The sequence below is a fragment of the Carcharhinus amblyrhynchos genome, unplaced genomic scaffold (assembly GCF_965287045.1).
Source record: "Carcharhinus amblyrhynchos unplaced genomic scaffold, sCarAmb.v2.hapA scaffold_38, whole genome shotgun sequence".
NCBI classification, from domain to species: Eukaryota; Metazoa; Chordata; class Chondrichthyes; order Carcharhiniformes; family Carcharhinidae; genus Carcharhinus; species Carcharhinus amblyrhynchos.
The window spans coordinates 1,814,037-1,881,142 of NW_027649779.1; the positions used below are offsets into that span (position 1 = coordinate 1,814,037).

A 67,106-nucleotide genomic window follows, 5' to 3' on the forward strand; every position below is an offset into this window, starting at 1 on the left:
GTGCCAGTATCTGGTGGTTGTTCACAGTTGGCGATGGGACAATGTTAAATGGACAGTTTAGTCAGATTGGATAACCATTTGGATTTACAAAAGTGTTTCCAGGGCTGGGGAATTGTGGTGATGAGGAAAGATTGGATTGGCAAGGTTTGTTTCCCCAGAGCAGAAGAGGCTGAGGGAGGCCGAACTGAGGTGTCCAAAATTATGAGGAAGCCAAGACAGGGTGGATAGAAAAGGCCTGTTTCCCCTGAGCAGAGAGAGGTCACTTATTGTGGGTGGGTGGAGATGGGGGAGGTGGGAGGGGGGGGTTCGTGGGGGCTGCACAGATATAAAGTGATTGGTGGAAGGATTAGAAGGGGCATTAGGAAGAAGGTTCTCATTCAAGGGATGGTGGGTGTTTGGAATTTGCTGCCTAAACTGATGGTTCAGGCAAAAATCTCTCGGCTCACTCACCTCACACACAGATCTATAGCTGAAATTCTGGAACCTGTAGTAAGGGGGGCTAGGGACTGGATGGCTGCAAACTGGAATTAGAATAAAGGGCCAGTCTTTATTTCCCAAGCTGGTGAAGATATGATGGGCTGAATGGCCTCTTTCTGTGCCACAACCATTTCCCTGCTTTCTGTGTGCCCCATTGATAGGCAGAATGGAGGAGTGAGCTGGTTTTTAATTAGTAACAAGAGCAGGAATGAGGGAAAATGTTGAGGCAGAGCTGATTTTTTTTTCTGATTTCCACCCCTCCCCTCATCAAAGTGAGTTAGAAATCATCCCATTCCGCCCACACACCCACCCCCTCCTGTCCTGTGCTCCCTCCAAATACACTTGCCTGAGTGGCAGCCCATTAGCACAGTGGTTAGCACTGCAGCCTCCTAGTGCCAAGGACCCGTGTTCAATTCCAGCCTCGGGTCATTGTCTGTGTGGGGTTTTCATGTTCCTCCCATATAGAGTCATAGAGGTTTACAGCATGGAAACAGGCCCTTCAGCCCAACTGCTCCATGCTGCCCTTTTTAAAAACCCCTAAACTAATCCCAATTGCTTGTATTTGGCCCATATCCCTCTGTACCCATCACACCCATGTAACTGTCTAAATGCATTTTAAAAGACAAAATTGTACCCATCTCTGTGACTGCATCTGGCAGCTTGTTCCAGACACTCACCACCCTCTATGTGAAAAAAAAATCTCCTCTGGACACTTTTGTATCTTTCCCTTCCCATCTTAAACGTAGGCCCTCTAGTTTTAGACTCCCCTAACTTTGGGAAAAGATATTGACTATCAAGCTGATCTGTGCCCCTCATTATTTTATAGAACTCCATAAGATCACCCCTCAGCCTCCAACGCTCCAGTGAAAAAAGTCACAGTCTATTCAGCCTCTCCTTATAACTCAATCCGTCAAGTCCCAGTAGCATCCTAGTAAATCTTTTCTGCACTCTTTCTAGTTTAATAATATCCTGTCTATAATAGGGTAACCAGAATATCTGTGGGGTCTGAAAGATGGGCAGGTTAGGTGGATTGACCGTGCTAAATTCTCCCTTAATGTCCAAAGATGTGAAGGTTGGGGGGAATAGAGAGTAATGTGGGGTTACAGAAATAGGGTAAAATGCTCTATTGACATAGACTTGATGCACTGTTGGGATTTTATGATTTTAATGGTGGGGGGGGTCGTTTGATATCTGGGGGAGAGTGTTGCAACACAGTGGCACAGCGGTTAGCATTGCTGCCTCACAGCGCTAGGATCCCAAATTCGATTCCCGGATTGGGTCACTGTCTGTGTGGAGTTTGCACATTCTCCCCATGTCTGCATGGGTTTCCTTCAGATGCTGTGGTTTCCTCCAGCAGTCTGAAAGACGTGCTGGTTAGATGCATTGGCCATGCTAAATTCTCCGTAAGTGCATCTGAACAGGAATGTGGCGACTCGGGAATTTTCACAGGAATCGCATTGCAGTAAGCCGACTTATTAGTGACACTAATAATAAACTTCGACTGCAGGTCAAGGTGCTGCTGTGACAATGCACCCTCTTGTTTAAGAACAAAGAACAAAGAACAAAAACAGCTCAGGGAACAGGCCCTTTGGCCCAACGAGCCCGCGCCGCCATCTTAACATCACCAGTCCCCCCCTCCACCCATGACCCTTATCTATTGTTTTTATGGCCATCCACATTGAGAGAAACTAATTTAGGGACAATTTATTACTGCCAATCAGTCTAACAGCACATCTTTGGGGTGTGGGAGGAAACCGGAGCACCCGGAGAAAACCCACGCAAGCATGGGGAAAATGCGCAAACTCCCACAGGCACCAGCCCAAATCCATGTGTCTGCACAGTAAACAGTGATAGTCACTGAGCTGTCGTCTTGCCCAGCATCTGGTCCAGTTTAGGCACACACTAACGACATGAAGCACTAGGCCAATCTCGAACAACCAAGAGCAGCCCCAGTACGACCCATCGCGTGTATGCCCCTTGTTGGACACAAGGCAGACCGACTTTAAACCAGTGAATGAAAAAGAAAAGAAAGCATTATTATTGTACCAGATCCATTTACCCTACCAGGGATGCCCCAATGCGAATGACCCTTATTTAAAACAATCTCCTATATCCACCCATCTCCAACCCACTCATGTGCCTGTCTAAGTTACTCTTAAACAACTCTAGCGTGTTTGCCTCCACTACCTTACTTGGCAGAGCACTCCATACCCCCACTACCCTCTGTGTGAAAAACCTCCCTCTAATATCTGTGTTATACCTCTCCCCCCTCACCCTAAGCCCGTGGCCCCTAGTACTGTGTGTCTCTAAACACTCTGCAATGCTGAGACTGGGGAGAGGAGTGAACAACAGGGAGCAGCATTGCAGCTTCTCTCCCCCCATTGAAACTGGGATTGTTGCTCCATCTGCTGCACCATCCCCACCACATCCACTGGGGGGCAATCTGGACAATGGGCTGCAGGCAGACCTCACTGCGCCTGCGCCACAATCACACCCATCGCCGGCGGCGGCCATCTTGCGTTGCCAGGGGAGACGGCCGGCGGCCATCTTGCGTTGCCAAGGGAGACGGCCAACGGCCATCTTGCGTTGCCAGGGGAGAGGGCCGGTGGCCATCTTGCGTTGCCAGGGGAGACGGCGTCCCGCGCGCTGCACTCTGGGGGAATTCCCCTCCTGCGCATGCGCCCACAGAGTTACATTTTAATTTTTAATATTTTGAATCTTGATGATTATTATTCACATCCTCACCCGTCAGACTTTCGGTTCCTTCTCCATTCGGGAACATGTTTTTTTTTATTCCGTCTTTTTTTCAATCACACCCGCGCGGTGCGCTCTGGGAAAATACTACAGCACATGCGCGGTTCCGCCACCTGCCTCTTTATAAAATTATGTATTTTATTTAATTTTAATTCCGCTCCGGGCCGGATTTCCGGGTGGGAATTTCTCTCACTTTCTACATTTCTGAACCGTCGCTTTTTCCTCGACGGGGGGAGGGGCTGATGGTGACGTCACGGAAATATGGCGGCTGGCCCCGCCTCTCTACAGGACCCGGATGTTCTGCCAACGAGCAGCGGCTAGGCCGGAGTGGGCAAGAGGTGACACTGGGCGGAGCAGCGCCCGGGCCTGTTACAGCGACCCCCGGTGGTCAGGAAGGGAAATAGCAGCAGCGCAGTCTCTGCCCAAAGGCTTCCCCAGTTCAGCTGCTCAGAGACACTGGGAACCTCTTCAACTGGAAACTTCTCACATTCACCCCTATCCATCTATCCACCCCTCCATCCATCTCACCCTCCCACCTTCTCTCCATCCAGCTCTCTCTGTCCCATCCTTGCACCCCTCTCTGCAACAAACCCATTCACTCAGAACAGCTGCTTCAATCTCATTACCTCAGTCTGTCTTCCAGCCTGTCTCAAATCCATTCTGTTCCCAGACACTTCATACATTAGACATTACAATTCAAATATTATAAGCTCTCCAATTCTGTTTTTGTTCAATGATCATGGACAACCGATAAATCATTAATTGCACTCCCATTCTGAGTTATGGGGTATGTTTATCCATTTTCTCATTTCACGAGCTTTAGACTGACTTCTGTTATTATTTTAGTGATGACGTGGTGATGCCGGCATTGGACTGGGTTAAACACAGTAAGAAGTCTCACAACACCAGGTTAAAGTCCAACAGGTTTATTTGGTAGCAAAAGCTTTCAGAGTACTGCCCCTTTGTCAGATAAGTGGGAGTTCTGTTCACAAACAGAGCACATAAAAATACAAACTCAATTTGCAAAATAATGGTTGGAATGCGAGTCTTTACAGGTAAACAAGTGTTAAAGGTACTGTCTCATGTAGAACACCATCCACCCGGTACACGGTGCATATTCTTGCAACTCAGCCAACGTTGTCTACCTGATACGCTGCAGGAAAGGATGTCCTGAGGCATGGTACATTGGGGAGACCGTGCAGATACTACCACAATGGTTGAATGAAAACCACCCGACAATCACCAGGCAAGAGTATTCTCTTCCTGTCTGGGAGCATTTCAGCGGTCAGGGACATTCTGCATCTAATCTTCGGATACACTTTCTCCAAGGCGGCCTTCACGACACACGACAGCACAAAATCGCTGAGCAGACACTGATACCCAAATTCTAGACACATGAGGATGCCTGAACCGGGATCTTGGGTTAATGTCACACTATCTGTAATCTCCATGGCTTTCCTTGTTCTTGCAAAATCTCACTTACTATCCCCGCTGGAGACAATGCACATCTCTTTAAACTTGCATAACCCTCTCCCAACTTATATTGTCTGTATCTTTAAGACATGATTACCTGTAAAGGCTCGCATTCCAACCATTATTTTGTAAATTGAGTTTGTGTCTTTCTATGCCCTGCTTGTGAACAGAACTCCCACTGACCTGATGAAGGAGCACCGCTCTGAAAGCTAGTGGCTTTTTCTACCAAATAAACCTGTTGGAAATTAACCTGGTGTTGTGAGACTTCTTACATTATTTTAATTCCCAGCTGGTAGATTAGAGATTAACATCAACTGGTCATTGTCTCAGTTTATCTCTGTGTTTGTGAGGGTGTGTGTGATAGTTGTATGTCTGCGTGTGTCAGTGCTTGTGTTTATATAAGTCTATGTTTTTGTGGGCATGTCTGTGTGTGTTCGTGTATGTGTTTGTGTGTGTCTGTTAGATTGTCTGTAGCTGTTTGAGATTGTGTATATCTGTATATGTGTCCTGGCAGCATCCCAGTAAATCTTTTCTGCACTCTTTCTAGTTTAATGATATCCTTTCTATAATAGGGTGACCAGAATTGTACACAGTATTCCAAGTGTGGCCTTACCAATGTCTTGTACAACTTCAACAAGACGTCCCAATTCCTGTATTCAATGTTCTGACAGATGAAACCAAGCATGCTGAATGCCTTCTTCGCCACTCTGTCCACCCGTGACTCTGCTACGAACCGGTACTGCTAGATCTTTTTGTTCTATAACTGTCCACAACACCATCCCATTAAATGACTAAGTTATGTCCTGATTTGATTGACCAAAATGGATCACCTCGCATCCATCTAAACAAAACTCCATCTTCCGTTCACCAATCCACTGGCCCAATTGATAAAGATCCCGTTGCAATCCGTGATGACCTTCTTCACTGTCCACCATGCCACCAATCTTGGTGTCAACTACAAACTTACTAACCATACCCCCTATGTTATCATCCAAATCATTAATATGAGTTACAAGAAACAGTGTACCCAGCACTGATCCCTGAGGCACACCGCCGGTCACAGGCCTCTAGTTTGAAAAACAACCCTCTAGAACCATCCTCTGGCTTCTGTCATCAAGCCAATTTTGGACCCATTTGTCTACCTCACCCTGGATCCAGTAAGAGTGTTTCCAGCTGCTGCTTCAACTGAACCATGGGGTGTGTGAGGAACTGCAGCTGGTCACACTTCCCGCAGACATAGTCGCCAGGGACACTAGAAAGTTCCCTAATCTCCCACATCTAGCAAGAGGAGCATATCGCTGTCCTAACTGCCATCTCTACACTTGGACACTGGAAAAAAAGAAGAGTCTTCCTTACTTGTGACAAAGACGGACATTCACAAACTCTGGGTGACAACACCCAGAAGAGTCACAGGATCAGATCCTGGGCTCGGGAGCTCCGAGGCCCAGATAACTGTGGGGCCTCGACTGAATGTTCACAGCTTTCTGCCACCTTTCCATTCTCGAGTTTTATTTTAAACAATGGGCGTGGCCTAAATTAACAATGTTCAGGCCTGAGGTATTTCAGTTCAGTTCTGAGATCCAGTGTCCCAGAGCAGTCAAACTCTGCAGTCTCCAGCTCCCCGTCATATAAACCATCAGCTCCGGGCAGCAGAGAGATGGGAATCCTTCTTGTTTTCACCCTGTGTGTCTGTTTACCCCGTGAGTACCGATCAAACTAACCCACATTGTGTGGATTGGGTATAAAGCTGTCCCAGTCCATCCCAATTACAGACACTGTTTGGGGTTTTAGCTCCGTTGTGTGGTTCAGCTCTGATGGTCCATTAAACTCTCTGTGTTTAATTTCCAGGATCTTTCAGTCAGTCAGTGACACAAAACCCAGGAGAGGTGACCAAGCAGGAGTGTCAGTCTCTCACCATCACCTGTGTTTTACATGGTTATGGTTATAACTTGGTAAACGGCGAGTTCTTCAAACAAACCCAGCCCGGGAAGGAGCGGGAGCGGATTTCCGACGGAGGGAGATTTATTGTGTCTGTGAACAAAGCAGGAAAGACATTTTCGCTGGAAATTCGGAATGTGAGAGTTGTGGACGCCGCCACCTATTACTGTAAAGCTCATTATAAGTACAAGTCACACAGTGATGGGCCTCGGCTTCCCGCGATACAAAAACTCTCCCTGCAGATTCTCACAGAACCAAATGAAAAACCAGAGTTAATCTACCCTGAATAACCACCCCACCTCCCACCACCCTCCGCAATCCCACAGTTGCGCCTATTTTTTGATCCCAGTTACAAACCCTGACACCAGATGGGACCCTAGGCTCACAGCCGGAACTGGGAGCCACATTCCGCGCTGTTTAATTCATGTTCCAACATCCCACCCAGTACCAGAGGTTTTGATGCTGAACTGTATCACTGTGTAACTGTTGGGACAGCCACGGTGGAAAGAAGCTGAGCAAATACCTGCGCACAATAACACTATAAATTCTCAGTGCCCAGACTTTGAATCATTGGAGTGACGATATTATCGCTGTGATCTGTATTATTTCCACTGTAATCTCCACCACTCCCATTTTTCTATGATTTTTTTGCGACATATGAGGTTAATATTTCCTTCCTGCGGCCAGTTACTGAGAGCTCGGGCCTCACAAAATTACAATTTGAACCGACAGAGACGTTGAACCCTTGAATATTATTTATTGAATTTAAATCCCCCGAATAATTGGACATTTCCGAGTGACTGGTGATGGTTTTCCGGCAGATTGAGATTTCGGTGGTTTTTGTACCGAGGAGACTGAGGGTGGAGTCACTGTGTATTTGTTGGAAATTTGCTGATGTGGATGGATCCGGGACGGTGGTGACTGTCACAGCCGGTAAGTGACTCCAAACCCCGCCTTGTTACAGTCTGTCTCGTTTAATGTCCCCCTTCACTTTATCATTGTGATCTTTCTCGTTTCAATCCCTTCGAATCTTCCTGTGGAGAATCATCCGGTACAGATTACGAGTTGGGAGCAGGGTGTGATTCTGGGGTCGGCTCCAGTCAGTCCCGGGGAAAGTGTCTGTGAGACCTGACGGAGTCGGCGGTCAGTGGGGCAGGGATAGTGGGGGGAGGCTTTGAAGGGAGACGGGCGGGGGCGGAGTGGGCTCGGGGGAGAGGGTGGTGAGCATGGGGTGAGGGTGCCATTGTTAGGTATGATGTGGGAGTTGACAGTATCTGGATGATTGTTGGTTTAAGGGGCATCTCAGCATCATGAACACTGACACCTCTGATAGCTTTTAACAAACTCAAATTAACAACACTCCGGAATCCACTCTGGATGTTAACTGTGACTGAGGGAGATCTGGCTGTCGCTTCCAACCCGGCAACGGGGTCACAAAACTCTCTCCTGGGCAGTAGATTGCAGTCCTAGCCCTGGAATGTCAATAAAGCACCGGCTGAATGAGATCAGTATCACTGCGGCCGGTTTATTTAACCACAGCGACTCATTCAATACCTGAACCAGGTGACAAGAAGGAAAATGACACAACGGACCTCAGGTATAAATGAACTGATTGTTGGTCCGAAGGAATGTTTCAGTAGAGAAATCAGCGACTGAACTTACTGAGGTTCTACCTGATATTTCTTTAAATAGCCTCCGTTTAACAAATCACTTCACTTTTCTTATTTCCCACCGTTACTGGTTAGTTCTGGAGCAGAGATCTTCAGTAATTTTGCCAGGATATTTTCAGGCCCATAGCTTTTTGCAGAATCCAGTGCCTTCACCCGGTGCTGAAGTGACGTGGAGTTAATTAAACTGGATGAAGACTGACATCGCTGATGTTGGGGACCTCTGGAGGAAGTCCAGATGGATCATCCAAACGGTACCTGTGGACGGAGAATGTTGCCACTGCTTTAGCCTTATCTTCAGCAAACTGACAACTCATTTATAGGGATACTGCTGGGATTGCCTCCTGAAGTCTTCATTGAACCAGTGTTACTGCCTTGTTAGCTAATGTCAATGCAGGGGACATGCTCGGTCATGAGGTTACAGATAGTCTTTGAGTACAATTCTGCTGCTGATGGCCCATAGTGCCTCATGATGCCAAGCAATCAGTTGCTAAATCTGCTGGAAATCTATTCCATTCGGTCCGATGACGGTGCCACACTACAACATAGAGTGTAGCTCAATGTGAAGTTAGGGCTGAGAGAGGAGGAGGTGGAAATCAATGAGGGAGAACAGGAAAAATAACAAAGTGTTGTGAAGAGTTTTTTTTTGAACAAGCAATACATAATTAATCGACAGGGAGGGATAGATCGGATTATCTCTGGAGAATGCTGAAAATATAATAAACACGAATTGATCATGAGACTTGTGGAGGTTCGGAGTGAAATGGACTCCTGTCGGGAATCCTGTGTAAAATTTGGTCTTTGTTATGGAAGGATCTACATACTTTGAAGGGAATTTACATTGTCCTTTGAGAAGAGATTGAAGACCCAGAGTCGAGTTTGAGGTTAGAGGAATTAGGAGTGATCTCTTTAGAATTTATCATATTCTCAAAGGACTAGACAAAGCATATATTGGGTGGTTGTTTTTTTTTCTAGGCGGGGAAGTCTATAACTTGGGGTCACATTTTCAGAATAACTGTTCAGCCATTTGGACTGAGAAGAGGAGAAATTTCTTCAGTCAAAGCCATTGTGGTGAATCTAAGGATTCTGTACATCAAAGAGCAATGGTTAGTCAGTGTTAAACAAATTCAGGGCAGCGTTTGTTATATTTCTGTACAGTAAAATAGTCAGGGGGAATGGGTCAATGCAGGAATTTCTTGTTGAGGCAGAAGATAATCTGCAACATTACTGAGCGATGGCGTAGCTTTGAAATGTGGAACAGCCGCTCTTGCTCCTATTAGTTGGAAATTTTGCTTTGATGTCTGCATTTCTCAGGAAATCAATCCACACCAATTTCTGGAAATGGAGAACATGCTGGGTCTCTTTTCAACTAGAGGTTGGAGAGCAGTGAAGAGGATTCATAGAAATCGTTCATATAATGAACAGGTTAATGGGATGGATGTGACCAAATTATTTATTTCTGGGTGTGTCTGGAGCAAAGGGCTATTAACATCTGATAGTGTTACAGTCCCAGTTGATGGTTACTATTGGATGGGAAGCTCCCAGATGAAAAATTATTGGATAGGCACATGGAGCACACCAGAATGATAGGGAGTGGGATAGCTTGATCTTGGGTTCGGACACAGCTCAGCACAACATTGAGGGCCAAAGGGCCTGTACTGTGCTGTAATGTTCTATGTTTCTATGTAAATGCATCACTGTGTCTATCTCCAGTGAAAGTTTATCAGTCAATATTTAGTATTCAGTGCATTAATGTTCTCCCCTGAACTAAACGACTCTGGGCCGATTGATATTTTTATGGGGAGTTTGATGTGTTGATGAGTGAAAAGTGAACTGAAGGCGATGTTATTGGGTTTAGATTGAAGAAGAAGGGAGGAGCCTGATGTGGAGCATCAAAAATAAAAACTGAAAAGAAAAGTAGATCAGTTGGGCCGAATGGCCTGATTCTGCGCTGTAAACTTTCTGAATCTTTCCACTCCGCCCCCCGAGTTATTTGAGAAAACAATTGTGTTCACCTCTCCTCCAAGCTGCAAAACAAAAATGGGAACAGTTAAAATCAGAAGCGAAGCACATTTTCCTGATATCTCACCAGCGGTTTCATTGTCTCCAGAATTCTCCAGTTTATTGACATTTATTGTACATTTTCTGCAGATCCAAATCCGCGGGAACTGGTCGTCTCTGTCATAATTTCCCTCGATTGTTAAGGTTACTGGGGCATTCTATAGGAGATGTAAGAACCAACCACAATATTTTGGGTCTGGAGTGACAAGTAGGCCAGACTAGCTCAGGGTAGAGTATTTCCTTCACTAAAGCGAAATGCTCAGTGCACCACGTAGGATTTTGCAGCAATAGATGGTAGTTTGTTGGCCAGGCATACCTGAATGCAGCTTTTACCTCAAAATATCATGAATTGAATTAAAATTTCACCACTTTCTATGGCGGAAGTAAAATACATCTATCTCGGGGGATAGCCTCAGAATTAGTTTTTCATCAGTATAACCCCTTCAGCACCGCATTGCCTCAGATACTAAGGTTTCAGGCACGAGGATCCGGCAGGGATCATTCACATTTTCCTGACTCAATCGTCCACTTTAATTTTCATTATATGTTTGGAGAAGTCAATGCGATTCTACAATGGACTTTGAAAATTTCAATTAGAACCAGGTCCACCACTTCCATGAAACCGATCTTCCCTCCCATCTGAGCATAAAATACGAGTCTGACGGTAGCTGCACTAAATCCCTAGTTAAATTTAGTCCAATAAATTAAAAAAACAAATCCAAACCAATTAATGATGTCCCTGGAGGCTGACATCACATATAAATCTGACATGTAGTGACTGTAATAAACAGCGCGTTGCGAGACTCTGTTAGAAATGCATGGAGTACCACAAGGATTGCTATTTTCCATTTACTATCCCGTCCTTGCCGCTATCGGCGTTCCAGGTTAAGTATTTCAGCCCGGCGTTATTTTGGGGAATGTATTGATTAGCCTGGGTCACTGTTCTTCTATATGATGTATCCCTTTCATTATATTTTCCTATCTTCCTCTACCTTTTTTTTCAAGATGAATGTCTGGTTGTGTTCTGTCATTGAACTGTTATTTTGCGTGAGTTTTCAGACTGTTTGCATGGTGTAGTTGTAGTTATATGGTGTTAGATACACTGCAAACATGTTTGAACTGTAACCGTGTTATCACATTGTGAGTGTTTTTTTTCTGTGTCTTAGCAGTATTGTGAGTGAATTACCATTAGGATGACAGACAGTGTATGCAGCTAGCCTACTTATTTCTTCACTCTACTAGCACAATTACCTTGGCTAGAATAGTACGTTGTCATCGAGGTACATGCTGTTCTGTTAGTGTCAATGTTACTGTCAAGTAATAACCACATTATCGCTCCCGTTTACATGAAATGTCGATATGTTACTCACATCCAAGCTCTAGGGCAATAACCAAACTATGGTTTTAGTGTGAAAGTAGATCCGTTGTGATTTGAAAATCTTCTGTTGACAAATAGTCGCATGGTGAAAACGGGATAACTTTCACTTATTGTATTGTTAATGCTGCCCTGTGTGAATTATCGAAAGCTTACCCTTGTCATGTCACACTGTTTTCACAACATGAAAATGCGTTCGATAGTTACGGTGACAGCATTTTCCACAAATAATTGATTGTGTACTGATTATTGAACCATTAAATCATGCCAAAAGAATATCGTGAATTTATTTATAGAAATGATGTTGCTGCATTTGTAGTCTACTGTAGAATGTTGCAATGCTTTATTGGTTCTTAATGAAAACATTTATTGTCACTTCAGAGGTAAATGATCGTTCTGTTAATCGTAATCTGTGTCCCCATACTGTAGATTCTCCAGCCATGGTAAACGCCTGTCAGTTTACTTCCTGTCAACGTCCTTTCAGAACACTAGACTTTTCATTGAGATCAAACCTAATTCATCTAAACTTCGGAAAATATTGACAAAATGTAGTCAGCCGCTCATCACAGACGATACTCTGATAAAAGAAACAGGCAGAGTGACCTTTACTGCGCTCTCACAAATTTAAGTATTTCTCTCTTTAAATTGGGGACATAATGGAAAGATGCAGTTATCGTCACGCCAGATTCTGCGCAACTTTCCAAAGATATCTTTAGCCCATCTGCTACACAAACCTTACAAGAATGATCAATTTTAAATGGTTGCATTGCCGATTTATTAAACGCCCTCAATCCTCAGACTTCTACATTTTTTACACATTTGAAGCGTCTTCTTGTTACGTAATGTATTCCTTTGTTTAAATAACAAGATTCAGGCGAATATTTCTCGCTGAGCTTTTGTATTTTCAATGACATTCACTCTTGTTGAATTTTTTGATTGTTTCTTGATAGTTTCTATCTGTTATTCCACTATGCTTTAATCTAATTAGCAAACACAAGTTAGCCAGTTTTATCCTGATAACAACGTTATTGGTTTCATTTAGTTTGATTTATTTTCTGAGTAGTTTAATAGCATGGCTACCGCTGGAGAAACATTTACTATGATGCTACGAATCAGTGCTGCAACATTATACAATATCAGATGCCTGCATCTTTAAGTTATTTCTACAACATAAAAATATAGAAAAGTAACATAGAAAGTAAAAGCAGGTGTAGAGCAATTTGCCGGGTGAGCCTTCTCCGTCATTCATTTTGATTCATTCTGATCATCAGAATCGACATTGTGATCCCGCCTTCTTGCCCTATCCCTAGATCCCTTTAGCCCCAAGAGGTATAGATTTTTGTTTTTGCAGAGCTCACACGATGTTTTGGCCTTCACTGCTTATTGTTGCAGTGAATTCAAGACATTCACCATTCTCCTGGTGAAGAAATTTCTCCTCACCTCAGTCCTTAACCTTACACTAAGACCCCTAGTTCTGGACTCTCTCAGCATGGAGAACATTCGATCTGAATGAAATTCTGATTGAAATTTGTAAGTGTCCATGAGAACCCATTCCTCTCGTCTCAACTTCAATGAAGTCAATCTCTCGTCCTGTGACAAACCTGCCATCCCAGAAATCAGCCTGGTGAAACTTCTCTTAAGGATATACTTCGGCTGATAAGGACACCAAAACTGCACATAATATTCTAGCTGTTGCCTCACCATCGCCATGTAAAATTTCAAGAAAACATCCCAAACATTATAGTGAAATCCTCTCACAATGAAGGCCATCATACCATTTGTTCTCTTTATTGACTGCTAATACACTTTGTTCATGGCTCTGACGAAGGATCATTTGGACTGGAAACGTCAACTCTATTCTCTCCCCACAGTCCTGTTTTCATTTCAGATTCCAGCAGCTGTACTATTTTCCTTCTTTTGCTTTCAGCGTTTCTTTTAGTCTTTCTAAATCACTATGTCTTTGTTTGTTACAGCTAACTTAGTGGTGATTGTGATCTTGTCAAGGGGAAGATGTGGTCTCTCCAGATGCATCACTTGCTATCTTGTTTCTATGGCGGCGACTGATCTACTGCTCCTTGTCAGCTTTGTGATATTGAACCGGATTGCTGGTATCTATTTCCCGTTCAGTTCTCTGTCCATCACACCAGTGTGCAGTTTTCGTTGTGTGCTAAATTATGCTGCAATAGACAGTTCTGCCTGGTTAACGGTGGTTTTCACCTTTGATCGATTTGTAGCCATTTGTTGCCAGAAGCTGAAGATCAAATACTGCACTGTGAAGACAGCTGCACGGGTCATAACAATCGTGTCCATACTGAGTTGTTTCAAAAATTCTTTCTTATATTTTATATATGAACCTTTGGGCGTAATTAACAATGTGCCCTGGTTCTGCGGCATAAAACCAACATTTTATACCGCAGTTGGATGGGTTGCATTTGATTGGATTCATTGTATTTTAACCCCTTGTCTCCCATTCATTCTAATCTTACTGCTCAATGCCCTGACTGTCAGACACATTATAGCGGCCAGTAGAGCTCGTAGGAGACTGCGGACCGGAAACAATGGAGAGAATCAGAGTGACCCAGAGCTGGAAAACAGGCAAAAATCTATTGTTTTACTCTTTGCCATTTCAGGTAGTTTCATCTTCTTATATTTAATATTCTTTATAACCATATTTTATGTCCGAATAGCGAAAGTGACTTATTTCTCGGGTTCAAATGTCAACCAGTCTACATTTGCTCTGGAGGAATACGGATATATGCTCCAGCTTTTGACTTGCTGCATCAACCCTTTCATTTACGCAGGACCCCAGAGCAAATTCAGGGAGGAGTTAAAGAACGGAGTGAAATATCCACTGTTTTTAATAATTAAATTATATAAGAGATGAAAAGAATAAAATCAAACATGATTTTAACATTCTAATCCACTTGATCTGATCTGTGTCTCGCCTCAACTTCAATGAATTCAATGAAGTCAATCCTAACTGATTTAATCTCTCGTCATGTGACGAGCCTGCCATCCCAGGAATCAGCCTGGTGAAACTCCTCTTCTATAACAAGGATATCCTTCGTCTGACAAGGACACCAGAACTGCACATAATATTCCAGCTGCTGCCTCACCATCGCCATTTAAAATTTCAGGAAAACACCTGAAAACACCAGAATCCCTATAGTGAAATCCTCTCGCAATGAAGGCCATCATACCATGAGTTCTCTTTACTGCCTACTGATTCTCTTTGTTCTTAGCTCTGATGAAGGGTCATCTGAACTCGAAACGTTGGCTCTATTCACTCGCCGCAATTCCCATGTACATGTCCATTCACTCTGTAATCATGACCAACTCTGTGAGTTTATGAATTTTAACAATGCCGTGCCCATTCTATGTCTTTTCCATTCTCAGTTATTTTCAAGCTCGGTTGTTCGCGATGACTTTGGTCTGGTGCATTCCTATCAGTCTCGGTTTGCCTGAACATTTTTCATTCATGTGAGGAGCTTAGAGCCTGGTCTCTGAACAGACAGCTGATGACACATTTAAATATTTATTAATTCCACTTGGATCCTTCCTAGTAACAGTTTGAACATTAGGTGCATTCAAAGAACAAAGGACAAAAACAGCCCGGGAAACAGGCCCTTCGGCCCAACGAGCCCGCACTGCCATTCTAACATTACCAGTCCCCCCCTCCACCCATGACCCTTATCTATGCTTATGGCAATCCACATTGAGGGGAAAATAATTTAGGGACAACTAATTACCTCCAATCAGCACATGTGCGTAATCATGTTGATTCTCGGAAGAATTCGCTTTGTGGAGATGCAGAAAAGTTAACAGAACTTTACCAAAAATAAAAATTATACCAGGGTAATACTATATTCCCCATCAACTGTACATGGCGGTACTTTGTCTTATCGCACCCTCAGAGTATCATTAGACTCCTGTCCGATAACCAATCATTCAGAAACAGGCTGACAAATTTGGCGAGAGACACTCCAGTGGTGGAGAATGTTGGAACCGTTGGGCCAAAGTCAATTGCGCCCCCACCCCCCACCCCCCGCCACCCCGCCACCTCTGCCCCGCCCCCAAGGTAAGCTGTACCTATCACATTTCATACGTTCAATTAAACACAAACTGTTCCCCAAAATTCTGCGGTTTAAAGATAATTGTTGTAGGTAAAATAATACCTCAAACTGTCAGTGAGTCAAAATACAGTTTTTTTTTTGTTTCAAAACTCTGGCGTACATTACAGAATTTTGAGAGAAGCAAAGACTACCAGACTTCTCATCGAACACAAACACAAGTGGGCATTTATACATCATGAGTCTTCGTGTCAATCACCATTCAAAATTCCAATTCTGGCCAGACCTTTGGGTCCTCCTTCCTGGGTCGTGATGTAGCCCCAGAGTTAATCAGGACTTACAGTCCAGCTGGCAGCCGCAGTCATGACACACGGTCACGGTTCAAAACCTTTCTGCAGCAGGACTGGCATCCCTGTCTTTGAAGTTATTTGTGCGATCGTGGCTGTCCCAGCAGGACTCTTCCTGTTAAAAGCCGGTATCGCGATCTGCCATCAGCAGCTGTCAAAAGTCAGTATCATAAACTACCATCTTTGTAACGATGTCCAATTAACACAAATAGGTAGGAGTTGCAAAGTCTACAAAATAACAACCACATTAAACTATCTGTCTTTATACAAATGAAAGTTAAAACATGTCATACATGACCAAATGACTTACATTACTGCCACGAGAAGTATAAGCTTGAGACGATAAGTGATAATGAAGGGTTATGTTTGTGACATATTCTAGGTACAAAATTCATTAGTCCTTTCCCTTCAGGTACAAAATGCATTCACCTTTTCCCTACTTCAATAATGATTAATGAGTTACTTAGATAGGCACATGAGTGTGTGTTGGAGATGGAAGGATATAGGAGATTGTTTTAAATAAGGTTCATTAGCATTGGGACGTCCCTGGTAATGTATAAGGATTTGGTGTGATAATCATGTTTTTTCTCTTTTAATTCACAGGTTTTACGTCGGTCCGCCTTGTTGTCCGACGAGGGGCATACACGCGATGGATCGTACTTGGGCTGCTCTTGAATGTTCGAGATTAGCCTAGTGCTTCATGTCGCTACGACAGCTCAGTGACTATCACTGTTTGCTGTGCAGACACATGGATTTGGGCCGGCGCCTGTGGGAGTTTGCACATTCTCCCCGTGTTTGCGTGGGTTTTCTCCGGGTGCTCCGGTTTCCTCCCACACCCCAAAGATGTGCTATTAGGCTGATTGGAAGTAATAAATTGTCCCTAAATTAGTTTCCCTCAATGTGGATGGCCATAAACAATAGATAAGGGTCATGGGTGGAGGGGGGGGGACTGGTAATGTTAAAATGGCGGCTCGGGCTCGTTGGGCCAAAGGGCCTGTTTCCTGGGCTGTTTTTGTTCTTTGCTCTTTGAATGATCAGCATCAATTTTGAAGAGTTCCTCTTTGTTGCCATATCGTGTTCCTAATGGATAGAGAGCTCAATTAAATATTGATTTCACGAGATTACTTTTGGATTTCCCACTTTGAGATCATCCAACTCCCTTATTCGGGAAAACTTGCAGATTTTTACCTCAGCTAGTCCAATTATATTTTGTGAAATGGACACTATACCATCGTTGCACCTTCCCTTCTGCCAGGAGAACATATGCGATTCGTATTATAATCCTCCAAATGTCAGTCAGATCTACCCCCTTAACCATGTGCTGTCTTTTCTTCTGTCTTCCATTAGCAGCTGCAATCTTCTGCAATATACAGACTGGAAACGTCAAATTCAGTTCCATTGCTGAAGTAACTCAGAATGTGGCATGATTATTTCAGTGTTGACCGTCGATTGCAAACCAACGTCAGATGTCCCTATTTTTTGTAACGATATATTGTCAATCAGAAACGATTGTTGTCTCATTTTCCGGGAAAATACCTTTTCTGTTCTTCCTATGACTTCTTTCAAATTTATTGACTTCATGTAACATGATGCACCCTTCTGGTCATTTAGTAGAATATGTCAGTGGTTTGTCTGATATCCAAGCGTTTTTTTTCTATGTCTTCCGTTTTTATGCTTTCAATTTTGCGATCTATCACCTTGAGTGTTTTTTTTTGTTTTACCTACAATTGCTGAATCTTCTCCAAGAACTAGTTGATGATCATTAATAGAGCATTTATTTTTTTCTCTATAAAGATGGGAATTTTCGAGACACGTGACAGGCAAATAATAACTCCTCCTGAATCGGCACGTATTTTTGATGTCAATTAAATCAGTTTTACTCGTCGAAGAGTGGTGTTAGCATACTTAGATATGCAGCTCTCCATTTCTGCACCATAAGGCATGACTTTTGTTACTGAATGCATTTAATTCGTTTCCATTGCCTCCAGAGTTACATGATTTTTTATTTCATAGTCATTGTGGCCCTGGCAGTCGACTATTCAAATTAACTATAGATCTCCATGCTATCTAATTGCATTTCCTGCTTTCGTTCTTTAACACTATAGTTGCTGTTAGAAGCACAAGGTCATGAACTGCACTGGACAGTTACATGACTGACTGGAAATGTTCGTCTACTACACATTCACATATGACTTAATGCACATAGTGCTACTATTGAACGCAACATAACACACCTATGCACAGCCGAAGTGACATGAGAAGCAGGAACAAGTATTCAAGTCAGGTTAAAGAGGATTCCGAAGTAAAAGAGTAGCTAAATGAACAGGAAGTATTTTGAAACACCAAAGTTATTGATGGAGATTGTTCTCTAAGACGTTGATCAGATAAAAACACAAAAAGCAACAGCAGAACTGCACGAATACGAAACATGTATGTGGCGTGATTATTTGTTATTGGAACAAACCATGTTCACATGATATGAAAATATAGAAGAAAAAATATCAAGTGAAACAACTTAAAGCACAAATGCAATACAGTTAAAAATGCAAATTGAAGTGATCAGAGATCTGAGCCAGGCGGGTTTCATCTGTGTATTTTATACTCATCGAGCCAAGCGACAGAAGAGGCAGTGCTGAATATATTTAATAAATCGGCATGAAAAAGTGCAGTGTGGAGAATATATTGTTTACACACGTTATGCCTCTATGCAAAAATACAACATATGCAAGATGGCCAGTGGCTATTGATCAGTTTATCATTCTCGAGGGAGAAACTAGAGAAAGTCGTTCATCAATGAAAAAATGTGGCAAGATAGAAAACACAGATATGTTGTTTTAATAAGCAACGCGAATTGAAATGGGAAACATTTTTGAGCGAATTCATTGATATTTTGTGACCGTTGCATGCATTAAAGTAAATGGTAATATAGATGCATTTTATCAACATTTGTAAAAGGCCTTCAAATATCACATAATACATCGACTTACACTTTCAGAAAATAGGATCACAGGGAGCATTCAGGAGCACAGATATCTGGTCTGCTGCAAAGTAGAAAGTCAATACCATGAGCAAACCTAATAATTTGGGAAAGGGGTCCAACATGGATTTCTAACGGGGAAACGGCGCCTTGCAATTTTACATTTCGAAAGTGATAATAGTCCACAGACTCAACTTGCCCTATTGAAAGAGACATCGCAGACACCACTTAATGCAAGATAATCATTGTTGAAGAAGATATGTGCCGAAATTTGTATTATTTCATTTGATGTGGGTTTCGCTGAGCGGGGCAGAATTTATTGTCTATCCCTAATTGCCATTTTTGAATGTGGCAGTGAGCTGTTTTCTTGAACGTTTGCAGACCATGACTTATAGATACACACACACACACACACACACACACACACACACACACACACACACACACACACACACAAATGTGAAGAAATAAATTACAGGATGTTCACCCAGCAACAATAGATTAAGAGATACATTGTTCTGATATAAGATGCTGTGTGATGTGGACAGTAACCTGCAGGCGATGAAGGTCCCATGCATCTGCTACTCTTGTCCTTCGAAAATACAGAAGACACAAAATTGAATGGTGCTGTCCATGGGGGCTTTTTCAGATGGCTGCAGTGGAAATTGCAGATGCTGCACACTGCAGCCACTGTGAGTCTAATGTGGAGGCAATGAATGCTGATGTATATGGATGGATTACTTTTCGTGTTGATGTCAAACTTTGTTGTTGGAAATACACTCGTCATCGGATTGTGGTTGTTCAGTTAACAGAGGAGAGTCACCAATCATTCAATACCGTTGTGCCATGATTGATTCGCTGTGCAAACCCAGTGTGCTCCCGTCCTTTCAAACACAAGGTGCCCCTTACGAATTGAGCGATTTCAGAAGTAATAGTTCATCTATCACTGTCTTTTCATGTTATGAAGCCCCCTCAGCTTTTTTTTTCCTTGTCTGCACAGTGTATTACGTTACTGGCTGTGTCGAGAGCAATCTTAGCTATTGTGCATTCACTTCAAGTTGAGACAGACCAGACTCACCACTTATCGCCGCAGGAGAGTGGTCAGCATACTATCCCTCGCTGGTTTTCCAAAGCACCAAGTATGCTTTACATCCTCTTGTTGATGTGTTCATAATGGAAACAGGAAGATTGCAGGATTAACATGTTCCAAAAGAATAGAGTGAACCCTGCAGATGGAAGAATATACCACACTGCAATCCGAGTAAAAGGGAGGCATGTGGTAGACATCAGGAGCACAAAACAATGGAAGGCATGAAGGCATCTAGAATGTGCAAGCCCAAACTAAATAAAGAGAGCAAAGGAGACATGAAATGCTCCTGATAGGTTAAAAAAAAGTCCTGAGGATTTTTAAACTTTTTTTAAATTTGTACATTAATAGTTGATGGAGATGTACAAAATCATGAGGGGCCTGGGAAGAGTACAAAATAGATGCTGGTCCCACATAAAACTATCAAGAACGAAAGAGAAGACTAAAGTGATTTGCAAAGGAAGGAAATATTTTTCACACACATTAATGTTTTTGGTCTGGACTACATGGCGTAAAATGTGGGGAAGACAGGTTCAATCGAAGCCTTCAAGATGCCATTGCATGATTATTTGAAACAGTGTACAGTGGTGCGGGGAAAAGGCATGAGAAGGCCAATACGTTATGAACTGGTTTGGAGAGCCGGTGCGAACACAATGAGCCTAACACTCGCCCTCTCTCGTAACAATACGCTGATACTGTGAGCTCCTTGAATTAAGGAGACTGACCTTCAAACACAACAATCATCTGACTTTGAGCTAAGTGTGGCCCAAACGAGCGGAGAGTTTCCCCCTGATATCCATTGACTCCAATTTTGAGAGAGCTTCTTGATTCCACACTAGATCAAATGCTGCCTAGTTATGAAGACACTAACACTTCAAATTTGAATTTCAGATTTATTGTCCATTTTTGAATCAAGGCTATAACGAGCTGAGTGAACCTGGCTGAATCCAAATTGGCAGTCACTGATCTGGTGATTTCTGAGCAATTACACTTTGAAAGTGCTGTTGAAGCGACCTTCCATCACTGCAACAATGTTTGCGAGTAGTCAAATGGGCCCATAATTGACCGGATTGCATTTGTCCTCTTTGTTGTGTGCAAGCCATTCTTGGGCACATGGTGCCCATGAAGGAGTAAACACCAATGCCAACAGAGTTTTTTTCCCCCCACATCAATCTGGGGACAAACGAATGAGAGCGATCCTTTCGTCTGTATGAACACCATGGTTCCAGAAAAAGATGAGAACTTGCTGAATCCCTTCCAGCTTATTGGGCACTTGAATATTGTGCTCCCAACCTGAACCCTCCAGTGGATCATCAGAGCACAAATCTACCAGAACCTACTCCTAAATTGAATTAAGGTGTGTAAAACATCCATCACTGCAGTACACTCTGGCCAAAGTGATACTTCCCTCGCAAGCACAGAACAGGAAGTCTTAATTCGCCCCAAATGCTCCACAGCCAGAAGCACGTCACACCACTACCCGAAACACTGCGCTGTTTTTGAAGGCTTCCTCTCCTGTTAAAAGGTTGTACACCCTCAGTCGATAATGGTGAAATTTGGCAAGACAAGTTGATAGATAGAAAGGTCGAGACAGAGGTCAGAGAGAGAGAAATGAATAGATAGTTGGTTGGATGGATGGATGGACGGATGGGGAATGGTTGGATGGATGGGCGGACGGATGGGGAATGGTTGGATGGGTGGATGGACGGATGAAAGGACAAATGGATGGATGAACTGGTGGACGACCAACAGATGGAGGGATGGTTGGGTGGAGAGAGAGAGAAGGACGGGCGGAGGAATGAACGGACGGAAAGGAACACTTCACTGACTGAGAATAAATGGCATTAACATTTGTTCATCCTACGTGTAAAATTTTGCAAAAAGATGCCGAATTGTTTTAGTGGGTATGTCACCAAATTCTTCAACTCGGCTCTGATTTTACTCTGAGTCCCAGCATAAATCAATGGGTTAATGCAGGAACACAAAAACAGAAGCATATATCCATTTTCCTCAAGATTAAATGTATCACTGAAACTAGAACCTGAGAAATAAGTAACTTTTGCAATTCGGACATTGATGATAGTTATAAAAAATAACAAATATAACAAGATGAAATTTCCCGAAATTGTGAAGAGTAAAACAATAGACTTTTTCCGCTTGTCCACCTCTGGGTCACTCTGAATCTTTCCATTGCCCTGGGCCCGGAGTCTCCTGCGGGCTCTATTGGCCACTAGAATGTGTCTTACCGTAAGAGCATTCAGCAGCAAAATCAAAATGAATGGGAGGATAGGGGTTACAATGCAACGCATCCAGTCATAAGCAGCCCAGAAAGGGGATGTGTAAAATATTAGCTTTACGTTGCAGAGCCAGGATACATTGTTAATGATGTACATGGGCTCATAAATAAAGTACACAAAGACATTTTTTACACAGGTCAGTGTGGACACGATTCCAATGACCAAAGTCGCCACATTTTCATTACAATATTTCACTTTGAGTTTCTGGCAACAAATAGCCACAAATCTATCAAACGTGAAAGCGACGGTTAACCAGACAGAACTGTCCATGGCGGCAGAATTGAGGGCTGTCCGGAAACTGCAAACTGGTGTGACAGACAAGAAACTGGATGGAAAAAATATTCCAGCAATCCGGTTCAATACTACAGCCGATATTATGAGCAGGAGATCCGCCACCGCCATGGACACCAGGTAATACGTGATACATCTGGAGAGACCACAACTTCTTCTCGCGAGGATCATAATCACTGCTGTGTTAGCTGCAATAGAGGGAAAGAGATTGTGAGAATTTGTGCATGAAAGCGTGAGAAATGGAAAGTTCATCGCAAATAAAAAACAATTAATGACATTGTGTTCTGCGTGATATGTGCACCTCAGATACAATTGTTTCTGCTTAATAATAATATTTTTTATTAATAATAAGGAATGTTAACAAAATTGACTGTATCTTTAGTGAGACCGGACAAAGGCATAATGCGAAATGGAAAACACATCAAAACCAGCACTGAAGCATTAAATGCACAATACAATGACATGAAAATAAGTAATTTTAAAAAATGGAGCAGGTAAATTGGACAATAGCTATCATCAAGTGTGGAAGTTAGTAAGGTCAAGGATTATACAGCAATGGGTATTAAATATGACACATGAATGACAGCAAAACGATTTACTTTTGGAAAATTCTGCAGTGAATTTTCACGAATACACCTTCAAACGAAGGCAAATAAATTGACAATTATTAGCAGTTGTCTGAACTTGTGGAGGAGATTTGGGAAGCAGCGCTAAGACTGAATTGTATCCCTGATAATCATCTGAAATATCCGGTGATATATAAAACAATACTCTAAATACGAGAGATTTGACCAGTTATGTTGCTTGACTCATTGCAGAAAACAGAACAATTCGAAACGATGCTGGGTCCTGGCACAGCACAAGTTGTAAATGTGAAATAGAACTCCCGGGCTGAGCCAATGAGTGCTTGGCACTAGAAGCAGGCATAGGTTGTTGTGAGTTGGGGATAAGTAACAAAAATTGAGGGAATTGATGCAACCAATCAATATGTTTTTGGCAGCTATTAAATAACTCAGATATCTTACCTGAAACTCCGATAGCTGCTATGACTGGATAATAAATGGCAAACACCAGGCCTTTTGGTATTCCATGCATTTCTTCCAGAAGCGCTGATTGCAGTCTGCACTACATTGATGAATTGCCATATTTATACCAGATGTCAGACTCTAGGGATATAATTAGATTTCTTGATCTTTCGCATGAATTAAATTGAAGAGAACAAACAGATTACTGCAACAAAAGCAACGTGACACAATGGTTAGCACTTTTGCTTCATAGCAAGTAGTCTCACAACACCAGGTTAAAGTCCAACAGTTTTATTCGGTACCAAAAGCCACTAGCTTTCGAGCGTTGCCCCTTCGTCAGGTAAGCGGGAGTTCTGTGCACAAATAAGGCATATAAAGACACAAACTCAATTTTCAAAATAATGGTTTGAATGGAGGTCTTTACAAGTAATCCAATCTCAAAGGTACAGACAATGTGAGTGGAGAGAGGGTTAAGCACAGGTTAAAGAGATGTGTATTGTCTCCAGACGGGACAGTTAGTGAGATTTTGCAAGCCCAGGCAAGTAATGGGGGTTATAGAAAGCGTGACATGAACCCAAACTCCCAGTTTAGGCTGTTCTCATGTATGCGGAACCAGGGACTTGGGTCCAATTCCGGCCTAAGGTCACTGTCTGCATGAAATTTACACATTGTAACCATAACTCTAACCCTACCCTTAACACTAAAACTAACCACAACCCTAACTAACTATCTAACTCTAACCTTAACATTAACCCTAACCCTCGGTGACAATAAAGCCAATACAAAACAAAAGCAAGAATATGGACCTCAAGAAAGGGGAGAGAAAAAGGTTCAGGACAAAACAAAGGAAATAGCCCACCAGTTAAGAAGCCAACAGCCTCGTAGACAGAGACTAATCTCTCCCTAACCTACAGACAATGAAGATTCATTGGATCCCCCAGAACCCAACACCAGCCAAATGATACGAAAAACTCTCCCAAGCCAAGGCGTTTGTCGAGGGGTGGAGGTGGGGGGGAGGGAGGCGTTGGGGGCGTGGAGGGAGTTGGGAGTGCGGAGGGCATGGGAGATTATGATGGATGCTGAGATGATAATGTCCATGAAATACTAGCCCCAAACTCCCATTGAGTTACATTCAGAGTCTGATTGCACTCGGATAGAAAATTGGATTGTCTGCGATTACACTTAATAAAATCCCATGTCAGCATTCGACAGTGAGATTGGTATAATGAGCTAATAACTCAAATCAGTGCACAGTTAGTCATTTTGAGGCGTTCATGCAATTTGCTGTGTTTGTTATAGATCTGAGTGAGTTAGGGCTCGAATTGTGCTGAAGTCAAAAATTATAACAAGCAACTACATTTTAAATATACACAGAACATAACATAGAGGCAGGGTTCGGCTGGATTTCTAAACGGGCTAAGGAAAAAAAATGAGCACCGAGGAATGGAAAATCCGGCGAAAAAGAGACATGTGTCCAATTATAATGAAAGATTATTTGATAATGTCTGGATGAGAAAATAGACAAATCTTTAAATCACTAAAAGGTAAGGTTATACAATAATTAGCTGGTAATCGACATGTTCACTCGCCGGAAGGTAAATATGATTGCAAGTATTAAATTCACTATCCTTCGGCCAGATTTCCCTGTGAATCTTACTGACAGAGATATTAATACCATTGCTTTACTGATTGTCCCCTTTCCATGGAAACAGTGAAATCAATTTCTTCAAATATCTCCTCAAACCTGCTGCACTAACCTTGCGATTAAAGTGATACAACACCTCCAACTGTTGGCGGACCACAGAGACTGCAGGCGCTTGTGTTTGTGAGTCTGCGAACCGGTTACTGAAATATGAATATTGAATGATATTGTCCGAGATTGGAGCTTGTAGAAGGATCTCGGCTGGCGTATTCCCCCTTTTTATAACCAGACACCGCAGATAAACCGTGTTCTTCATTTCCCATTGGGAGATAATGTCCGGAGATTGAAGTTGCGATTACTTGAGACTTCAAATTGTATATTCGATGCAGTTATCAGACGGTAATCACATTCAGAATCTTAGTGGGTAAACATTTCTGCTCTCTTTAATTCGTTTGTCAGACATTTTCACGGTTTAGTCTTAAAAAAGGCACAAAGAATCAGAGATTTACAGGGACACACACACAGGTGTTGGAGGCTACAGAGAGGCATACACATATAGATACAGATACACCAAGAACCCGCCTATCTGTGAGAAGAAACTGGAGTATCCCCACACAGACACGAGGAGAATGTGCAAACTCCATACAGACAGTGACCAGAGCTGGGCATCGAACTCCAGGACTCTGGAAGCTGTGAAGCAGCAGTACTAAACGTCGTGCTACCGTGCCGCTCGTTTTTATGTCTAAACATTCAATGTCCCCATTCATAAAGTTGCAAAGTGTGGTCTCTCGCCAGAAACTTTGAAATATTAATTTTACTAACTACTAAGGTTCCCAGGCCATAGCCCCTCCTCATCTCAGTTTTAAATCTACCGACCCTCAAACTATCCATATGACCTCTTGTTTTAAATTGCCCCATAAAAAAATAAACTTTGGGTCTATCTTTATTTATCAATCCATTTAGAATTGTATATACCTCGATCAGATTCCCCCCCTCACTTCTAAACTTCAGCAGCTTATGAGACCATTTCACCTCACTATCAATTCCATGGCCCAGCTCAATCCGTGTTGTCATTGGCTGAACGAGGCAATAATGTTCCATTCAACTGGACATTTTGAAAGTGGAAAGTGTCAGAAGTGAGAAAAAAAATGATCTAAGATGAAAATAAGAAGCAAAGGGATTTGTGTTAAGTCAGTTTGGAAACTACTGTTCACTTGTTTCCCTGGTAGTCCAGTGGTTTGTGTTCAGCACTTCCCCACTGATGCCTGGTTTCAATTCCCGCTGAGGAAAATAAGATTATTTGGTCTCAGCAAACCATTAATAATAATCTGATTTACTCTCCGATCGAAAGCAGGTCTACTAGAATCACCTGAGTGAAGTTTGCAAGATTCAAAGAACAAACAAAGAACAAAGAACAACACAGCACGGGAAACAGGCCCTTCGGCCCAACGAGCCCGCGCCGCCGTCCCATTGTCTCAGTGACCTATTCATGATTTTAGTCTACGCCTAATGTGCGAGGATCAGGGAGGTCCAATATAGGGACAATTTGTTACCCAATCAATCAGCCTAAAAGCACATCTTTGGGATGTGGGAGGAAACCGGAGCACCCGGAGGAAACCCACGCAACCACGGGGAGAACGCGCAAACTCCCACAGACACAGGCCCAAATCCATGTGTCCGCACAGCAACAGAGATAGTCTCTGAGCTGTCATGTTGCCCTCGAGATGGTCCAGTTTAAGCACACTAACGACATGAAGCAATAGGCAACTCCCGAAGCAACATCCAAGAGCAGCCCACTACAACCTGCCGCATGCATGCCCCTTGCTGGTCAACAAGGTGGACTTAAATGCCTGTGGAGACAAAAAATTCATTATTAAACAGGCAAAGTCTGTAACATCCCTGTGGCAAAAACGGAATCCCAAGCCTACAATGTTTAGTAAGGCCTGCTATATCCCTCTATATGTAGACCGCTCATGTGGCCGTCTAAGTGACTCTTAAACAACCCTAGCGTGCCTGCTTCCACCACCTTACTCGGCAGTGCATTCCACACCCCCACTACCCTTTGCGTGAAAAACTGCCCTCTAATATTTGTCTTATACCTAGCCCCCCTCACCCTAAGCCTGTGACCCCTCGTTCTATCCATTTCTAATAGCGGAAAAAGCTTACCACCATTTACTCTATCTATCCCCTTCATAATCTTATAAACCTCTATTCGATCCCCCCTCAGCCGACGTCTCTCAAGGGAAAACAGCCCAAGTTCGTTCAATCTTTCCTCGTAAGACAGCCCTTCCATACCAGGCAGCATCCTGGTAAATCTCCTCTGCACTCTCTTCAGGATCTCTACATCCTTCCGGTAGTACGGCGACCAGTTCCATCAGAGCTGGAAATTTTACATGTGCAACAGTTCAAGAACAGATACAGAAAGAGAAGGAGAGTGATAGACTGCAAAGTACTAACGATTGAGATGTTGTTGCAAGGTAAAATGTGTCAGATTTCATCGTTTATATTCACACTGAATAATTAACCTTTTCCCTCATTCTGCATTGAAAAGCATTTGGAAATAGTTCTGTTCAGTTTCGAACTGTCAGAAGCGGAAGTCGTTATTGCACTGCAGTGTTCATGTAATGTTTTTATTGGATGAACAGATCATGGTTGAATCAGAAGCTGCCATTTTGCGGGAGAAAGCTGTTTGTGATGAAAGTGGTCTGGTGTAAAAATTAAAGTAACAAAAGCAGCGTAGCTGCTGGCCTGGTGGTTAGAGTTTGACTCTTTCCCTGCTGTTCAGGTCATTGATCTGAAATTGAAAATTTATTGATCCCATCGAACCTCTGAAAACACATGTGGGTTGTTACCTGGATGAACATATAAAGCATCATTTCGCCTCATGTCCTGAAGTGCAGACTCTGAGCAAATTCAACCGGAGGTTCTCTTGTCGTTCCTGGCAGGAAATTGGGAAGAGACATGTTTAAGGACAGTTTAAACTATGCCGGCCCTTCACTGCATGTTACTGTGTGCAGCTCATTGTGTTTCTGAGGTGAGGTGATTTCTGTTTGTTACTCAGTTCAGACTTACCTGAATCAGTGAAGGAGCAGGCTCAATCCTCCTGATGGTCTTTCCCAGCTCCATTGCTTTCAATGAATTTCAGTAACATTATCATCAAATAACATTATTGTGAGAGCATTTCACGTGGTAGCGTGGCCGAGCGGTCTAAGGCGCTGGAGTAAGGCTCCAGTCTCTTCGGCAGGCGTGGGTTCGAATGCCACAGTGGATTTGAGTTTCGGGCTCACAGCTCAGATTGGATGCAGGAATGTGTCCTGTGTCGTTTTCGTCAAGAACAACGAACAGAAACATTACCAACTGAACAATTTGCTGGAGTAAAGCAGTGTGTGCAAGTGGCCCCTTTCGAGAGCACACACACACAGTGAATTTCTGAGTGCCGAGTTAAACACTCTGATGAAGGAGCAGCGCTCCAAAAGCTCGTAATTCAAATTGTTCTGTTTTACTTTAACCTGGTGTTGTGAGAAGGCTTTCTGTACCCATTTCAATCCAACACTGGCATCTCCACATCATGATATAATAACAGGATTACAAACAGTGAGACTGTATTAACTGGTCAAGAATTAAGATGATGGACTTGCATTTTTTAACTAAAGCTGTACACTTCCCATCATTCCTCGTTCTAACCAGATATTTACAGAATTAACCCGGACCTTGTGATAACCACCACACTCCAGAAACACGGTGATGACCTCAGGGCAAGCAGACCCGGTTTACTGGAGAAACAACTAGACTGGCTCCAGAAGCCCATCTTTTGCCCACAGTAATTGATATTACATTGCCTCTGCTGGTTCCTCCTGTCAAAATGAATAATGATGTTTCCCACTGCATTAAAGTTTTGTAATAATATGTTCGAGAAAAAAAAAATTCATGACGTTTAAAGCAAATCAGATCAACACCTGAAAATGATGCATGAACGAATGGGCAGAAATCATTGCTCTCTTAGATATTTGGGAGACGGAAGCTTCTACGTTACTAGCCCGCCGAAATAGCTCAGTTGGGAGAGCGTTAGAGTGAAGATCTAAAGGTCCCTGGATCAATCCCGGGTTTCGGCAGGATCCCATTGCTGGTTTTCTCTGCGAATTGCATTGCATTTTGTCTCGCACTGTCTTCAAACATCAGTTCACACAAGCTGCAACAGACCAAATACCCATCGCAATTTCCACCCTGCCAGATGTTGTTACATTTCCACCTTGTTGGATTTCGCTTTTTAAAAAACTTCCTCTATTTCTGAACATTCCCAATGTTAATGAAAGGTGATGGAGGTGAAAGTTTATCTTTGTTTCCTGATGCACACATGCCATGTAACGTCCTGAGTTATTCCAACCTCATCACATTTCAGTGCAGATGTCAGGTCCGCTTTTACATGGCAGTGAAAATACATTTTGTTGACCTGCTGTTTCATCCAAAACAATGTATATTTGCATTACCTCTTTTGATTCCTCCAGAAGGAGGCCATTCGGCCCATCGAGTCCGCACCCACAACAATCCCACCCACGCCCTATTCCCCGTAAACCCACATATTTACCCTTCTAATCCCTCTGACACTAGGACCAATTTGTCATGGCCAATCAAACTAAAATACGCATCCTTGAAACCGGAACACCCGGAGGAAACCCACGGAGGCACGGGGAGAACGTGCAAACTCCGCACAGACGGTGACCTGAGGACCTGAGTCCCTGGCGCTGTGAGACATCAGTGCTAATCACTGTGCTACCGTGCTGCCCTTTCTACTGCATTCAATGTTACTGCAGTTCACTCCATTCAAAGTTTTAGCATCAACCTGTGATAAACCATCCCGTGGTGATTCTGCTGAATAACATTAAATTATCACCGTTAATGGACCATCCAACATTGGGCGCCATTGATTTGAAGCTTTGCTGCGTTTCTGGGTGATCTCCAGCTCTCCATTCCTCCCGCAATGTCACCGCTCAAAAGGAGTTTTTCTCCTTCCCACATTGGTAAACTCACAGTTACTGGTTTCTGAGTGAAAACTGCCTTCACTTCAGTGGTGGTGGGAGACTTTACTATTTCATTCAATTAAAAGTTTTCTTGTCATTGAAGCAGAGATTTGGATCCAGATCTGCGAGATATTTGTGTCGGTCGAAACCATAAATTTTCCCCCACTAACAGCCAGATTTTAACCCGTATCAGCATTTTGTATCATCAGCACTTTCTAGCCTATCGCTCTCTTATTTTCTTTTTGGTTCTTTACATGTGACTTTTCCAATTCAGACGCAAACAAGGGAATCTGCCGAATATTGATTCTGACAGTTGCAGACCAGTAAGTCATACAGGATTGTTGTACATCTCCCTGATACTGATTCCGACAGAACTGGAAGTTACGCAGGATTGTTGTACAGCAATAAATCTACATTCCCTGACCGGGAATCGAACCCACACCATGGTGGTGAAAGCACCGAATCCTAACCACTAGACCACCAGGGAAGATAATGCAAATGCTTTAAAATGTTCATTTATCCATGAATCACCTGCTTTTTATTGTATTTCGGACTTTTTATTCGCCAAATACAAGTTTATCTTTCACATTGCCATGTTTATATCACACACAAGTGACTGTTTCAGGCAATGAAAGCAGTGATTCCTGTTAGCTGGAACAGGAAATGGACAGTGAGGTCAAATAGTCCCGCAAACTGCTCATGTGATACTTCCAATTTCCAAAACCCACCAAACCCATCACTGTGGCTCCTGTGAAACTTGGAAGGTAACACACGGCAGGAATTCATCACGGAGGGCACAAGTCATTTACCTTCTCTTCCCGTTTCTGTCGCTGCCTCTCTTCCAGCTCCCTCTGGCTGTTTAGCTCCCAGGGTCAATTACCTGCTTGATCCACACACAGACAGCTGGTGAACCCGAATTTTATTTGGACAGCAGGGAAAGCGAATGTATGACACACAACATGGAGCAGAGATGGAGTTTAGAGATGACAGTACAAAGAGACAAACATATCTCATCTTCCTGATCCAGGTACTGATTACAGGAATGTACACAGTGTGTTGCTCTGTCCCACTGCACAGAGCAACACACACAGACACAAAGGCGGACAGAGGCTTGAGGAGATGCAAACATTCAGAAATCAAGGATGTCACCAACTGGGGTCAGTTTTGTCCAATTTCTGGCTGGAGGTTAGTAAATTATCGCTGATGAACATAAATGAAGGAATCTGGAAATGAAATAGGGAAAAAAAATCTGGAATATTTGAAAGGATATGATTGCATTGAACGAAGAATTAATCCTGCAGTCACCTAAAGGAATGAATGCTGAGCAGAGCAGTGGGTGAGATTCAAATCTTCGTGAGAAAACATCAGTTTCAAATCCACTTTCACTGCTGTTTTGATTGCAAGTCAGGAACTGAAGATTTATTGCTCTCCTCCAATCCGTGACAATAAGTATCAGTTATTTCCCGGCAGCAGGCACGAATCTCAGCCTCGCCTTGTGTCCTGTCCTTTCTCAGGTAAAGACTCGCAGCAAATTCAACAGGAAGCCATATTCTCCCATCTGAGGAGCAGACGAGGTTAAGGACAGTTTAAATGGAGCCGGCTCTTCACTGCAGCTCATTGTGTTTCTGACTGGAGATGAGTTTTGTTTGCTGCACATTTCAGGGCCATCTGATTCGGTGACGATTTCTTCATCGCCCATCCCAACTCCACTGATTTTAACATGTTTCAGCATCAATGCAGTGAAATGACAGGATTATCACATTTCCCCATGTGGTAGTGTGGCCGAGCGGTCTAAGGCGCTGGATTTAGGCTCCAGTCTCTCTTGAGGCGTGGGTTCGAATCCCACCACTGCCAGAAAGCAGTTGAAGGCAGGGGGGTGTGTGGTCCCGTTTTTATTTTGACAAACACCCTTGTAAGAACGGGATATTGTGCTTGACTGATGGATCAACAGTTCCGACGCGCCATTGCAAAAAGAAAAACTCACCGACCTCCTCAGAATGCATACAGGGGACAACGTTAGAGTCCCTTCCTTCTCCAGTACCTCCCCAGAGTGGAGAAGCTACGGTATCTTCTTCGGAACCTTCAACATGTAATCGATGAAGACAAATATTTCGTGAAAGCCATCCCCACACCCCCCTACTTGCCTTCAAAACACAGGGCAACCTCAAACAATCCATTGTTCACAGAAAACTACCCAGCCTGCAGGAGAACAGCGACAATGACACCACACACCACCGCCAGGGCAACTTCTGCAAGATGTGTTGGATCATCAAAATGGATGCCATCATCAAACGTGAGGACAGAATCCACCAGGTAGGCGACATATACACATGTAACTGAGCCACCGGGGTCTACCTCATCCACTGCATGAAAGGGTATTCCGTATCATGGTATATCGCCTAGACCATGCAGACGCTACGACAACAGATGAATGGACACCGCTTCACAGCCGACAAGGCTATTCCATTCCTGTCGGGGAACACTTAAGCAGTCAAGGGCATTCAACCACCGATCTTCGGGTAAGCTTTCTCCAAGGCCGCCTTCAAGACACACCACGACACAGAATCGCTGAACAGATCTGATAGACAAATTCCAAATACAGAGAACGGCTTCAACCGGCATTTTGCGTTCATGAAACACGACTTGTAACCCCCCACCTTTTGGCATGGGCTTGCAAAATCCTCGTAAGTGTCCAGGCTTGAGAGAATTCACACTGCTTTAACCTGTCCTTATCCCCCTCTCCACTTAATCTCACAGTTACTGCTTCTGAGTGAAAACTGCCTCTTCTTCACTGGAGGTAGGAGAGTTCCTGCTTAATTCAATGGAAGTCTTTTCTTGTCACTGAGCACAAGATTTGGACCCAGATCTGCGAGATATTTGTGTCAGTAGAAGGAAAAAATTTTCTCCCATTAACAGCCAAATTTTAACATCAGCATTTTATATCATCAGTGCTTTGTAATCTATCGCTCTCTCATTTTTTGTTCTTTTCATGTGACATTTCCAATTCAGACGTAAAAGAGAAAATATCCTTGGTACTGATTCCGACAGACCGGGAAGTAACGCAGGATTGTTGTACAGCAACGAATCTACATTCCCTGACCGGGAATCGAACCCGGGCCGCGGCGGTGAGAGCGCCGAATCCTAACCACTAGACCACCAGGGAAGCTGATGCAATTGTTTTAAAAGATGAACTTGTGCATGAACCAATTGCTATTTATTTTACTTCAGACTTTTGAATTCACCAAATACAAGTTTATCCTTCACATTGCCATGTTTAGATCACACACAAGTGACTGTTTCAGCCAATGAAAGCAGTGATTCCTGTTAGCTGGAACAGGAAATGGACAGTGAGGTGAAATAGTCCCGCAAACTGCTCATGTGACACTTTCAATTTCCAAAACCCACCAACCTCATCACTGTGGCTCCTGTGAAACTTGGAAGGTAACACACGGCAGGAATTTATCACGGGGGGTAACGGGCACAAGTCATTTACCAAACTGGAAAGCAGGGAAAGCGAGTGTCTGACACACGGCATTGAGAGGAGATGGAGTTTACAGATGACAGTACAAAGAAACACAGATATCTCATCTTCCTGATCCAGTTACTGATTACAGGAATGTACACAGTGAGAATTATCCAATTATCCACTGTCACACTCTCCTTCCAGCCTTGAGCACGGAGTTAAGTTTTGAAGTGATTGAAGTTTTGCTCCAGTAATTCAGGGTTTTGTTGAGACCACATTTGGAACAGTGTGTGCAGTTTGGATCCCCGCATTTTAGACAGAATGAAAACAAAATCTGAGGAGGCTGGAATCTGAATCAAAAACAGAAAATGCTGGAAAATCTCAACAGCTTTAATGAGAAACAATAGATAGCATTGAAAAACTGAAAGATTATTTCTCCTGATCCGGGAATCTGAAACACGGGGGCACAATCTCAGGATAAGATGCTGATGATTTAGGACTGAGATGAGGAGAAATTGCTTCACTCAAAGGATGGTGAATCTTGGGAATTCTCTACTCCAGAGGGTTCCGATGTTCCATCATTGAACACATTTCAGTTTGGGTTAGACAGATTTATGATCTATCCAGGAATGAATGGAAACAGGAATATGGAATTGGAAGAAATGCTCAGCCACAAATTTATGTTCCGACTGTATTTTTTTATGTTTAGTGGTGTAATAGAATATATAATATTATATGTGTTGTCTTAGAAATCAATGGTCATTAAATAATGTTGGTAACACCAGATAACAGTACAGCCGGGAACAATTGACAGCTATTTTTTTATTGGCACCCACGGACCCTTTGCCAACAGGCAACTGTTTACTGTGAATGCTGATGGTGAGAAATTAGTAAAATTCCATCCCTGGGTGGTCTCGAATCACCAACCTTTCAGTTAATAGGCGAACGCGCTGACCAATTGCGCCACAGAGACTAAGACAGTCGCGAATAAGTATTTTCTAAACTAGTTTGTCACTGACCACAATTCAATTCCTGAAAACCTATTCCACAACTGCAGCATGACAGCACTGTTTACAACTCTGTACAAGTCTCTTTAGTTCCATTGATCCCGCAGCATAGCTGTAGTGTGTTGGTTATTCCCTTTCTCCTATGAACGGGAAGGTAAAATAAATCCACGTCTCTTCCCACAGGGAGGAATTCAACGGGAGGCAAAGGGAACTGATCACCATTTTTATTATGGGATTGAAACATTCAGGCACATAAATCCGGCCCGTTACAGGAAAGTCCAGTAGACCCGCACTGAGTCTCGATTCCCTCATCTGTCTGATTGGTTTTTCCTGTTTCTTAGTGATGAAAAACGATTTAAAAATATATTCTTCTGTGAAATGTGTGCCATTTCCTCTCGTTCACTTACAATATCACTTGTATCTGTCTTTTTGAGCACACACTACTATCAGATATTTCAGATGGTGATTAACCATATTCGTCGGCATCTATAAACCCATTAAATCTGTTGTAGACTGAACAAGATGCGGATAAATCCTCGGTGTCAAAATCGACTTCCCTGAGTTTTCGTCAAAATAACGTGTTTATAATTTCACAGAAAGTATTTGAGGGTGATATCAGATCAACGATAACGTGTTTAACATCGAAGTTCGGTTCATGTTGAGCAACAAACTGAAATCAAACAGTTTTCTCTTCCACCACACGAGAAAGGTTAATAAATGTTTCTGCCCGGTTTCGAACCGGGGACCTTTCGCGTGTTAGGCGAACGTGATAACCACTACACTACAGAAACAGCTGGGAATGCCTTATAGCGAATCTGCTTGTCTGCAATGTTCAACTACGTTGTGTTGCTGCAGGTTCCGATAGTCAGACTGAGATCCCATGTCACTGAATTCAGGAAGATAACCGTTACTTTCAATCTGATTGTACAACTTATCCCCAACATCAACATTTAAAAGCGTTCATCTGGCAAATATCTAAGGGAGCAATGATTTCTGCCCATTCATTAATGCATCATTTTCAACTTTCTTCGAATAATCCCAATCAATTGTACTCAGTGATAAAAACAAATTACTGCGGATGGGAAAAGAGGAAATGTTCCAAAATCTCCCAATGTCTGACAGCACCTGTAAGGAGTGAAAAGGGCGGATGTTTCGAGTCCAGGTGACACTTTATCAAACGGAATTACTCCGATCGAGAAGTCAGGTTGAATGGCTGTTTGTCGATATAAGCTACAGAATTGCCAACATTAAGACTGCAATCCCTGCCCAGAGGATGGGTTGGGACTTTCTAACTGAGGTTCAAATCCCGTCATATTCGCTTCCCGTCATTTCTCATCGTGACTTATTTTTGTTGGAAATTATTGGGAATAAAGCAATGGGTGCAGAGATGATCAATTCATTACAAATCTCTCACATCAGCATCACTGAAGGTCCAGTGAGCAGGATCGGCGCCGTGACGGGGTTTCGATTCCCAGTCACGGAGTGAATCATTTTTTGTTCAATTCTTCATTTAATGAAAACACGCCTCACAGCGTCTGTGAAGGGAACAGCATCTAAATCTTCCAGCTGGATGAACTGGCATCGGAGCTGGAAAAGTCGGAGATGTAACACTAACGATAAACTCTGAAGAACATACATGTCAGATACACAACATACATGTCAGATACACACACAACACACATGTCAAATCACGTCACTGTCAAGTTGCGTCTTTTAACTTTCTGTTCTCCACCTCAGACATTTCCCCATTCATCAAAAATCCCCCACCACAAGCCCCATCCTGCTCCTCAATCCACTGATAATGCTACTCGTACCGCAAAGAGCGGTTAGCGTTTGGCTCCATAGCTCAGTGGTTAGAGCCGTGGTGTTGTAAAAGCAGGGGTCGTGAGTTCAATGTCTCGCTGGAGCCTCCACCTGAAGTTTAGCTACTAGAAGCTGTAGGGAAAAGGTAGATAGAGTGGAGTTCTTGTGAGTGGAGGGGCAGGTCAGCTGCAACTTTGGAAAACAAAAAGATTTTCTTCTTCGTGAAAAAAATAGAAAGACCAGAACATATTTGACAAGCTGAAAAATATAAATGTTGATATTAAGAATATAATAGATGCGTTTGTACAAGGAACGCTTAAACTTAGCATGTAGGTGCAGCAGATAATTGGAAGGGAAATTACATGTTGGTCTTCTTTGCCGGCAGACTGGAGTTTAAAAATAACGAGGTGTCTGCAAATGATCACTCAAAGCATTTGACCGACTTGTTGTTGCTGCCACATTGAATGAAAAAAAAATCACGTGTTTTTAGTGACCATTTGCATCTGGCGGTTCTGTTCCTGTTTGTATGGTGTGATGGCGAGCTCTCCGGACTCCAAATACAGTACTCGGAGTTCAGAACTTGGTGAAAGATTGTTTGATTTTGCAAAACGTATTACGGGTTTTCTGAAGGGAATTTAAGTTTAAATTCTCAGAAAGCGGGAATCTAAACGCTGAGGAAGTTTCAGCAAATTCCACCACAATCACATTGCAGACGATGCAGTGAATGACTCTCCTGGCGTCATTGCATCAGCCCCAGGGGACAATTGCTCAAGTGCGAAACGTCACCCATGGAATCAACAGCACTCTGAAGGACAACAATCATCCCCCCCCCACCCCACAAACTCTATCTCTCTCTCACACACAGACACACACACACACACACACACTTGCTCAGTAATTGCCGGACTCCAGTAGAATGGTTATTGTGTGACACCAACTGATTCTTTCTTTCAACAAAGAAGGGAAAGAACGGCGGAAAGATGAAAAACACAGATGTTTCAGGCATCTGGCGCTAAAGGCTCAACAAATCGAATTCTAACAACAGCTGAACTGGCTAAGTAATTCTCTGGATTAGCACTTGGTGAGAAATTTAAACTAAACGCTGTTCAGGCAATCTGCGTTTGCAAATTAAAGCAAGGATCCGCCGAGATTTGAACTGGGATCACTAGATTCACAGTTTTACAGTGCTCACCATTACACCACGGAACCCAACACATGGCAGGAAGTTGAAAATGGCCGGTAAATATTTGTACCATGTCAACAGCAGGGAGAAATTTCAGTCCCGTTGCACAGTTCATATTTATAAAGCCGTTGCTGGTTCCTCCTGTAAAATAAGTAGGCTACCTTCCACTGCATTAAATTTCACTGTAACTGACCACATTCAAATTGGAATGTTTGTATTGAACTGACATAAACCTTACTGCAGTAAATCTACTGAACAACATCAGCTTGTCAGAGCTCTGCTTTCTTCACAGTCCTTGTGAGAATTGCCAGAATTTTCCATTTTCTTTTCCGATTCCAGCATCCGCAGTAATTTGCTTTTATTACTGAGTATAATTGATTGAGATTATTCGAAGGAAGGTGAGAATGATGAAATAATAAATGGGTAGAAATCATTGCTCCCTTAGATATTTGCGAGACGAGTACTTTTAAATGTTGATGTTGGGGATAAGTTGTACAATCAGATTGAAAGTAACGGTTATCTTCCTGAATTCAGTGACATGGGCTCTCAGTCTAACCATCGGAACCTGCAGCAACACAGCGCAGTTGAACATTGCAGACAGGCAGATTTGCTCCAGCCTGCTTCAAGCTGTTTCTGTAGTGTAGTGGTTATCACGTTCACCTCACACGCGAAAGGTCCCCGGTTCAAAACCGGGCAGAAACATTCATTAAGCTTTCTCATGTCGGGTAAGGGAAAATTGCTTGATTTCAGTTTGTTGCTCAACATTATCCGAAACTCGATGTAAAAGACATGTTATCATTGCTCTGACTTTACCCTCAAATGTTTTCTGTGAAATAATATGCACTTATTTTTGACGCACTGACAGGAAAGTTAGATTTTGACACCGAGCATTTATTCCCATCCCATTCAGTCTAAGACAGAATTTAATGGTTTACAGGTGCAGACTAATATGGTTAATCACCATCTGAAATATCTGATAGTAGTGTGCGCTCAAACAGACATATACAAGCGATACTGTAAGTGAACTAGAGGAAATGGCGCACATTTCACAGAAGAATATTTTTAAATCGCTTCTCATCACTAAAAACTGGAAAAGGCATTGGGGCAGACGAGGGAATCGAGACTCAGTGCGGATCTACTGCACTTTCCTGTAAAAGTTCGGAATTTATGCGCCTGAATTTTTCACGTCCATAATAAAAAAGGCTCAAGGGTCACGAACAGATAATTCTTGATTTTCCTCCATTTAAATGTATTTGGCTTTGTTTAAAAGCTGACGATAGTCAATCTCAAAATTGTGATCTGTATTACCCGGTGACTCGATTGGTTCTGTTGGTCAGTTATATTTTCAATTCAGTGATGTTCAAGTTCAGAAATATTCAATTCATAAGGAAGACAAATGTGTTAAATAATACATTGATACTAAATATTGAAGGGAATAGTGAGTAATATTGTACAATGAACTTTGATAAATTGTCATCTGGACTCGAAACGTCCGCCCTTTTCATTCATTACAGGGGCTGTCAGACATTGGGAGATTTTGCAGCATTTCCTCTTTTCCCATCTGCAGTAATTTGCTTTTATCACTGAGGACATTTGATTGAGATTATTCGAAGAAAGATGAAAATGATGCATTAACGAGTGGGCAGAAATCATTGTTCTCTTAGATATTTGGGAGAAGGAAGCTTTTAGCCTCCCGGACAGCTGAAATAGCTCAGTTGGGACAGTGTTAGACTGAAGATCTAAAGGTCCCTGGTTCAATCCCGGGTTTCGGCAGGATTCCCTTGCTGGTTTTCTGTGCTATCAACTAATTGGCACTGCATTTTGTCTCGCACTGTCTTCAAACCTCATTTCACACAAGCTGTAACAGACCAAATACCCATCGCAATTTCCATCCTACCAGATGTTGTTATGTATCCTCCTTGTTGGATTTCACTTCTTTAAAAAAAACTTCCTCTATTTCTAAACATTCCCAATGTTAATGAAAGGTGATGGAGGTGAAGGTTTATCTTTGTTTCCTTCTGCACACATGCCATGTAACATCCTGAGTTTTTCCAACCTCATCACATTTCAGTGCAGATGTCAGGTCCGCTTTTATATGGCAGTGAAAATACATTCAGCAAAATCCCAGTTGTTACTATACTACACCAAGCCTCATTTGAGATTATACCGTTCATTCTGCCAGTTATTACAGCACAGAATTAATTGTCGGCTAATGCCACAATATTTCATATCTCTGTTGTGACTCCACTAGACCCTCTCTCTCCTGATACTGCACCAGAACACGCATTACACGCGGCTCCATCTCTGTTATTACATTGCAACCTGACACGTATGATGAAAGATTGACAATATCTCACTCACTGCTGCACCAGTCCACCTCCCTGTTTAGACCGAATAATATCCTGACTCTAATTATTGACCTATTTCATGTTTCAATTATTGCTGTACTTGTCCCTGTCGAAGGTTATATCAATCTAAGGCCTTAAACAGAAATTACTGCAGCAGGCTATACAGCCAATGAAAGAATAAGAAACAGCAACTGAAACGAGCGCTTCACAACATCTGCAGTAGCAAAGGAGATCCACGAGATGGCAGTGAAGCAGTGATTTTTGGAACGAACACGAAACAGAGATCGTCTCAGTTATTGCTGCAATAGATCTAACCTTTGTCCATCCTGAACTGGACACAGATTATATGATACAAAATCATATTTCTGATTATATGACAGTGATTCTCAGTTGATTCTGCACTCAGCAAAATCCCGCTTGTTATTATCTTGCACCAAGTCTCATTTGAAGTTACACAGGGTATTCTGGCAGTTATGACAGCATGGAATTAATTCTTGGCTGATGACATTATACTCCATATCTCTGTTGTTACTTCATTAAAACCTTTGTCTCCTGATACTGTACCAGGACATGTTACTGATTGCATTACACGAGGCTCTATGTTAGTTATTACATTGCTGGAACCTGCCACGTATAAAGGAACCTCGCGAATATCTCACTCACTGCAGCACCAGTTCACCTCTCTGTTTATACCGAATAATACTCTGTCTCCAATTATTGTTCCCTTCCATCATTCATTTATTACTGAACTTGCCCCTGTCAAATCTTACATCAATCTAAGAGCTTGGCCTGATTTTTTTCTTAGTTTATATTATACAATGTTCAGCAACAGACAAAATTATACTCGGCACGGTGTCAGTTTTATTGTGTTAGACGTTCTGTCCTTTATTACTGCGCTAAAGCATAGCATAGTTCATTTTACACATTATCCTCTCTCAGTTATTGCTTTATTCTGCATTGCCTCACGTTTTAGTCCAGCGGGCCACATCTCTGTTTATATCAGACTAGATCATGTCCCTGGTGTTGAAAAAGAAGGTGCCATTTTGCAGGTGTCAGATTGTGGTTCAAGTGGCCTGACGTGGAAATTAAAATAACAAAAGGATCGTGGACAAAGCAAATTGTAAACCCGCTGTAATCTGTTGGTCTGGTGGTGAGAGGTTGAAGCTTTCACTGCTGTTTTGATTGCAGGTCAGGAAAAGAAGATTTATTGCTCTCCTCCAATCCGTGACAATAAATATCAGTTATTTCCCGGCAGAACGCTCAAATCTCAGTCTCGCCTTGTATCCTGTCCTTTCTCAAGTGAAGACCCTGAGCCAATTCAACAGGAAACCATATTGTTCTTTCCGGGGTCCAGACGAGGTTAATTCAGTTTAAATAGAGCCGGCTCTTCACTGCAGCTCATTGTGTTTCTGACTGGAGATGAGTTTTGTCTGCTGCACATTTCAGGATCATCCTTCAGTAATCACCGGCAAGAATATTCCCTTCCCGTGGGGAACACTAAAGAAGTCAAGGGCATTAACCACCAAACTTCCGATAAGCATTCTCCAAGGCGGCCTTCAAGACACACGACAACACAGAATCTCTGATCAGAAACTGATAACCCAATTCCATATACATGAGAATGGCCTCAATCGTGATCTTGGGTTCATGTCACACGACTTTTAACCCCCACCATTTTTCCTGGGCTTGCAAAATCCTACAAACTGGCCAGGCGTGAGACAATTCACACTGCTTTAACCTGTCACTATCCCACTCTCCATTCGAATTTTCTGCACCCGAATGAATGATTTCGTGAATCATGATTTTTTTCCAACAATAGACAGCAGTTTCATGCTCATCAATGCATTTCTATTCCATTCTTATTTGTTGTATTCAAATTCCACGACCGTTCTGGTGATTCCCAGATGATGAGCTGGTGGGATTAGACCACTGGACGTTCCGCTCACCTAAAACAGATGCTTTTGGTGTGGCTCGAACTCACAACCTCGGCATAGCCCGCTGGCTGTACTGCTGTATAAGTACCGCGCGCTAACCGATTGCGCCACTGGAGCACTGCGCTGTGATTATTTTTGCCAGGTTATTAAAGGCTCCCGCAGCGTCACCTCCGTTAATAACCGTTGTTTGAGGCCGCATTTCAGACCGGGAAACAAACCCATCAATGATTCTCTTTTCCTCGGCTCCACAGTGAGTGTGACAGCGAGAAATGGGTGCTATTCGGATTGGCGGTTGGTGACTAGTGGAGTGCCCCAGGGGTCGGTGCTAGGGCCTCAGCTATTTACCATTTATATAGATGATCTGGAGGAGGGAACCGAGTGTATGGTGTCGAAATTTGCTGATGACACCAAGATTGGTGGAAAGGCAAATTGCGCGGAGGGTGTGGAGAGTCTGCAGAAGGATCTAGATAGGCTGGGCGAATGGGCCAGGAACTGGCAAATGGAATTTAATGTTGGCAAGTGCGAGGTGGTCCACGTTGGTAGGAATAATGGTAGGAAGGACTATTACTTATGTGGCGAAAAACTGCAGCAGGCGACGGTGCAGAGGGACCTCGGGGTCCTTGTGCATGAGTCGCAAAAACCCAGCTTGCAGGTGCAGCAGGTGGTCAGGAAGGCGAATGGGATGCTGGCCTTCATCGCGAGGGGGATTGAATATAAAAGTAGGGAGGTCTTGCTGCAGCTGTATAGGGCATTGGTGAGGCCGCAGCTGGAGTACTGTGTGCAGTTTTGGTCGCCGCACTTACGCAAGGATATTTTGGCCTTGGAGGGAGTGCAGAGGAGTTTTACTAGGCTGATGCCGGAGTTGAGGGGGTTGAGCTATGAGGAGAGGCTGAATAAACTAGGCTTGTACTCGTTAGAGTTTAGAAGAATGAGGGGAGATCTCATTGAGACATATAAGATGATGAATGGGATGGATAGGATAGAGGTGGAGAGACTCTTCCCGCTCAGAAAGGACAGTAGGACTAGGGGGCACAGCCTCAAGATAAAGGGGGGGGGGGCGATTTAGAACGGAGTTGAGGAGGAACTTCTTCACTCAAAGGGTGGTGAATCTCTGGAATTCTCTGCCCGTTGAAGTGGTGGAGGCTACCTCGCTAAATATTTTTAAGACGCGGGTTGATGGGTTTTTGATAAGAGAGGGGATTAAGGGTTATGGGGAGAGGGCGGGAAAGTGGAACTGAGCCACGACAGATCAGCCATGATTTTATTGAATGGCGGGGCAGGCTCGAAGGGCGAGATGGCCTACTCCTGCTCCTATTTCTTATGGTCTTATGTTTTTATGTTCTGAGCAGCAAGATTATATCCCGCAGTCTCCAATCGCCAGCAGAAAGCGGCGACTGCAGCTTCAATCAGCGGGTTACTGCCCATCCCCGGGACACAAGTTCGAACCCCGTTCAAACCTCCCCACACACCGAACACAAGCTCAGCAAAACGCAGATAGATTATATCCCGCTCACTGAACCTTCGAGTAGCATTTACACAATACCCGAGTGATTCACAAACAAAATTCACACCAACTTTCGAAAGCTTTTCAGTGATAAATTCCTCCATTTTGTTGAAAAGCTGAGTGTTGGGAATCTGGAAATGAGCACCATGGGATTTGTGCTGTCCAGTGACTTGTTTCCCAGGGTTAGCCTCAGGTTTGTAATTCCATTTGTGTTGTATATTGAAGCGAATCGTATATCAAAATGAGGAGAAGAAAACAAGGGAAATATTAAATCTTGGGAAAAAAAATCCTGAGGGAAATGGATCATAATATTTGGATGGAGGTGCAGCTGTGAATGGTATTATTGATGATTGAGTGGAAAGTATGGGATCGTTGGGCTACTGGTGGCCAGTTCCCTTCCCTCCCGTTGAATTCCTCCCTGTGATAAGAGACATGGGTTAATCTTACCTGCCCGTTCATAGGAGAAAGGGAATAACCAACACACTACAGCAGTGCTGCTGGATCAACGGAACTACAGAGACTTGTATAGAATTGTAAACAGTGCGGTCATGCTGCAGTTCTGGAATAGGTTTTACAGAAATGGAATTGTGTTCAGTGACACAGTAGTTTAGAATATATTTAGCTATTACTGGCTTAGTCTCTGTGGCGCAATTGGTCAGCGCGTTCGGCTGTTAACCGTAAAGGTTGGTGGTTCGAGACCACCCACGCACGGGATTTTACTATATTTTCTCACTATCAACATTCACAGGCAAATACTGACCTGTTGGCAAAGTGTCCGTGGGTACTAATAAAAAAAAGTTCTCAATTGTTCCCGGCCAGACAATTATCTGGTGTTACCAACATTATTTAATGATAACAGACTTCAAACACATTACACACAACATATATAAATGCTTCCATTATACCTTTAAACTAAAAAAACAATCGAAACATCAACTTGTGGCTGAGCATTCGTTCCAATTCTATATTCCTGCTTCCATTCGGGGTCCTTGTGCATGAGTCGCAAAAACCCAGCTTGCAGGTGCAGCAGGTGGTCAGGAAGGCAAATGGGATGCTGGCCTTCATAGCGAGGGGGATTGAATATAAAAGTAGGGAGGTCTTGCTGCAGCTGTATAGGGCATTGGTGAGGCCGCAGCTGGAGTACTGTGTGCAGTTTTGGGCGCCGCACCTGCGCAAGGATATTTTGGCCCTGGAGGGAGTGCAGAGGAGGTTTACTAGGCTGATACCGGAGTTGAGGGGGTTGAGCTATGAGGAGAGGCTGAATAAACTAGGCTTGTACTCGCTAGAGTTTAGAAGAATGAGGGGAGATCTCATTGAGACGTATAAGATTATGAATGGGATGGATAGGATAGAGGTGGAGAGACTCTTCCCGCTCAAAAAAGACAGTAGGACTAGGGGGCACAGCCTCAAGATAAAGGGGAGGCGGTTTAGAACAGAGTTGAGGAGGAACTTCTTCACTCAAAGGGTGGTGAATCTCTGGAATTCTCTGCCCGTTGAAGTGGTGGAGGCTGCCTCGCTAAATATTTTTAAGAAGCGGGTTGATGGGTTTTTGATAAGAGAGGGGATTAAGGGTTATGGGGAGAGGGCGGGAAAGTGGAACTGAGCCACAACAGATCAGCCATGATCTTATTGAATGGCGGGGCAGGCTCGAAGGGCTGGATGGCCTACTCCTGCTCCTATTTCTTATGTTCTTATGTTCTTATGTTCATTCATTCCTGGAAAGATCATAAATCTGTCGAACCGAAACTGAAATGTGTTCAATGATGGAACATCAGAGCCCCCTGGAGTAGAGAATTCCCAAGATTCACGAGCCTTTGAGTGAAGCAACAACTCCTCACCTCAGTCCTAAATCATCAGCGCCTTATCCTGAGATTGTGCTCCCGTGTTTTTGATTCCCGGGTCAGGAAAACAAAAGTTTCCGTTTTTTTAATGCTATCTATTCGTTCTCGTTAAAGCTGTTGAGATTTTCCAGCGCTTTGTGGAAACACACACTCACCTTCAACTACCGCGCTCCTCATCGCACTTCTCTTAAAAACATCTGCGCTCCCCACCCTTCACCACACTTTTACCTTCACTCTCTGCAGCAAACTTCAAAGAAACGACTCACAATTTGATCATGTTTACCTGGCTCTCTTTTAAAACAGAATTTGCTTCTTACCATCAATTCCTTCTCACACAGGCGCAAACTCTGCACACACTGCAATATCAACTGCAGCCACAGACAACACGAAAACACATTGACATTGTGCCGTACATGTAGGAAAACATGACCAGTGTCTTCACAATGCTGTTTTCAATCAGAAATGGGTGGAGGAAGAGTCTTACTTTGCTCGTTTGCAGAGTCCAATTGGAGATTAACACTTTGTTGACCTGAGGTAAATTTGCTAAAATCCCAACTTCACGGATTTTGAGCTATTTCCGTATCAATGCAATGAAACCACATGATTATCACAACATGATTACCACACTTGCAGAGTGACTGAGGGACCTCAGGCTCTGGATTTAGTTTCCAGTTTCTCTGGAGCCATGGGTTCGCAGTCCCACCGCTGCCGGAATTGATTTAAATTTATGTCTTTGTAGCTGAAGTCCAAGAGCTCAGGATGAACGCAGGAGTCTGTACGGTGTCGTTTTTGACAGATGCCCTTGTCAGAACAGGGTATTGCACTTGACTGAGCCATCGAGAGTTGAACATTGCAGACAGACAGTTTTGCATTCTTGTGCTTCAAGTTGTTTCTGTAGTGTAGCGGTCATCGCGTTCGTCTAACACGTGAAAAGTCCCCGTTTCAAAACCGGGCAGAAACATTCATTAAGCTTTCTCATGTTGTGGAAAAAAAATTGCATGATTTCAGTTTGCTGTTCTACATTAATCGAGCCTCGATGTTAAAGGCATGTTATCATTGTTCTGACAACACCCTCAAATGCTGTCTGAGAAATAATATGCACTTCTTCTTGACGCACTGATAAGAAAGTTCAGTTTTGACACCGAGCTCATATTCACATCTCGTTCAGTCTCAAACAGAATTTAATAGGTTTATAGGAGCGGACTAATATGGATAATCACCATCTGAAATATCTGATAGTAGAGTGTGCTCAAAAAGACAAATACAAGTGATATTGTAAGTGAACTAGAGGAAATGGCACACATTTCACAGAAGAATATTTTTAAATCGTTTTTCATCACGAAGAAACAGGAAAAGCCACTCAGACAGGTGAGAGAATCGAGACTCAGTACGGGTCTACTGGACTTTCCTGTAAAGGGCCGGAATTTATGCGCCTGAAGTTTCACACCCATAATAAAGAAGGCTCAAGGGTCACTAACAGATAATTCTTGATTTTCCTCCATTTCAATGTATTTGACTTTGTTTAAAAGCTGACGATAGTAAATCCCAAAATTGCGATCTGTATTACCTGGTGATTCGATTGGTTCTGTTGGTCAGTTATATTTTCAATCCAGTAATGTTCAATTACAGAAATATTCAATTCATAATGAAGCCATATGTGTTAAATAATGCATTGATGTTAAATATTGCAACGAATAGTGAGTAATATTGCACGATGAGCTTTGATAAAGTGTCCTCTGGACTCGAAACGTCCGCCCTTTTCACTCCTTACAAGTGCTGTCAGACATTGTGAGATTTTGGAGCATTTCCTCTTTTTCCATCCGCAGTAATTTGTTTTTATCACTGAGGACATTTGTTTGAGATTATTCGAAGATGAAAATGATGCATGAACCAATGGGCAGAAATCATGGCTCTCTTAGATATTTGGGAGACGGAAGCTTCGCCTGTGCTAGGTAGCCGAAGTAACTCAGTTGGGAGAGCGTTAGACTGAAGACCTAAAGGTCCCTGGTTCAATCCCGGGTTTCGGCAGCTTTTCCTTGCTGATTTTCTGAGCTATCTGCTAATTGGCATCGTATTTTGTTTCGCACTGCCTTCAAACATCATTTCACACAAGCTGCAACAGATCAAATATCTGTCGCAATTTCCACCCTGCCAGATGTTGTTATATTCCCTCCTTGTTGGATTCCACTTTTTTAAAAAGTCCTCTATTTCTAAACATTCCCAATGTTAATGAAAGGAGATGGAGGTGAAGCTTTATCTTTGTTTCCTTATGCACACATGCCATGTAACGTCCTCAGTTTTTCCAACCTCATCACATTTCAGTGCAGATGTCAGGTCCGCTTTTACATGGCAGTGAAAATACATTTAGTTGACATGTTGTTTCAACCAAAACAATGTATATTTGCATTACCTCTTTTGATTCCTTCGGAAGGAGGCCATTGGACCCATCGAGTCCGCACCCACAACAATCCCACCCACGCCCTATTCCCCGTAAACCCACATATGTACCCTTCTAATCCCTCTGACACTAGAATCAATTTAGCATGGCCAATCAAACTAAAACACGCATCTTTGAATCGGAAACCGGAAACCCACGGAGGCACGGGGAGAACGTGCAATCTCTGCACAGACGGTGACCCGAGGACCTGAGTCCCTGGCGCTGTGAGGCATCAGTGCTAATCACTGTGCTACCGTGCTGCCCTTTCCACTGCATTCAATGTTACTGCAGTTCACTCCATTCAAAGTTTTAGCATCAATCTGTGATAAACCATCCTGTGGTGATTCTGCTGAATAACATTAAATTATCACCGTTAATGGACCATCCAACGTTGGGCGCCATTGATTTTAAACTTTGCTGCTTTTCTGGGTGAACTCCAGCTCTCCATTCCTCCCGCAATGTCACCGCTCAAACTGAGTCTTTCTCCTTCCCACATTGTTAAACTCACAGTTACTGGTTTCTGAGTGAAAACTGCCTCCACTTCATTGGAGGTGGGAGAGTTTACTGTTTTATTCAATTAAAAGTTTTCTTGTCATTGAAGCAGAGATTTGGACACAGATCTGCGAGATATTTGTGTCGGTCGAAACCATAAAATTTCCCCCATTAACAGCCAGATTTTAACCCGTATCAGCATTTTGTACCATCAGCACTTTCTCGCCTATCGCTCTTATTTTCATTCTGATTCTTTACATGTGACTTTTCCAATTCAGTCACAAACAAAGAAATCTCCCTCATATTGATTCTGACAGGTGCAGACCGAAAGTAATGCAGGATTGTTGTACAGCAATAAATCTACATTCCCTGATTGGGAATCGAACCCACGCCGCGGCGGTGAAAGCACCGAGTCCCAACCACTAGACCATCAGGGAAGCTAATACGAGTTCTTTAAAATGTTGATTTATCCATGAATTTTTATTGTATTTCGGACTTTTTATTCACCAAATGCAAGTTTATCCTTCACATTTTATCCTTCACAAAGACCTTGTCTTTGTCAAAACTGAGTATGTCATGTCTCTATTTAGATGAGAAAACACCACGCTGGTTAGTAATATACTGTATACACTCTCTCAGTAATGACTGAACTGGACCCAGTCTGTATTCATATTAGTACAGGTGCTGTATCGATATCTGGTGCATTCGGCTCTGTCTCTGTATTACTGCACAAAACCCATCCCTCATTTATATTACACCAGATCATATTAGTTGGATTGGCCATGCAAAAATTGCCCGTTATTTTCCCTTTGAATATGTGGACTAGCCATGGAAAATGTGTGGGGCTAACGGGGATAGGGCAGAGGGGAGGACCTGGGTGGGATGCAGACTCGGTGGGCCAAGATAACCTTTCTTCTGAACTGTAGGAATTCTATGGTTCTATGCCTAAGAAATATCATAGACATTTGCGTGCTTATTTATTTTAAATAATTTATTTTCTAATAACCCTCTTTGGAGAAATGATCTCTTTTAGCAATTCCCCTTCAGTTTTCCCAGTGATAACCTTCAGCCCATCTCTGCCTTCCACGAATGCATGAAAACACCAAACAGTTCATGTGTTTCAACTGAAGAACATTTAAGATGTAAGTATTTATTGACAATCATTCTGTTGTGTGTTCTTGCAAACAAAATGATTTCAGCCTCACTATTTTGTTCCCGGTGTTGACTTATCTGTCTTTAGAGAACTGTTGGAAAACGGATAGGCTGACAATGTGTGACAGCAATATTCAGAACGGTTTCAACTCTTTTCAGTTCAGCAACACATTGTTAATCAATGTTCCTTTTTTTGCCAAAGTGCATGAACCAAAATGTTTGCCTTCATTCGGATTTTTTAACATGCATAAAAAGGACAATACCATGTAATTTACAAGAAAAGATGAAGTCACCTTGTTTGTTCAGAGAATGGGATTCATGTCCCTCAGCCCACGGTTTAATTGTTCCAATGGGGACATTAGAAGATTTATAAATAGGAAATTTCACACTGTGTGCAATGTTGTTTAACTGGGAGTGGTCTCTAGTACAGCCAGCGATCATTGAATTTCAGAGCCATGTTCTGGATTATACCACTTGAGCTTCGTATTCTTTGGGTATTTTACGACATCCAAAGGATTTACTACCCGTTCCTTGCTGTAGTTGGTGTCACTGGTAAGTCATATTTCTCTGTGTTCATTGTCCTTGTCTATGTTACCCAGTTATTGATATCATTCTGTGTAACCTTCATGGTTTGTTGCTGTGAATGCACTGGAAACATTTCTCGTTGCCACACAGATATCCTCACACTACCTGACATTCACTTTCAATCTTTCCACTGTACGGCCATCGTTATGTAACATGATTTCCAGTATTATGATTCACAGCCAATTCCAAATCAGCTGATTCAACATCTTCAACTGCACAGCCTTCAACACAATCAAAGCAGAGTCATCCAGACCAGAAATATTTGCTCCAAACCTACTGGCACCATTGTGTCCCCCATATACAAATCTGAAGAAGGCAGCAAATTGGAGATTTTATTAACTGGTGAATGTGGTTTCTTGCTACATCATTGCGGGGCTTTTCTGCTGTGAACTTTGTCTCGAGCAGAATAGGTGAACTCAGTCTATTCTGAGGTGGATTTAATAAAAATGTTTCAACTGTTACCAAGGATCCTGAGAGATTGCTTCTCTTGTGCTCAGTCTAAAATACAAGTAAATTGTGTTTCTCTTCCTTACAGTGAATGTATTGACGATTCTTATCCTGTCGCGAGGGAAGTGTGGTCTTTCCAAAAGTGTGATACGTTACCTCATTTCCATGTCAGCAGCGGATCTACTGGTCATTATCATCGATCTCATATTGAGGCAAATTCCCATTAAGTTTGAATTTGTAATTATTTACCACATTAAAATATGTAATATCCATGCTGTGCTGCTTTATGCAGTCACTGATTGCTCTGTCTGGTTCACTGTCTCTTTCACCTTTGATCGATTTGTGGCTATTACTTGTCAGAAGCTGAAAATAAAATACTGCACTGAGAAAACTGCAACAGTAGTTCTCGGAACTGTGAGTGTGCTATTCAGTGTAAAGAACATTTTCTGGTATTTCATGTATGGTGATAGATATGCGATTCAGAATACTCCCCATTTTTGTTATGTAGACTTTGATGCCCTCTCTTCTGCAGCATGGGGAGCAGTTGAAAATCTGCATTATATTTTAACACCGTTCATTCCTTTTTTGTTGATTCTGTTGCTGAATGTTTTCACCATTAAACACATTCTAGGGTCGACCAAATTCCGCAGGAGGCTTCAGAGCCACAAGCGTATGGATAGTTCAAAGGACCCAGAGACAGTGAAGAGAAGAAAATCCATTATCTTACTTTTTGCTCTATCAGGAAATTTTATCCTACTATGGTCAGTGTTACTTAACCACTCCTTTTGTCAACGATTATATAATGTAAACTTAATTCATTTCTATATTCCTGCATTTGTGCGGGAGTTAGGTTTTATGCTCCAACTTCTGAGTTGCTGCACCAATACATACATTTACGCAGTGACCCAGACACAATTCAGAGAGGATCTAAAGAATGTGATCAGATCTCCATTTACTGCAATTGTGAAATTACTTACAGAATAAACATATTTTTCGTTAGAACAGGATGATTATCTCGTGTTCTGCCCAAAACAATATCTCAGTGAAACATACACAGTGTAGACATATTTTGTGTCACCATTTCTGATTAAAACGTGTATTGAAATTGTAAAAACATATAAAAAAATGAATTGAGTCCAGAAAAAATCCAGATTCAAATCAGCTAATACTAATGAACCAGCCTGGACATCATGTTGACCTCCAGTTTTGTACCATTCTGTTAGCTTGCGCGGATGTTTGCATTTCACTTCAGCTGCAACACAACTCCCTCAATGAAATGAATCTCAAAACCCAACCCCCGTGAACTCTCTTCACAATTCCACCCCACCTCACCACACCCTCCACCCTCCCGCTTAGCTCGACCCTCAACCCAAACAGTCCCGCGCCCTTTGCACAGTATTCATTACCGGATATAGCAATGGTGAATTGAACAGGTTGGAGTAGAGATTCATGGATGAATGGATTATTTGGCAAAGGTGGTTGCAAATCTTCCCCATAGAACAGAATATAAGCAAGGTTGGTCTTTGTTTGTGAAGAGTCTGAAAAGTAAATAATTGTTGAAAAATTCGGACAAAAATAGATTTATCTTCAGTTATGTTTTTTTTAATGAATTCTGAACAAGTATTTAAAATAATAAAATAGAATGTAATGGAATGATTAGCCGAAAACAGACATCTTTATTAGCAGGAATAACAAAGTAAGTATTCTATTCATAACCATTCCACGCCGTAAGTTACTGGAAAATATGTAAACGACTTTTTATTCACTTTTTCCTACCCTTAAAAAAAAACTCTGAAAACCTTTTTCACTGCAAACATGATTATAGTGACACAGTTTCACCATCTGCTGGCGACTCACAGCGCTGGTCTCATGTGTTTGCATTCAGTAGCTGGATGTCTGCACTTGGGAACCAGTTGCTGAAGTGTGAATATTAGACAAAATTGTCTGGGATTGAAGTTTCCCAACAGGAGCTCGGCTGGTCAGTTTGCCATTTTATCAGCAGTCACTGTGCAGGAACTCTATTTCTCTTTCCCATGGGAGGTCGTGACTTGAGATTGTAGATGTATATTTAACACGTGTATTTGTACATTAGGTGGCGTTATGAAACGCAAATCCAATTTTGAGTGGGAGTGGCTGAAATTTCCTGAACTCTGTCATTCACCTGTCACAGATTATCACTTTTAATCTCACATAATGGACCTAACTCAACGTTGTTTATATTTCCATGAGAATTGTTTCAAAGGATGCGCTGGCCCTCGTACCTTGGTGATCTCCTTGAAACCTATAACCTTCTGAAGGTCCATCGCAGTTGGGGCGTTAAGAGAGATCTTCCGTTTGTCCTCCTCTCACTTTTTCGAACGGTGAACTTTCTTAAAATCTGGAGTATTACTGCCTCATTTCAGTTATCATACAAGTCCACTGCTTTTTCTTGCAGCTTGTATTAGCTAAACTTTGCGTGGAGGTTCCAGGAAGAATTGAAATCGCGCCTCCTGGTTTCCAAGACCAGTGCTCTCACAATTGAGCTATGGAGCCAAATGCTGCCAGCTGTTTGCGGTACGAGTAACATTATCAGTGGGTTGAGGAGCAGGATGGGGTTTGAGGTGGGAGATTTTTGATGAATGGGGAAATGTCTGAGGTGGAGAGCAGGAAGTTAAAAGACGCAACTTGAAAGTGATATGATTTGACATGTGTGCTGTGTGTGTATCTGACATGTATGTTGTGCATCTGACATGTATGTTCTTCAGAGTTTATCGTTAGTGTTACATCTCTGACTTCTCCAGCTCCGCTGCCAGTTCATCCAGCCGGAAGATTTAGATGTTGTTTCCTTCACAAACGCTGTGGGGCGATTGATTTCTGTGTTTCTCCTGAGAGGAGAGATTCAGTGGGATGAGTGTGTTCGCTCTGGAGTTTAGAGTAATCAGAGATGATCTTATTGAAAAATCTGAAACTGGGAAACAGTGTGACATGAAAATCTTGAGAAGGTTTTTCCCCCGGCCCCTCCCCTGGCTAAATTGTTACGAACAAAAAAAAAATAAGGTGAATGATGTAAGAGGAGGTTGGAATGTTTGGGAAAGGTGAAGCTCAGAATTGAAAGATGCAAATGATTTAATTGATGATTGAGAGGGATGGATAGAAACTTTGGGGATTCTGTCTCAGAAAGGGCAGCAGGACTAGAGGGCATAGCCTCAAAATAAGTGTCGGGGGGGGGGGTGCAGTATAGAACGGAGTTGAGGAGTAGCTTCTTCACTCAAAGGGTGGTGAATCTCTGGAATTCTCTGCCCGTTGAAGTGGTGGAGGCTACCTCGCTAAATATATTTAAGTCACGGGTAGATAGGTTTTTGGTAGGCAAGGGGATTAAGGGTTATGTGGAGAAAGCGGGAAAGTGGAACTGATCCACTTCAGATCAGCCATGATCTTATTGAATTGCGGGGCAGGCTCAAGGGGCTAGATGGCCTACTCCTGCTCCTATTTCTTATGTTCTTATGATTCATTGAAATCTGAACAAACTGAGACACCAAACGGAAAAGTCATATTTTCTCCATGCATTTCAGGTTAAGAAAAGGACTGTCGGGTATGTGCCTGGCTAGCTCAGTCGGTAGAGCCTGAGACTCTTAATCTCAGGATTGTGGCTTCGAGCCCCACGTTGGGTGTTAATATTTTTTAGACTTTGCCTCATTCCTGGGTGAATTCCAGCTCTCCGTTCCCCCAGAAGTGTCACGGCTCAAACTGAGTCTCTCTCTCCTTTCTACGTTGTTCATCTCACAGTTGTGAATGAAAGAAAACGGTGAGTTTAGCGCTGAACTCAGCGAGAGATTTTGTTCTCATTTATTATGAGGTTTAAACCCAGATCTGCGAGATTGTGTCAGTGGAAACAACAATCATCTCCATTGTAATTCAATCACTCCAGCCTTCCATCCGATAAGAAGACTATTTGTTCTTCCCTCCTCTCTCTCTCTCTATTTTCCTTGACTCTGTAATTGTTTGTAAACCATTAAATCATCAATTTCTTCCGGTTAGCTTCAAAGGTCAGCAACCTGTATCATTCACTCCCTTTCCCTCTCCACAGAAACTGTTGAAACTGATGAATTTTCCAACATTTTCCGTTTTGAGGTGGAATTTGCAGCAACTACAACTCCTTGTTTTGGATCACAGTGGATCACTTTTCTCTGACTGAACCATAACTGTCTCAATAGTTAAAGGGCTGAGGTTTTAAATAAGAGCCCCGAATATGTCACCCTGTCTGACATGAAATGAAACAAAATGAAAATTATTAAGTATTTCATAAAATGCTGCTAACACAGTATAGATTTCATTGTCAGTATTTGTTGTCCATCCCCATTTCCCACTGAACTAACTATTTTGTTGGGCCATTTCAGAGGGCAGTTTAGAGTCAATTACATTGTCTTAAATTCTTTCTCCAGAGATGCTGTTCCGCCTGTTGAGATTTTCCAGAATTTTAAGTTTTTTTTTAAGTTCCAGCATTTGCAGTAATCTGCTGTTGGCTGAACGAGTCATTCCTGTTCTATCTGAACATGAGTTTCCTTTTCCTCGACAAGCCTTTCTTGAGAATTTGAAAAACATTGCAATGTATCGGTCGGATTAAGACAGCTGCTTATATGTTCCCTGGTGGTCTAGTGGTTAGGATTCGGCGCTCTCACCGCCGCGGCCCGGGTTCGATTCCCGGTCAGGGAATGTAGATTTTATTGCTGCCGATCAGCCCAAGATTTAGCAGCGTCTGAAATTCCTTCCTGATGGAAAACAGGAGCGATCATTGTGTCAGTTTGAACTACCTGGAGAAACAAAATAAACCCATTGGCCCAATCCCGGTAATTTATATTTACATTCCCCTTGCTGCTTCCTCCTGTCAAAATAAATAATACATTCTACTCCACTACATTTCACTGTAGCTCACCACACTCAAAGATCATTCGTAGCCTCTGCCTCTTCTATAGCTTCTTGTGGGAAATCTGCCGAACAACATTAGCTTTTCACAGTTCTGCTGTGATATCTGAGATTTGTATCTCATTGATCATCATCACTGTCTCCATTGCTTCATCCCAGGTCACTGTCACTACAGATATAGTCACACAGTCATTCTATCATCTGCAGTAAATGATATTCCCTTCCTTTGCTTTCAAATACATTCACCTCCAGAAACTGATTACACGATGAGTATAATGTTCTGTTTAGCTGACAGTTTATCATCAATCCCGTTCCAGAATGGAGTAGCACCGTGTCAAAGTGGGTGGGAGTTGGTGACTCCACCAGTTCTGAAAGCTCACTGAACCCCCGCGTATTTAGCCCCGCCCTCTCAGCCTCCATCGCTCCAACTCATTGATAAATATTAAAACTAATGATGGCGAATTGAAGACGTGGAATCGAGATTAATAAATGGTGTTGGTCTGGGGCCGGGGCGAGGGGGGTGGGGGGTGTGGGGTGGGGGGTGGGGTGGCGACGGGTTGTGGTTTGTGGGGGAGGGGATGGAGGTGGGGGGAGGGAGGGGCTGGGGGTGTGGAGGGAGGGGGGTGCGGAGGGCATGGGAAATTCTGATGGATACTGAGATGAGAATGTCCATGAAATACTAGCCCCAAACTCCCATTGAGTTACATTCAGAGTCAGATTGCAGCTCGGAACAGAAAATTGGATTGTCTGCGATTACACTTAATAAAATCCCGTGTCAGCATTCGACAGTGAGATTGGTATAATGAGCTAATAACTCAAATCAGTGCACAGTTAGTCATTTTGAGGCGCTCATGCAATTTGCAGTGTTTGTTATAGATCAGAGTGAGTTAGGGCTCGAATTGTGCTGAAGTCAAAAGTTATAACAAGTTACTATATTTAAATATACACAGGGCATAACATACAGGCAGGGATCGGCTGGATTTCTAAACGGACTAAGGGAGAAAAAATGAGCACCAAGGGATGGAAAATCCAGCGAAAAAGAGATATGCGTCCAATTATAATGAAATATTATTGATAATGTCTGGATGAGATAATAGACAAATCTTTAAATCACTAAAATGTAAGGCTATACAATAATTAGCTGGTAATCAACATGTTCACTAGCGGGAAGGTAAATATGAATGCAAGTATTAAATTCGCTATCCTTGGCCAGATTTCCCTGTGAATGTTACTGACAGAGATATTAATGCCATTGCTTTACTAATTATTCTCTTTCTATGGAAACAGGGAAATAAAATTTCCTCAAATATCTCCTCAAACCTGCTGCACGGTCTTGTGATTAAAGTGATACAACACCACCATCTGCTGGCGGACAACAGCGACTGCAGGCGCTGGTGCTTGTGAGTCTGCGAACCGGTTACTGAAATATGAATATTGAACGATATTGTCCGAGATTGGAGTTTATAGAAGGATCTCGGCTGGCGTATTCGCCCTTCTTATAACCAGACACCGCAGATAAATCGTGTTCTTCATTTCCCATTGGGTAATAATGTCTGGAGATTGAAGTTGGGATTATTTGAAACTTCAAATTGTACATTGGATGCAGTTACCAGACGTTAATCAAATTCAGAATCTTAGTGGGTAAACATTTCTGCCCTCTGCAATTCGTTTGTCAGACATTTTCACGGTTTAGTCTTAAAAAAGGCACACGCACACACACTGGAGCCTACAGAGATACAGGGGAGCATACACAGATTCAGGGACACATATAAACGTAGGGGCACACTAGATTCAGGCGCAGACATATAAAGATCCTGGTAACTCGAAAGATACAAGGGCACACACAGAATCAGAGGAATATACAATGTCTCAGCTTGTACACTGCCAAACTCTCTCTCGTAGTTCCAGACTTTTCAATGAGTTGAAGCAGGCAACTGTTTACCCGTGAATGCTGTTAGTGAGAAAAATAGCAAAACTCCGTCCCTGGGTGGTCTCGAACCACCAACCTTTCGGTTAACAGCCGAACGCACTGACCAATTGCACCACAGAGACTGAGACAACTACAGTTAAACATATTCCAAACTAGCGTGTCAATGACCACAATTCTATTTCTGAAAACCTGTTCCAGAACTGCAGCATGACCGCACTGTTTACAATTCTATACAAGTTTCTTTAGTTCCGTTGATCCTGCAGCACTGCTGTAGTGTGTTTCTCCTATGAACGGGCAGGTAAAATGAATCCATGTCTCTTACCACAGGGAGGAATTCAGCAGGAGGGAAGGGAACTGGCCACCAGTAGCCCAAAGATCCAATACTTTCCACTCAATCATCAATAACACCATTCATAACTGCACCTCCTTCCGAATATTGTGATCCATTTCCCTCAGGATTTACTTACAAGACTTAATATTTCCCTTGTTTTCCCCCAAATTTGGCAGGAGATTCGGTTCAATATACAGAGTGAACGGAGAAAGAAGAAGCTTTGCCTTGGCCGGGAATCGAACCCGGGCCTCCCGCGTGGCAGGCGAGAATTCTACCACTGAACCACCAATGCTGCGATTGTTAGTCCTCCCCCCACATGCTCTCTCTTCCTTCACACTCAGCAGCATTGTAATTTCCTTACTTTCTCCTTTCGTTCCTCAAATGCCCACAAATGCTCTCATTCAAATCTCACACGCAACATCGCACAAGCCTCTCATGCTGTTCAACACCTTCCTTTCATTCACAACCGCATCTCAAATTTTCACCCTTCCTCCAAAACACATGCACTCTGCAACAGCCCCCTCTCACACAGCCTCATTCTCCCAAATATGCCTCTGCTTTCACCACATCAGTCTAAACACGCTTGAAACGTATTCAAATTATTTGCACACTGTCACTTATACCCAACTCATATCACTACAATACGCATCATGCCATTCTGCAAAAGCTTTAAGTTGCTACATTTCTTCAAAGCTGGTACCCAGTGCGACACCAGGCCAAACTTCCACTTTCAACACTTGATAATACCTGTATAGGGTTACAAGTTAACTCGGAATGAGTTAAAAAATAGGGCTGAGGAGAGCTAGTAGGGGCCATGCGAAGTCCTTGGCAAGTCGGATAAAGGAAAACCCCAAAGCTTTTTACTCTTACGTTAAAAAATGCATTAAACCTTCACATGTCGAGGCCAGTCTGCGACATCTGAAAGCAATGAATCCTAACCACGAGACCACCAGGATCCCACCTGCCTGATTATCCCAGATACTGATTACAGGAATGTGCACAGCGCTAATTGTCCGCACTCACACACTCCTTCCTGTCTGTTAAGATTTGAATATGTTTATATTTTCACATTGGCTTCCAGTGTGATGAAAGCAGAGCTGTGATAAGCTGATGTTGTTCAGTCGATTTACTGCAGTAAGGTTTATGTCATTTCGATGCAAACATTGGTGTTTGAATGTGGTCAGTTACAGTGAAATTTAATGCAGTGGAAGGGAGCCTACTCGCTTTTACAGGAGGAACCAGCAAGGAAAATATAAATATGAAATGTGCCACGGGACTGATATTTCTCCCTGCTGTTCAAATTGGCACAAGTATTGATTCACGATTTGCAGGTTCTGACCTCGTGTTGGGTTCCGTGGTGTAATGGTGAGCATTCTGAACTCTGAATCCAGCGACCCGAGTTCAACTCTCGGTGCAGCCTTGTTTTAATTTGCAAATACAGATGATAGATTGGCTGAAGGGTGTTTCGTTGAAATTTATCACCAATTCCTGCTGTTGCTCAATTCAAGGGCAATTAGGGATGATATTAGATGAATAAAGACAATCTCAATAATGGACCTTTTCCTCACAAGTAAATGCAAACTTTTCGACAATTCTTGTGCCTGCAACTTTCGAAATGTCGAGCTAATATGTAACAACTACCCCATTTTCCCACATGGGCCAGTGGCGCAATGGATAACGCGGCTGACGACAGATCAGAAGATTCCTAGATGGCTCAGTGCAATCCTTGAAAAGATGTTCACAAATTCCTTGTTACTTTCGATAAAAAAGTTATTTAATAGCTTTATACTTATTCAGAGAATTGCTGGAAAGCATATTTTCCGCTTCCCTGGAGAAAGTAATGTTAGGAAATTGCTAATGAACAGCAACCGACTATTTTAACTTATTTTTTTCCGGGAAAAAAATCATTTAATAAGATTAGGACATTAAATAAATGCTAAACTCAAATACATGTTAGACAGAATTCAACATGGCTGAGAGGATTTACACTATTTTGTAAAATTTTTCATAAAATTCAGCATTTCTGATTTTGGAGAAAGCATTTCAAGCTGAGGTCAGTGCAAAGATAATATGACTGTAACATCGAGTCTCTGATAATATTCAGCACCAAACTGAAATCATACAGACTTCCCTCACCCTAGCATGTTTCAGATGTTGATTAACTATGTTAGTCAGCACCTAAACCTATTAAATTGTCTTGTAGACTTGATGATTGCTGATATGTGCAGGTGTCAAAATAGGAACGTTTCTTTCCTGGCAATGCATCAAACAATTTATCATTTCTTATTTCACACAAAGCATTTGAGGCCGAGGCCAGAGCGAAGGTACTATGGGTGTAACATCGAGATTCAGATAATGTTCAGCAACAAAATGACGCGGGCGATGAAGGCATGCTTTAAGGTGCGAGGGGCAAGGTTTAAAGGAGATGGACATGGCAGATTGTTTGCACAGAGAGTAGTGGGTTCCTGGAACTCGCTGCCGGGGAGAGATAGTAGAAGCGAATGCAGTTGTGACTTTTAAGTCAGTTGACAAGTACATGAATAGGATGGGAATAGAGGGATATGGTCCCGGAAGGATAGGGGGTTATAGTTAAGTCGGGCAGCATGGTCAGTGAAGGTTTGAAGGGCCGAAGGACATGTCCCTGTGCTGTAATTTTCTTTGTTCTTTATACTGTCATTTTTCTTTACCAAAAACTGAGCTTCAGACCCTGTAGCTCTGTATTTAACCACTCCATCTCTGACATCTTCTCCAGTCACACAATCCTGTGAGATGCCTGTACTGATCTTATTGTGGCATCATGAGCGTTCCACATGCAACATGACTTGTATCTATAAATTCTCATCTTGAACATTTCAACTGAAATTTCAAGGCGAGCAGAGCCTTTTGAGCAGAATGGTCCAGAATCCCACCCCCTTAAATGTGAACAAGTTGTTTCTGATTTCACTACAGAGATTGTCTATTAAACAATGACTGAACACAGGGGGTGAATGTGAGAAGCTGGAGTTTCCAGTTGAACAGGTTCCCAGTGTCTCTAAGCAGCTGAACTGGGGAAGCCTTTGGGCAGAGACTGCGCTGCTGCTATTTCCCTTCCTGACCACCAGAGGTCGCAGTAACTCGACCGGGCGCTGCTCCTCCCAGTATCAACTCTTGCCCACTACTGCCCGGCCGCTGCTCGTTGGCGGAACATCCGGGTCATGTAGAGAGGCGGGGCCAGCCGCCATGTTGCCGTGACGTCAACATCAGTCCCACCTCCCGCCGAGGGAAAAGCGACGGTTCAGATATCCAGAAAGTGAGAGAAATTCCGCCCCGGAAATCCCGCCAGGAGCGGAATTAAAATTAAATAAAATACATATTTTTATAAAGAGGCAGGTGGCGGAACCGCGCATGTGCTGTAGTATTTTCCCAGAGCGCATCGCGCTGGAGTGATTGAAAAATAGACGCAATAACAAAAATGTTCCCGAATGGAGAAGAAACCGAAAGTCTGACGGGTGAGGATGTGGATAATAATCATCAAGATTCAACATATTAAAAGATTAAAAGGTAACTGCCTGGGCGCATGTACAGGAGGGGAATTTCCCCAGAGTGCACTGAAACTAAATATTGAAACATATACAGAGTACAATTGTACAATGAGCGTTGACAAGATGTCATCTGGACTCGAAATGTCAGCCCCTTTCACTCCTTATAGTTGCTGCCAGTCCTTGTGAGAATTGCCAGAATTTTCCCTTTTCGTTTCCGATTCCAGTATCCGAGTAATTTGCTTTTATTACTGAGTATAATGGATTGAGATTATTCGAAAGAAGATGAAAATAACGCATTAATAAATGGGCAGAAATCATTGCTCCCTTAGATTTTTTCGAGACTGACACTTTTAAGTTTTGATGTTGGGGATAAGTTGTACAATCAGATTGAAAGTAACGGTTATCTTCCTGAATTCAGTGGCATGGGCTCTCAGTCTAACCATCGGAACCTGCAGCAACACAGCGCAGTTGAACATTGCAGACAGGCAGATTTGCGCTCGTGTATTTCAAGTTGTTTCTGTAGTGTAGTGGTTATCACGTTCGCCTAACACGCGAAAAGTCCCCGGTTCAAAACCGGGCAGAAACATTCAGTCAAATTTTAGCTTTCTGATGTTTGCTTTGGAGCATTCCTTGATTTCAGTTTGTTGTTCAACATTATCCGAACCTCGATGTTCAAGGCATGTTTTCATTGCTCTGATATCACTCTGAAATGTCTGCTGGAAAATAATAAACTCCTTTTTGACGCACTGACAAGAAAGTTCGTTTTTGACACCGAGCGCTTATTCCCATCCTGTTCAGGCTCCAACAAAATTTAATGGGTTTCTAGGTGCAGACTCATATGGTTAATCACCATCTGAAATATCTGATAGTACTGTGTGCTCAAAAAGACAGATACAAGTGATACTGTAAGTGAACTTGTGGAAATGGCGGACATTTCACAGAATAATCTTTTTAATGGCTTTTCATCACGAAGAAACAGGAAAAGCCACTCAGACAGATGAGGGAATCGATCCTCAGTTCGGATCTACTGGACTTTCCTGTAAAGGGCCGGATTTTATGCGCCTGAATGTTTCACACCCATAGTGAAAAAAGCTCAAGTGTGAACAACAGATAGTTCTTGATTCCCCTCCATTTAAATGTAGTTGACTTTGTGTAAAAGCTGACGACAGCCAATCTGAAAATTGTGATCTGTATTACCCGGAGATTTTATTCGTTCTGTTGGTCAGTTATGTTTTCAATTCAGTGATGATCAATATCCCTTGAAAGGTATTTGCTTTTGTTTGAAAGCTGACTGTGGTCAATTTCAAAATAAGTACCATGGGATATGTATTTCCCAGTGATTCGCTTTCTTTTGTCGGTTAGTCATGCTTGCAATTCAATGCTGTCTATTTCAAAGATATTCAGTCCAGAATGAGGGCATTTCGTGTCAAATAAATGTATTGAAGTTAACGGTTGAATCAAAGAACCGGGAAGGTGCAATGTCATTCGATGGGATTTTTATTCTCCGCCCATTTTCACGTTGGCAAATTGTCACTTTATTCAAAAGGAGGCCGTGATGTTCGGTAAGTGATCGAGAGCGCCCTCCCGTGGACAGTACAGCATTGCAGACAGAAGCAGAACCAAAGCCCGAGATATCTGTACTCAGAGACACATCCAATACAGGTACAACATTGGACAAGAGGAAACTTCGTCTCAACATCCACACTGTTAGCACCTCTTAGAGTTTTGAAGGTTTCAGTCAATTTGCCTCTTACTCTTCTGAATTCTCGTGGGCACAGACCTGACATCACCATCCTTTCCTCATAAGATAACCCGCTCATATCTGGCAATAGTTCAATGAAACTCCTCTGAACGTTTTCTAATGCATTAACATCTTTCTTAAGAAAAGGAGGCAAGTAGTGTGCACAATATTCGAGATGTGTCCAATGCCTTCGCTAATGCCAAAATTTCCGATCTCTCTTTGTGCCGTCAGCACATTTAACATTTATATCTTCACTCTATTCATCACTGCAGGAATCATCCCAATTATATGTTTCTTGACCAATTCAGCCCGAGTGTATTTGTTCAGGTCAAATCCAGTTTAAATAACTTGTTTGAGTTTTATGCTGTGTGACAGAGATTGTGAGAATATTTCTCTAAATGGACGTTCAAAAGTCATGTGATACGGTGCTGCACCACAGTCTTGTTCAGTGGCAGAAGGATCTTGACACAGAGGGCGCGAGTTGAAGTAAATTGGTGGAAGAAACATGGAGACATCACGAAAAACCTTGTCAGACAGTGAGTGATCCAGATCTGGAATGTGCTGTTTGAGAGTGTGGTGCAGGCAGAGCCAATTAATGGTTTCAAAATGGAATTGTAAATGGTCTGAAAATGAACAAAATGCTAGATTGTGGGGTACAGAGTGTTATTGGATAAATTGCCCCTTTAAAGGGCCAACACATACATGAAGCTTCAAAATGCCTTCTTCTCTGCTGTAAGTACTTTGTCAGTGTTGAAAGGGAGACAGTGTCATCGTGGTAATATTTCTCAGAGAGTAATTCCGAGGGTAGGCAAATTTCTCAATATATATATTCAAATCCACTTACAAAAGGTTTTAAAATGCAATTAGAATTTTGAATTTAAAGTTCATTTCTGTAAATGTGGCCATGACAAGAAATATATCAGATTATCTAATGCCCTGCAGAAAAGGAAACCTTCCATCATTCCCCAGTTTGGCCCAGAGGTGACTCCAGGCGCACACGTGCTTGGCGATTACGTGCCTTCTATGATGGTCTAGAAAACCAGTAAATTCAGTGTATTAGCGATTGCCAATATATGCTAGCCTTACCAGCTGGGTATACAGCCCATCAAAGAAGAAGAAACAGCAACTGAAATCAGCATTTCACAACACCTGCAATAGCAAAGATAGTCCAGGAGATGGCAGTGAAACTGTGCTTTTTGGCACTACACGATACAGATGATCATCTGAGTTATTTCTGTAATAGACTCAGTCTTTGTCCATCGGAAACGTGACCCAGTTTCTCTGACACGAAATCATTTTTCTGATTATATGATAATAATTCTCAGCGGATTTTGTACTCAACAAAATCCCAGTAGTTGCTATACTGCACCAAGCCTCATTTGACATTACACCGTTCATTCTGGCAGTTATGACAGCACGGAATTAATCCTCGTCTAATGGCATGAAACTCTATATCTCCGCTGTTACTTCACTGGACCCTCTCTCTCCTGATAATGTACCAGGATATGTTACTGTTTGCATTACACGAGGCTCCGTCTCAGTAATTACATTGCTGAAACCTGCCACATATAAAGAAACATTGACAATATCTCAATCACTGCTGCACTAGTCCACCTCCCTGTTTATACCGAATAATATTCTGTCTCTAATTATTATTCTGTTTCATGATTTATTTATTTCTGCAATTGCCCCTGTCAAAGTTTATATCAATCTAAAGGTTTGGTTTGAAATTACTGCATCGGCTTTGTCTCAGTTTATATTATACAATGACCAGAATCAGACAAAATTACACTGGGTGACAGCTCATATTGCGCCAGCTGCTCTCTCCTTTATCAGTGTGCCGAACCACACCTCTGCTCATTTTACACATTATCCTTTCTCAATTATTGCTTTATTCTGCATTGCCTCACTTTTTATTCCACTGGGCCACATCTCTGTTTGTATCACACTAGATCATGTCCCTATTTTCTGTTAGCGCTGATACGCTGGAACCAGTCTCAGTTTAAATTACAGCGCACATTGACCCTGCTTATATTAGAATAGACCTTGTCTTTGTCAAAACTAAGTATGTCATGTTTCTATTTAGATGAAAAAAACACCACGCTGGTTAGTAATATCCTGTATACACTCTCTCAGTGATGACTGAACTGGACCCAGTCTGTATTCTTATTAGTACAGTTGCTGTATCGATACCTGGTGCATTCAGCTCTGTATCTGTATTACTGCACAAAACCCATCCCTCGTTTATATTACAACAGATCATATTAGTTGGATTGGCCACGCAAAATTGCCCGTTATTTTCCCTTAAGAGTATGTGGATTAGGCATGGTAAATGTGTGGGGCTAACGGGGATAGGGCAGAGGGGAGGACCTGGGGTAGGACGCAGACTCGGTGGGCCAGATGGCCTTTCTTCTGAACTGTAGGAATTCTACGGTTCTATGTCTAAGAAATATCATAGACATTTGTGTGCTTGTTTATTTTATATATTGTATTTTCTAATAACCCCCTTTGGAGAAATGATCTCTTTTAGCAATTCCCCTTCAGTTTTCCCAGTGATAACCTTCAGCCCATCACTGCCTTCCATGAATGCATGAAAACACCAAACAGTTCATCTGTTTCAACTGAAGGTCATTTAAGTTGTAAGTATTTATTGACAACCATTCGGTTGTGTGCTCTTGCATACAAAATGATTTCAGCCTCACTATTTTGTTCCCAACGTTGACTTATCTGTCTTTAGGGATCTGTTGGAAAATGAATAAATCGCATCTTGAATGACGAGGAGATTATGAAAATTGATCTTCTCAATGCCTCACTGAAGTTCCTGATATAGGACTCAATTGCGTGCTGATTTGTGAAAATGATGGTGAAAATGACCCTGGATATATAGCCGACAGGACATAATTATACCTCTAATTCTCAGACTTCTTATTCCTATTAATGCTAAGGATTGAAACATCTGTGCTCTCCTGAGAAGGTTCAATATTTTTATTTAACCGTTATCTTCATCAATTCCATGGTAACTATCCCAAATATTTTCTACTGTGTATGGGTTATACAATCTCGGTAATACAATGAATCAGGATCAGGTGTATCATAAGGATGGCCAGACCTTATGTGATATAAATAGTGATGTTGCCTGGTGAACATGGACTGCAGCGATTCAAGATAGCAACACATCACAACTTTGTCAGGGGCAATTAGAGAAGGGGAACAGGTGTCAGTGCTCCCCACATCCTATAAATGATTAAAAATTCTGCAGTAACAACAGAGACAGAATCGAATCTAATATAGACAGATATTCTTGCACAATGATGACATAAACTGACCAAGAGAGTCATGTAAAGCAATGTATGGGATCTCTAGAGTAAGAGAGTCAGAGCATGATATCATATTTAAATACACATTTCTTGTGCGTTTGATAATTCTGGAAAAACTAATTTATCCAATAATAATCGACAGGTGTCCAATGAAGGAAATCAGATACAGGTTCTAATTCACAAGTGATTGGGTAACGCTTTCCAAAAAATAATTATAGGGATTTAGAACATTATAATTTGAGTGACTGGCTCCAGTGTATCACTAACAGAGACAGCTGGGCCCGGAGTCAGTCTGCGACCTGATATGAAGAAGCAATCATTTCTTGGGCCTTCCTACGGGTGTCGTTGTCATGACGAGTGACGCAGGGATTTGTGTGGCAAACACGGATTGGAAACCCTATGGCAACCGCAGGAGTGACTGACTCCACCTGACTCAGAGTTATTATTCCCAAGGTGTGGGGGGTGGGGGCGGGGTGCAGTCAGTCGTGGGAGACTCCATATTTTCCTGTTATCTGAGGCAATAATGGTGAATAATTGTGAATAACCTGGTCCCTCTCATTTTTACAAATCGTCCTGCAGTTACAGACAAAATTAGGACACGTGAAGACTGAAAAAACTAAATATAAAAACATCATCGGAGGCAAAAAGAACAGTGCAATAAATGTTAAG

At 42.5% G+C, this 67,106-nt stretch overlaps 13 non-coding genes across 13 annotated transcripts; 8 read left to right on the forward strand and 5 right to left on the reverse strand.

Annotated features, from left to right (window-relative positions):
• The first annotated feature begins 29,520 nt into the window (after positions 1 to 29,520).
• Positions 29,521 to 29,593, forward strand: trnaf-gaa (transfer RNA phenylalanine (anticodon GAA)). The gene has a single exon. It is a non-coding gene; the product is annotated as a tRNA-Phe (tRNA).
• Positions 29,594 to 32,271: 2,678 nt separating this feature from the next.
• trnal-uag (transfer RNA leucine (anticodon UAG)) lies at positions 32,272 to 32,353 on the forward strand. Its single transcript has one exon. It is a non-coding gene; the product is annotated as a tRNA-Leu (tRNA).
• A 1,237-nt stretch (positions 32,354 to 33,590) lies between these two features.
• Positions 33,591 to 33,662, reverse strand: trnae-cuc (transfer RNA glutamic acid (anticodon CUC)). Its single transcript has one exon. It is a non-coding gene; the product is annotated as a tRNA-Glu (tRNA).
• Positions 33,663 to 35,687: 2,025 nt separating this feature from the next.
• trnav-aac (transfer RNA valine (anticodon AAC)) lies at positions 35,688 to 35,760 on the reverse strand. The gene has a single exon. It is a non-coding gene; the product is annotated as a tRNA-Val (tRNA).
• Positions 35,761 to 38,584: 2,824 nt separating this feature from the next.
• trnav-cac (transfer RNA valine (anticodon CAC)) lies at positions 38,585 to 38,657 on the forward strand. Its single transcript has one exon. It is a non-coding gene; the product is annotated as a tRNA-Val (tRNA).
• Positions 38,658 to 39,655: 998 nt separating this feature from the next.
• On the forward strand, positions 39,656 to 39,728 carry trnaf-gaa (transfer RNA phenylalanine (anticodon GAA)). The gene has a single exon. It is a non-coding gene; the product is annotated as a tRNA-Phe (tRNA).
• Positions 39,729 to 47,537: 7,809 nt separating this feature from the next.
• trnaf-gaa (transfer RNA phenylalanine (anticodon GAA)) lies at positions 47,538 to 47,610 on the forward strand. Its single transcript has one exon. It is a non-coding gene; the product is annotated as a tRNA-Phe (tRNA).
• A 1,266-nt stretch (positions 47,611 to 48,876) lies between these two features.
• Positions 48,877 to 48,948, reverse strand: trnae-uuc (transfer RNA glutamic acid (anticodon UUC)). Its single transcript has one exon. It is a non-coding gene; the product is annotated as a tRNA-Glu (tRNA).
• Positions 48,949 to 54,272: 5,324 nt separating this feature from the next.
• trnak-cuu (transfer RNA lysine (anticodon CUU)) lies at positions 54,273 to 54,345 on the forward strand. Its single transcript has one exon. It is a non-coding gene; the product is annotated as a tRNA-Lys (tRNA).
• Positions 54,346 to 55,315: 970 nt separating this feature from the next.
• trnae-cuc (transfer RNA glutamic acid (anticodon CUC)) lies at positions 55,316 to 55,387 on the forward strand. The gene has a single exon. It is a non-coding gene; the product is annotated as a tRNA-Glu (tRNA).
• A 2,188-nt stretch (positions 55,388 to 57,575) lies between these two features.
• On the reverse strand, positions 57,576 to 57,649 carry trnan-guu (transfer RNA asparagine (anticodon GUU)). Its single transcript has one exon. It is a non-coding gene; the product is annotated as a tRNA-Asn (tRNA).
• Positions 57,650 to 58,079: 430 nt separating this feature from the next.
• Positions 58,080 to 58,150, reverse strand: trnag-gcc (transfer RNA glycine (anticodon GCC)). Its single transcript has one exon. It is a non-coding gene; the product is annotated as a tRNA-Gly (tRNA).
• Positions 58,151 to 61,892: 3,742 nt separating this feature from the next.
• On the forward strand, positions 61,893 to 61,965 carry trnav-aac (transfer RNA valine (anticodon AAC)). The gene has a single exon. It is a non-coding gene; the product is annotated as a tRNA-Val (tRNA).
• The last annotated feature ends 5,141 nt before the right edge of the window (positions 61,966 to 67,106 follow it).